This window comes from Rosa chinensis, chromosome 7 (genome assembly GCF_002994745.2).
Source record: "Rosa chinensis cultivar Old Blush chromosome 7, RchiOBHm-V2, whole genome shotgun sequence".
Classification (NCBI taxonomy): Eukaryota; Viridiplantae; Streptophyta; class Magnoliopsida; order Rosales; family Rosaceae; genus Rosa; species Rosa chinensis.
Window position 1 is genome coordinate 16929401 of NC_037094.1, and position 64340 is coordinate 16993740.

A 64340-nucleotide genomic window follows, 5' to 3' on the forward strand; every position below is an offset into this window, starting at 1 on the left:
CCCAAGCCGGTAGAGAAATCCTGATAAAGGTTGTAGCAATGGCGATCCCCGCTTATCCAATATCTATCTTCTTATTGCCAACCACTCGTTGCAAGGAAATTGACTCCGACATTGCAAATTTCTTGTGGGGCTTTACAGAAAACAAAGAAAAAATCCATTGGAAGGCTTGGGAGTCGTTATGCAGTAGCAAGGCAGAGGGAGGCATTGGTTTCAAGGATTTACTGACCTAATTGGCAAAGCAATGTTGGAGACTGATAGGCAATCCCAAGTCTCTTTGGGGGAGGATCATGAAGGCTAGGTATTTTGAGAGTTCTACTTTCTTAAATGCTTAGAAGGGATCTCGGCCTTCCTAGGTTTGGAATAGTCTTTTGGCAAGTAGAGAGGTCATCCAGGAGAATTCTCTGTGGCAAGTTAGGAATGGTAAAAGCATTGATGTGTGGAAGGACCGGTGGGTTCCAAATCAATATGGAGGTCTTATTATTCCCACAGATACTTAGAACAGGTTCACCCCCTCTTAGTCTCTGAGATTATTGATGTTGATAGAAGTTGGAGTGTGGATCACCTTGTACCTTTTATCGAGGAGAAGGACATCAGGGCTATCAAGGCCATTCCTATTGGTGAAGAAATGGAGGAGGATAGACTTGTGTGGCCTCACACAAAATGCGGCACATACTCTGTTAAGAGTGGTTACTGTATGCTTCACTCGTCCTCTACAACAAAGCATATCACTAAACCTTCTACCTCTCATTTTATCAATCATAAAATTTGGAAGGTGGTCTGGAACCCAAAGAACATTCCTAAACTTTCCAACTTTCTCTGGAGATCCCTTGTTAATGCTCTACCCACTAGCCTGAATCTATACAAAAGGAAGATCCTGCCTTCCCCAACCTGTTAAATCTGCGGTGAACAGCCGGAATCTGTTGAGCACTGCCTCTTTCTCTGCCCTTGGACGGAGGCAGTGTGGTTTGGGATAACTGAGCTTCTCCAGTTCGTAGGCTTTCACCTGTGGGAGATTTGAAAACATCGGTGTGAGGTGGTCTTTAGAACAGGAAAGCCGAACCCAGCTGCCACTTTGAAAAGAATACAAAACAGCTCCTTGGAATGGTCAGAGTTGATTAACCGCAATGATGACTCAAATGTGGGTAACCATGGGTCTGATCTTCCCACACCTGAAGCTCAACCTAACTGGCACCCTCTTCCCCACCCTTTTGTTAAAATCAATGTTGATGGTGCTTGGGATGCAGTTAATCAGAAGAGTGGTCTGGGAGTTATTGTGAGAAATCACAGGGGCTTCTCCATAGTGGGTGCAAGCCTACAAGGGAACCACAACTCAGTAATTGAGGCTGAAGCAAATGCAATGGTTAAGGGTCTCCAACTTGCGGCTCACTTGAAGCTTCAAAATATCATCCTTAAGAGTGATTGTTATGAAGTTATCAAGGCCTTGGAGAACTACTCGAATCCTCACTGTTGGAAGATATCACCAATGCTCAATAAAGTGACTCACCTTCTGCCTTTGTTTACCCGGATAAGATGGAGCTGGATCCCTAGAAAAACTAACTGCGTGGCGGATGCAGCGGCCAAGCTAGCAAAATCGAGGTTGTACTCTCAGGAATGGGTCAATAGGCCTCCAACCTCCCTCCTCTCTATTTTGAGAAGCGATGGGCTCCCTGGCCCTCCGTAACTGTTGCTCAGTTTGTTTAGAGACTCTTTGTTCTCTCTGTTTGTAGGATTTTCTTTTTCTTATTGCTTTCCCTTTGTTTCGTTGTCCTTATCTTTGTAGCCTATGCCCTCGGGGCCTTATGTTATGAAATCTCCTTTTCAGACCAAAAAAAAAAAAACTGATACCAAGATTGAAAGGAGCGCGTGATAGAATAGAGGCAGCAACAAGACACTTACAAAGAGCATGTCCAACATCTTCAAAGTGATGAGAGCATAGTACACAATCTGTGTCTCCTTGAAACCCTTTTGTTAATAGTTTCATTCTAGTAGGCGGCAAATAATTGCATGCTCTCTATCAGGAGATTTGCACTTTCCCTGGTACCTTTGCTTTCCACAATTTCTTCCACAAGTCTTGAAAAGCATCACCACTTGAAGTAGACGCAAGTGTATTGCCAAGTACATTTGCTCGAGCTATCCAATATGCCGTTTTTACCGAGTAAAACCCCTCTTTGTCCAAACTCCAAGAGAGTGTATCCTCCATTGGTCTTCTGCTAAGAGGCAAGCTCAAAAAATTTTGAGCTACTTCAGGGGGAAATATGTCAAGGATTACAACATTTTTTCATTCCCAGTTACGTTCATTAATAAGTTCCTCTACACATTCTAGATCACAATTTCTAGGCTTGTGAATTAGAAACTACTGACAATCCGAGATCCACCTATCATGCCATATATTCACTTTCTTACCATTACCCACACGCCATTGTACTCCAGCTTTCAAAACATAACTGCCTTGTAATATGCTTCTCCAAGAGAAGGATGGTGAGTTCCCCAGTTCAGCTTCCCAAAAGGAGCGGTGAGGATGGTACCTAGCTTTGTAGATTTTTTCAATAAGTGAGTTCTCATTTGTAACAAGTCTCCAAGCTTTCTTGGCAAGCATAGCTAAATTGTAAGCATAGATGTTTTTAAAACCCATGCCACCCTCATGCTTAGTAAGGCACAGTCTTTCCCAACTTCGCCAATGGATTTTTTTTCTTCTCCTCCGTATCACCCCAGAAGAATGATGCACATAATTGATGGTAAGAGGTAGCAATTCATAGCATATAAGGGCATTGTTTGAGCAACAGCCTTAATTAAGATCTCTTTACCTGCAGAACTAAGGATTTTAGACTTCCAGTTGATCAACTTCTTTGAGAGTTTTTCTTTTATATAGGCAAAAATTGCCCTTTTTGACTTGCCTACTCTTAAGGGTAGTCCCAAATACCGATCATGCTCCTTGACGCACTTGAATTCCAAAATAGATGCCAGGTGCAGCCACATATCCTGTGGTACATTGTTGCTAAACACCACACTAATATTTTGAAAATTAACTTTTTGGCCTTGTGCATGCTCATACACATCCAGTAACCTTCTGTACTGATAACATTCTTCTATATTAGCAATACCAAAAAGAAAACTATCATCCGCAAAGAATAGATGATGAAGAGTAGGAGCTTGAGGGCTCATCTTTAAACCTGCTATAACATTGTCATCCACAGCTTTATTGATCAATGCAGATAGTGCTTCAACACACAATATAAAAAGATAAGGTGATAAAGGGTCACCCTGTCTAATACCTCTTGTAGGGACAATTAGAGGAGTAGGCTCTCCATGAAGCAGAATAGAGTATCTTACAGACTTCACACAATTCATAATCATTTGGATCGAAGAGGGGGCAAAACCAAGCTTGGATAACATAGCCTCCAGAAAACTCCATTCAAACTGATCATAAGCTTTACTAATATCCAATTTTAGAAATGCAATCTAATTGACAGATAGAAACGATCACATATACATTTCTCATAAGTTTTTTAAAATACATACACTAGTTCAAAGCATTACTTTCCAATCTCAACTACAGAGTAACATTTGATAATGAGCATTAATAGGAATAATAGCCATTTTGAGACCAACAAGAGACTAGAATTGCATAATAAAGAAACATGAATTGTATTGATACTACAAATAGGAAACAGATAGTGACAACATCAATGGTAAGGGGTGTTTGGCTGGCTTCTTCATCCTCTTTAGCACTCATCCAACATGGCTCTCCTCATTGCTCAACGGATCATAAGGCAAGAATGAAAAAGATTTGCTAAAGTTTCACCTGCTAAGGATTCAATACAAAGAACCCAATTATTCCAATAGGTAATTTTGGACTGCACTAAGAAAGCACAAACTTTACAATACAAAGTACTCAAATTATGGGCTGATAGTAATCACTTTTATTTGAAGATTTCTGCTACCCCACATGATCCTGCAGTTTAAAAAAAAAGACCACCAAATCCCCAACCATGAAACAATACTACAATTCTTGCAACTTACTAATGTGTAATAAAGAATACTAACTTCCAGTCCAGTAAAGCAATAGCTAAAAATCCGTGAAACAAAATACCAAGTACAAATTCAATGACGGAAATAGACGAGTGTTAAGAATCAAGAGCCTTACATTGCTTGGTTGGGCACTATTAGAGTTGGAAACTTTAACAGCTTCTCAATCAAAGTACAAAAACCCTTCCGTGAAAGTTTCAATCTGTATGCATTTTCTTTCTTCTGATCAAGCTGTTACAAGCAAACACTCAGATTAGACTAAACCAAAATGCAAGTATGTGAACTTCAATTTTCTATTCAATCAGTAAGAAATAGATTATAGCTATTGTTTTTTAACTTCAATTTGCATAGCCTAACATCATATCAACAAAAACAAAGAGAAAAGGTATATACTTTAGGAGGGGAAAAACATAGGCTATGCATATATGACAACTCGATAGCTGGCACTAGAAAAGCAAGATTCTTCCCTAGTGGCGGATCCATAATTGAAACTTTAGGGGGGCTTAGATTTCTTAAACGAAAAAAGAATAAAAAAATTATAGAGAATCTCGACGGTGCGAAAAAATTATGGAGAATCTCGATGGTGGGAGAGAATTTCACTAATTAAAAAAAAACATTCACTTAGTCATGGGGGGACGTAGTGAGCCTTATCCCTCAATGAATATCAATACAAAACTAAAAAACACAATCAACAACAAAATAAACGTGCAATGAAATACAAGGGCATAAACTAACTAAATCTAACTCTACGAGTCCCACTAGCTTCAAACTCTTTGATCACCGACTCATTGTCAATAGATTCAGCATATTCCTTCTCAATGTGAAGGACCATACAATCACCAAGAAACTCATCTTCCATCACCAACAGAAAGCCACAATTTTATATGCACAATGAAGAGAAAAGAAAAAAATACGTTCGAAAGCAGTAGATTTCAGCTACTCTAACAATGGACTCGAACATTTGTTCTCAACAACATCATTAAATATTGGGATCCAGATTGAACATTTGAACCATGCCTATAACATTTGAGATAATTTAAGGGAAAATTACTTGTCCCCCTATATACTTTCAGGGTGTCGACAGTTTAGTCCTTCACATTTCAGTTTTAACAAAAAACTCCCCAGACATTCAAATTTCACACAGTTTGGTCCAAAATGACCATTTTACTCCTCACCTTTTTAAAAAAAAAATTCTTCTCCCTTTTTTTTTTGTTATTTTTTTGTTTTTTTGCTTCCGTCTCATTCTCTTTCTTGGCTCAGAACCAACAACACACACAATCTCTCTCTTCTTCTTCTTCTTCTTCTTCTTCCTATTGCACCTGCTGGCACGCCATCTCGATCTACTCCACCATGGCCATCATCCTCGCCTCCATCCCAATCTCCATGATCCTCCGCTCAATTTTAATAGCATATGTAGAGGGACCTTGGGCTCTTCGACGACGGCAGAGATGAGATCGAAGCAAAGGCTAAGTGATGATTCCGACGATGGTGGCGACGAAAATCGCCAGAAGTTGCCACGCATTTTTGGTGACGCCAACAGGAGTCGGCACGAACTAGAGGATCACCCCCCGTAGCGATCGACGTGATTAGAAGCTTCATCACCACGCCTTGCCATGGCTGCTTCACCGGAGTAATGGAACCACCGTTGGAAGCAGTGACTTAACGTTCAAGCAGCGGCTTCGGAGGGGAGCTAACTTGCAGGTGGAGTCGTGAGTTTGGGGAGGGCAATGAGAGGGCTTAGGGTTTTGTTGAAGCCGAGAGCGGCGGTTCTGAGCAGGCCGAGTTGGGCTTGGGTTTGGAGTCTCGTACTCGGTTTTAGTGATAGAGATTTCGGGAAGGAGGTTCAGGATCTGAGAGCAGGGAGAGGGGCAGTGGTGAGAGCAAGTGGCCCCATTGGGAGAGGGGAGGTTGGGATCTGATGCGGAGGAGCTCTGAGTTCTCAGAGAGGCAGCAGCATGTGAAGAAGCAGCGACTGAGTGAGTGAGACTGTGTGCGTCGATGGGAAGCCATGTGAGTGGAGAAGAGGAAGAGAGAGAGAGTGTGTGTTGTTGATTCTGAGCCGAGAGAGAGTGTGAGAGTGAGACGGAAGCAGGAAAAAAAATAACAAAAAAAAAAGAGAATAATTTTTTTTAAAAAAAATTGGGGGGTAAAATTATCATTTTGGACCAAACTGTGTGAAATTTGAATGTCTGGGGAGTTGTTTGTTAAAATTGAAATATTAAGGACTAAACTGTCGACGCCTTGAAAGTACAGGGGGGACCAGTAATTTTCCCATAATTTAACTATAATCACATAAACAAATATAGAAACACAAAAACAAACATTTTGTTCCAGACTTCCAGTTCATACTTCATAGTGCCCATTACTCATTCACAATTAAACATTTAAACAAAAATAAAGAAAGAAGCAGAGAAGTAAATGGTAGACGGCATGGCTACACCTACCAACTCCTAAGCAAAGAAACAAACAGAAAGAAGCAAAGAAGCAAAGAAGCAAAGAAACATTTAAACCCAATTAAAGATGTAGTTTGAGATCAATCTTTAACCCTAAAAATTTCCCCTAATTGGATTGATTCAATTAAACAAAATTGAAATTATAGTTACATTCAATTGAATCAATTATGGCACTTCAAGTTGATCAAAGATTCAAAGGAATGAGATAGGCAAGCATGAAGCAATGCAAAACCATGGTTTCACTGAGGGGAGGACTTGAGGAGGCTACCGAAAGAACCCAAACAAGAAAGGTTAGGTTGGGGTCGAGTGGGCTTGAGTTCCTCCAAGGATGTACCTGGATCCGCCAATGGTCTTCCTGGACCCTATCCTTGCAAGTCCGATAACATCTCTTCCAATCAATGGAGGTGGGATTGCTCTGGATTGATGGGTTATTTCAATGTAAATTGTCGCAATTGAATTGAAATATGAGGTAAGAGCGAACCATTTCCCTCAAGAAATCATACACTCACTACAAATAGAAAACCCACTTGATTTCTAAAGAATTTGAAGCAAGAGATGTGCTTGAGAAGCGAATTGGTGAATTCTCTGAGCGTTGATACTCGCGAGAGAAAGAGAGACAGAGAGAAAGAGAGACAGAGAGGTGGAAAGAATTGGGTAGTTCTGGAACTCGGGTGATATAGGTTAGAATGGGGTAAATCACTTAACTTGACCTTAGCCGTCCAAGGTCATTAAAACATATCCAACGGCTGCGAGCGTGTCCCTAAAGTTGGTAAAAAATTGGGATCCCTCATTGGAAGGATTCAGTGTGTGTGTGTGTGTAGACAGATTATATCTAAAGTGAGGTCTCACTTTGAAATTAACGTGTGAGGTTGGAGTTTATGGTCACTTTTCGGTCTCATATCCACATCTCGATCGTTTAGTTTTTAGATACTAATGTATAAATCATCTCTGCAAAATGTCAGCCAAATTAATAGTCGTTAAGGGTTCAATAACTGCCTTAAAGCTAATATGGTTCAGGGTGGACAGATTCAGTTCGTCTATTGGTTTAAGTGAGTTAGATACTAGGGGTGAGCGCAGTCGGTTCGATTCAGTTTGATGCCCAAACCGCAACCAAACCACTTTTTTCGGTTGGCCTATATATCATATCGTAACCACATTACAAAAAGGTTGAACTGATTTTTTCAGTTACACCATTTTTGGTGTGGTGGGGGTCAGTTTTGGTTTGGAGCGATTTATTAATTTCAACTAAAAAGATAGGGCCAAAATCAGGCTTATTTTTACCTAACAATTTCAGAAAGGCATAAATAAATTTTGAATGCATTTAGAGTCCACAGAAATCGGCAAATGTCACCCAAATATCAAGCAACTTGCAGAAAGACCATAGCAACTTATTACACACACACACACACACACATATATATATATATATATATATATCAATGATCAAGCAAACATAGCAACTTATTACAAACTGAAAACCTAATCAAAAATGGATTTCTTATATATTGAAAACCAACATTTCTATCAATAGAGAAATAATAAAGGATTAAATACTTGTTACTCCTCATACTTTTTCCTGAAAAACAGTTTAGTCCCTCGCCATTCAAATTAAACTGGATAGTCATTATTCTTTCTAATTCTCACACAACATGTCCAAAACAGGTCTAAAATGACTATTCTACCCCAAGATCCTTTTTTTATTTTTTCTCTCTCTCTCTCTTTCTAATTTTTCTCTGTTTTATTTTTTTATTCTCTCTCTCTCTCTCTGTCTCTCTCTCTCTCTCCCTCAACCTCTCTTCTTCTTCTTCTTCTTTTCCTCTGCCATCATCGAAGACCACCACTTCCGACCACCATCTCACAACACCACCATCACCAGTCGAATCCAAACCGAAACCCGAGCCAATCACGACCATCCGTCGATCCCGGTTCCCACACACACACCGCAAGCTCCAGCGCCACTGCTCCTCACGCTTCATCTTCTCCGGTGCTCCGATCATCATACCAAAACTCATCACTTCCTTCACTCAATTCCAACACCACGGCCGGTGGATCAATCACTTTTCCTCCATCTTTATTCTCCAAAACCTCCCTGAAATACTCACTGAAAACCCTACAATTCTCATCCAAAACCCTCTCGTAGCTGCTCTCCATCTCCTTCAACCCCTCCATCTGGTTCCCACTTTGACCCCACAGCAAAAGCCACCGACATGTCGTTGATCGAAACGTCGTCGTTTTCATAGCTGACATTTGGGGACAGCGACGGCAGAATCTGCGATCGCCGGTGATTGTACCATTGGAGAACCAGGAGGAGGTGGATGAGGAAGAGCTCCTCGAACAGCACTGAAGCCAATTCTGTCTGGGCGAGCGCCGGCTCAGATCGGAAGATCTTGGGGATGCAGACGGCGGCGTCGATCGAGCGGATAGGAGGGAGAGGAGGATGGCAGAGAGGGATTGGATTGCCTCCACTTGGGGTAGAGAGAGATAGAGAGTGGGGGGGAGAGAGAGTATAAAAAAAAAGGGAGAAAAATTAAAAAAATAGAGAAAAAAATAAATATAATAATAAAAAGAGAAAATGAGGGGCATAATAGTCATTTCAGATCATTTTGGACCTGTTATATGAGAATTAGAGAGAATAAGGACTATTCAGTTTAATTTAAAAGGCGAGGGACCAAACTGTTTTTCAGGGAAAAGTATGAGGAGTAACGAGTATTTAATCCAATAATAAATAAATAAAATGTAATTAAAATAAATTCGGTGTGGGTCGGTTTAAATCGGATGGTTTATGATCCGAAATCGCAACCGAATCGCTTTTATAATGTTCGGTGCGGTGTGATCATAAAATGACACCGTTTTAGTTCAGTGCAGCTCGGGTCGGTAACCGCAGTTTCAGTACAAAATGCCCACCTCTATTAGATACCTTAAAAATCATTGATTTGGCTGAAATTTTGCAGAGATGAACTATACTAGTACCTAAAAAATGAACGGTCGAGATTTGGATATGAAACTGAAAAGTAAACATAAACTTCAACCTCACACGTTAATTTCAGAGTGAGACCTCACTCGGATAGGATATATATATACAGCAAAGTTCCAAAGAGGATGTCCTTGATATAGTTAAGTTGCGGATGGGTCAAGCACAGTCGTTGCTTTCAATGAAAAAGCAACGGCTCAGATAAAATTCTTCCTAACCTTTCTTGCTGGTCGAAGTACAAGACTCAAACCCACTGTAGAGTCTCCACTCCCAGCGATGCAACCAAAGTCTCTAGTTCTCCACCCAAAATCCAGGTCTTCTCGTGTCCAAATACTAGAAACTCTTATGAGTCTCTTCTCACCCAAAACCATTAACAGCGCCGGAGTGATTCCACCGGCAATGCCCGATATCAGTTCCCACTGAACCTCGTCATCTCCTTAGTCCTCCTCACTGCTGCCATTTGGGTTAGACGATGACGCAGTCATCAGAGCTCATCACCGGTGAAGACCCCGATGAAGATCCCGAAGTCGCCATATAAGGTAAAGCTTTGAGTTTTCTGAGTTTGAAGATTTGGGATTTTTCAGATTTCAGATTTTGGATCTAATTTGGTCCTTTTGAGGGTTATGGATTTTGTGGTGTGTTTGATTTTTCAGGTTTTGGATTTGCAAGATCATTTCAAGTTGGCTATTGGCTTTATTGATTAGCTTCTGTGCTGGTTTCGATATTGTTGAGAAACGGATGTTCACCAAAATAGCAGGTCTAAATCCTTCATATAGTTTCTGATACTTCGATTCCTTTATCATCTGCCAGTTTTTTATGTGGACAATAGCTGATATTCCTACCTTTGTTGTGCATTTACAGAAGCTGCAGCATATGGCAATGATGGGAATGAGGTTGGTCCATTTTAAAAACACAAACTTTGTGGTAGGTGACGAAGCCTTTGTGTTGGCTTCCCACAGACGGCGCCAATGTTAACGTTTGGATCCGTTGGAGATCTAATTAACGTAAAGAATGAGAGAGAGAGTGTGTGACACAAGCGAAGTATAGTGGTTCACCTCCCGCCTTAGCGGGAGACTACGTCCACTTGAAAGCTTATACTAGTGTGTCGAGCCTTGCGGCCTAACAAGATTACAAGAGATGTAATGGGATTGAGATGGAATGAATGGTGTTTAAGTGGGAGGAGGCATTCCTTTTATAGGTGAAGGAAGCCATCTCCTTTACATTGTTTTAGATGTGGGACAAGTAACAACTATTCTAGTATAGAAATGCCTAGTTATGAGGGCATGTTGGCAAGGGCGGGAACGTGGCTTCCCGGCGACGGATTTGCCATTTCCGGATACCGTGGCGCAGCTTGAACATAGGGCTACAAGATGCAAGTAGCCGTTGGGCCTCACCATGTCTCGTGGATGTCCCAAAGTGGGTGTTACTTATGCTTGGTGATGTAGAGCACTAGCTTGCTAGTGTAGGTATAAACAAGTCCCCGAAGTCCCCGAGTAAGAGTAGCTTCTTGGTTGGGGAGTTCAAATCATGAAGTCATCAAGCATAAGTAATATCTGAGAGGCGCACGGCCCCTACAAGTCCCCGAGCTCCTCAAGCAAGAAGGGACTCGCTAACCTGCACAACAAAGACAAAAAACAGGCATATGTAGAATGCTCGTTGCATTGGGCCACAAATGTGAGTTGCAATGATATGCGTTGGCATGTACGAATGTATGAGGTCGTGATACATGGTCGTGTGAGCATATGGATTGCATATGCTAAATGTAAGTTGCACGAGCGTTGCGGAGGTAAGCGTTTGTAATTCGTGAGTGTTGAATGCTTGAACGTTTGTGTTTGTTTGGTTGTCGCTCGTATTAATGGAACGCGAAAAGAATTCGATTTGTCACAAGCGACAAATGGTAGAAGAATTCAATGTTCCATTAACGTGTGTTGTGTCGAGTAGACATGAGTGTAAAGCTCGAAGATTGCCGGGCAGGCATGAGCGAAAAACTCGGGGTTGCCGGGAAGGCATGAGCGGGAAGCTCGTGGGTTGCCTGGAAGGCATGAGCGAGAAGCTCGGGGGTGCCGGGAAGGCATGAGCCGGAGCTCGGGGGTGCCGCGAAGGCATGAGCGGGAAGCTCGGGGGTGCCGGGAAGGCATGAGCGAGAAGCTCGGGGGTGCCGGGAAGGCATAAGCGGGCAGCTCTGGGGTGCCGCGAAGGCATGAGCGGGGAGCTCGGGGGTGCCGGGAAGGCATGAGCGAGAAGCTCGGGGGTGCCGGGAAGGCATGAGCAGGAAGCTCGGGGGTGCCGGGAAGGCATGAGCGGGAAGCTCGGGGGTGCCGCTGAGGCATGAGCGGAAGCTCAAGGATTGCCGGGAAGGCATGAGCGAAAGCTCGGGATGCCGGGGAGGCATGAGCGGAAGCTCAAGGGTTGCCGGGAAGGCATGAGCAAAAGCTCGGGATGCCGGGGAGGCATGAGCGGAAGCTCGGGGGTGCCGCAAAGACATGAGCGGTAAGCTCGTGAGCGGAAGCTCAAGGGTGCCGGGAAGGCGTGAGCGGAAGCTCGTGGTGCAGGGAAGGCATGAGCAGAAGCTCGGCGGTGCCGCTGAGGCACGAGCGTGAAAGCTTGGCGGTGCCGCTGAGGCACGAGCGCGAAAATATCGGCGGTGCCGCTGAGGCAAGAGCGCAAAAGCCTGGCGGTTGCCGCTGAGGCGAGAGCGTGAAAGCTTGGCGGTGCCGCTGAGGCACGAGCGCGAAAAGATCGGCGGTGCCGCTGAGGCAAGAGCGCCAAAAGTTCGGCGGTGCCGCTGAGGCACTAACGGGTAGCTCGATGGTGATGCCCTGGGGCATGAGCGTGGCCGTTGCTAATTATGCTGGGCTGTATGTGCAAGTCCCCGAAGTACCCAGTCAAGGAGGGTGTTCTTGCGGGTTGATACCAAAGCGTAGCTTTGTGCCGTATATCAAGCATAATTAGTGCGAGTGCGTTGTCCATCTAGAATTGGTTGGAGCGAACACTTTTGCCCTTTCAGGTGGGCCCCTGCGAGGAGTCCCCCACTCCTGGCTATAGACCTCCGGATGGTCAGAAAATTGTTTGATGAGGGGAGCTGCGCGGAGCAGAGGGTGTTGGGTAGCGAGCCCAATCTTTGGTACCCGAGCGTCGGGGTTAACTGCCGGATCAATGGCTGCCGTGGACTGTGTTAACTAGTCCCTTGCTGTTTTCTCGAAGGAGAAAAGCTTGACTGCAATGCCGCGTAGCGGTCATTGTCATTATGAGGCGTTGCCTTACCGCTTGGCGGTTGAATGAAAAAATGATAAACACAGAGCAAGTAATAATATTTTGTATGAGCGTCCCATGTTTATTTAATTGAGTTGCAATTAAAATAGAAGCATGGCATAGCATGTACTTGTAATGTGGATGCTAATATCATTTTTGCATTTTTTGTAGATATGCTAAAGGATCATTGAGATCGGTATGTGAAGCATGGCATATCTAGTATGTGAGATCTAGAAAGTGTTGCCAAATCTACGAAATGCTGTTGGCATGCTCAAAAGTTTATGTAAGCATGTAAAAGCATATCAAGTGTGATAGATTGTAGGCATGCTTAGAAGTAGTAAAAGCATGGTATTGGCATGGTAGTAGCTCTAATTGCAAGAGCGGAAAAGATAAGATATAGTGACTTATCTTATGCCGATTTGGAGGCTAGCGGAGTTGGCCTAGCATGACGGTTCATTGCTCCGGCGGAGTTTCTTTGTAGAGAGATGATGATTTCATTACTTGCGGAGGTAATTGGTGATTATATCTCCTTGAAACAAAATAGGTGATTAGTACATGGGTATGTAAAATCAACACTAGTATTTTGTACATTTTGCATATGTACTTCGATAAAATTTTGAGCAAAGTGTATAAACAAAGTAGTGGTAATGATAACGAATGACATATTTTACGGTGTGCCGCTAATATGAATTTCAATTTGGCAAAGTAATAAGCGCCGAAGCCCTTATAGTCATATTGATGCCAAATATAAACAATGAACCACAATGAAGACATTGGGTTTGGACCAAAAGTCGTTGCTATTGTTGATGTGCAATTATGATGTTGAGTAGATTAAGGGTGAGCATGGTATACGTGCATGGTAGTTCATATAATTAACCCCTACGGTTAATTCATATGTGGGCATGTTCTGCTAACCAATTTGGATCGCAAGTATATATATATAGCTCATACTATCACTTGCAATTATGGTGCTATACAAGACAAGCACAGTCATGAGACTTGGACTAGTCACGTGCAATTATGACACTAGTTTGTCAAAGGGAAGCATATATGAAGGTATATGCACATGCACCACAAAGCAGCCCATAATTAAATTAATGTCCAGTGGTCGTAGTGTACTAAACATATATGTGTGAGCTGTCAGCTGTGTATGTAGCCATGTATGCCACGGTGAGCTGCACACATGCAAGTGCTTTGAGTTACATGTTAAAGTAGCATACGTGTGAACTGTGAAGCATGCATACGTGCACACATGCATATGTTCTGTTTAAATTGTAAGAGTTGTAGTTTCATATCAGTAGGGTGAGAGAAACTTAGCTCTCTGCATGGAGGGTGTGCCGCTAGAACTGGAAACACCGCTGCAGATTTCCAGTTGGGAGTTTGTCCTCTAGATGCCCAGGCGAACTGCATGGGTTTATTGAAACTCTGCTACGACGTGAAGTCCTTCACTGCAGATTGGGGCTCCGCTGCGAAATGAAGTCCTCCGCTGCAGTTTTAAGTTCGGCGGAGGATCTTGGAGGAGTACATGGCGTCCAGAGTACACCGTGCTTAGGTTTTGCGCGCTGGCGGTGAAGAGCCCTAGCGGAGGTGCAGAAGGGTGCCCAGTAGTGCTGCGAAAGTTTGGCGGAGCGGAGGCGCTGATGGAGTCCGGCGGAAATGCAAAACGGAGCGGTTGGGGGCTCGGGAGGTGCAGCACTGGGCGGAGGGATGTGTAGCTGAGCGGAGTCTAGTCAGTTGAAGCAGTTTTGGTCAGCGTTCAAGCTCGGGTTCAGCGGAGCTGGAGCTCGGCGGAGTTTTGGTGTCCGGACGACGCTTTACCTAGCTGAGGTGACCAGCGGAGGAAGTTTGGCGGAGCGGAGCTTCGCTGGCTGTGGTGCTTTAGTTGAAGAGAAGTCGGCGGAAGAAACTGCCCGCTGGTGGAGCTTAACGGAACTTTGTTGTCGGCGTTTTGAACGCTAGCTGTAGGGGTCGCTGGCGGAAGACTACCGCTGGGTATTGCTAGCTGTCTACGTCGCCGCTGGACTCCCTGGTGAGTCCAGAGGACCTGGCGGAACTGTTCAGCGGAGCTTCGGGTTCGGCGGTGCTTGAACTCAACGGAGGCCGGCAAGCGGAGCCTATTGTAGCGGAGAGGAATTTTTGGCCTGTGAAGCTTTTGGCCAGCGTTCAAGCTCGGCGGAGCGGAGCTCTGTGCTCGGCGGAGTTGGGCAGTGGGATTTGGATGGCGGAACTCTTGGTGGAGTTCGGCGGAGCTGGGTCTTGCCAGCTGCGGTCTTGGTTGGCGGAAGTTGCTGTCAACGGTAGTGGAGCTCGGATGGAGGTCGCCGTGCCAAGCGAAGTTTGAGCTGGAAGTGGGTTACCGCTGGGTTGTGCGGGCTTGGCTGTGTTTGCTTGTAGTGGGCTGACGCTAGCGTGCCGGCGAGCTTGCTGGCGGTTCCGCTAGTGGTGTTTAGCGGAGATGGTGCCAGTGGAGCACTGGACGAAGCTGGGCGGAGCGGAGTCGCTGGCTGGTGGTGGCAGTGAAGATTGCTGCTCACTTGGAGCTCAACGGAAGGACTGAGCTAAGCGGAGGCTCGATGCCGGCGGAGGTGTGCCGCTGGTGTTTATCCATGGGTGCCCAGAGAAGTCTTCTGGGTGTCCAGAGTAGACTAGAGGCAAATTTTTTTTTTTTTTTTTTTTTGTGTTGATCAAGCCTTGATGGGCGTTGACTTTGCCTACGGGCGTTGACCGACCCCGTCGGGCGTTGACCGGCCCCAATTTGATGTTGAATGAGTGTTGACTCAACATTTTCGGGTCAAAGTTCGTGGTAGGTGACGAAGCCTTTGTGTTGGCTTCCCACAGACGGCGCCAATGTTAACGTTTGGATCCGTTGGAGATCTAATTAACGTAAAGAATGAGAGAGAGAGTGTGTGACACAAGCGAAGTATAGTGGTTCACCTCCCGCCTTAGCGGGAGACTACGTCCACTTGAAAGCTTATACTAGTGTGTCGAGCCTTGCGGCCTAACAAGATTACAAGAGATGTAATGGGATTGAGATGGAATGAATGGTGTTTAAGTGGGAGGAGGCATTCCTTTTATAGGTGAAGGAAGCCATCTCCTTTACATTGTTTTAGATGTGGGACAAGTAACAACTATTCTAATATAGAAATGCCTAGTTATGAGGGCATGTTGGCAAGGGCGGGAACGTGGCTTCCCGGCGACGGATTTGCCATTTCCGGATACCGTGGCGCAGCTTGAACATAGGGCTACAAGATGCAAGTAGCGATTGGGCCTCACCATGTCTCGTGGATGTCCCAAAGTGGGTGTTACTTATGCTTGGTGGTGTAGAGCACTAGCTTGCTAGTGTAGGTATAAACAGATCCAAAAAAACCCTAAATTTTGTAATTGGAAATCAAAAGTATAAGAAAAGAGAGAACCCATACTCGAGAAAGACTCTAGATGACTATATGTGCTTCCAAGTCTCCAATTTTTGGGGCGAAAACTCCATGGGAGATCGATATCATCGGAGGGCTACAATTTTTGAGAGAAAGAAAAGGAAGGAAGCTTGGGTTGCAACAATTGTGCAATATGAGACGTGTTTCGAACGTAAATGGTGCGAAGACATGGATTTTGGGTGGAGACCTGGAGACGGTGACTCTAATGTTGTCGTTGAGGGTGAGACTGAGGAGTCGGGTTGCCGTACCAAAGCTATTTGACCCGCTTATTCTTTGGACGCAGTTGTTTTGAACCGTTGCTTTTCAATTAAAGCAATGAACGGCTCAGATAGTTTCGTCCGCAATATTAGAAACTCACGGACATCCTCTTTGGAACTTTTCTGTATATATATATACACACACAGCATTGCTCAGGTGCGGATATCCACACCTAAGCAAAAAGGTACGGATTTCCCATTTTTACCTACTTTCCAATCATATTTTCACATCTTAACCGTTCAGTTTTTAGATCCTAATGTATAGATCATCTCTACAAAATTTCAGCCAATTTGATGAACGTTAAGGCATCCAAATCTGCAATTTACACGAATGAACCGAATCTGTCGAACTGGAACTGTTCGTGTTTATAATGGTAAATTGCAGTTTTTTATGCCTTAACGATCATCAAATTGGCTGAAAATTTGCAGAAGTGATCTATACATTAGGATCTAAAAACTGAAAGGTTAAGATGTGAAAATATGATCGGAAAGTGGGGAAAAACTGGAAATCCGTACATTTTGCTTAGGTGTGGATATCTGCAGCCAACCAAGAAGGGCTGTATACACACACACACACACACATGCTTGATATCAACTGTGCAAGGATCAAGGTTTACCTTCAGCAACAATAGGCATGGACTCCATCTCTACAGCGCTGCAACTTCAAGAACAACTAGACATGGCATTTGGCTAATCACCAAGCTCAGCTTCTCAATAGACAAAACTAATGCTATATGTTATGGTGATGATAGAGACCAATATCATCTATTTATATAGGATAACATATCCTTAGTCTTTCCATTAAGGCAATTCATAAGGAATAGGTCTCCCACTTAAATACTTAATATCTAGTGTTTCCAATTCATAAGGACTGTAATGTTGTTCATGTTGGATATTCTCCGCCAAACTGTTGAAAGAAACTAGATACTTGTTTACCAGAAGCGTGCGGTTTTAAGTTTAAACCAGCTTGGCAATGAGACATATATAAAACGTTGGGTGAGACTAGAAAGTTCACTCACAATAATGTAGAAAGCTCAACTCTTATGTCACAAATCGGAGCAAAAGGGTGGTGTTAGTCGGATCACTAGATTTGTTCGATCAATACAGAATTTTATAAATATTAAGAATGTTTTTAATATTTAAAGCACAAAATAAGTGTTTTAAATATAATATTTTATACTTCTGCATTGCGAATTTTATTTTATTTTTTTGTCAATTGCATTGCGATTGATTGAGCGGAAATATCGCATGTCAAGCCGCCGCACTCTACGAAAGAGATAAAATCAGCTGTCCCCAATACACTATCTCTATTATGTTCCCATGCATTAATTGGTCCACAAAGATTAAAAAAAAAAAAAAAAAATTTGTTCCATTTTTTTATTCTCTGTGGACCAATAAATGCATGAAAATATAATATAGATAGTATAATTGGGGACAACTAATTTCATCCCCCGCCAAAGACTTTCTCCATAAAGTGTGCATTCAACGAAAATAAAGAGAAGTAAGGTATGCATTTATGCTGGGCATTTTTGTGGCAACATGTAAGTATGTAACTCATACCCACTCGTTTTCCTAACCATCAAAACCATTCATTCTTTCATTTGGGGCAGGTAAGAAGAAATTAAGTGGACGTTGGGATGTGAATTAGATGCTGTGGGGTCTCTAAAATACAACATGAAAAGGAATTGTCAATTTAAGTGAATCAGATTTTTGTGCATTAGTCTATTCCAAGATCTTTAATGTTTTTCACAGGTATGGCCAATTTTTTAAGAATTTCATTCATTGAGGTTTACATAATTGTGTGTAGCATAAAGGCATAAAGCCTGGGTTTTGAGCACATTTTTTTGTTCATTAGCTTTCATCATGACTCTTCTTTTCTGAAATAACTGGATGATTGTACTTTCTGCGTATTTCTGTTTCAGTATTTCCTTGACCAAAATAAGAACAGATCAAATAGGCTGGAGTCCTGGAGAAGATTGTATGCACCGACAGTGCAGGTACACCGTAGGTTATTTTAATTTCTAAAAAAATAACAGTCACTCACTTAATCCACTCCTTTATATATTTTAATATCAAAAAATTACATTCTTTCATATTGTAAGTACCCATACACTGATGGTGCGTGGAATACACTCCCGTCATTGAGGGAGATAAAACAGGTGGCTCATCTTGTGTTTTCTGATGCTTTATCATTTATATGCTTTATTCTATAATGCTTTCTAACTTTTTGTGTTTAGCACCTATATTTGTTTGTATTTGTGAGGATGTGTTTTAGAACTTTTGGCACATCAAATGAGTCACCTTAATCCGCCTATAAAAACTATAAAATGATTTTGGACCCCTACCTCAAGGTTTTCAATATTCAAAATTGAATTTGCAATCGAAATAATACACCTGTCACAATCTGTTTTAGTCTCATTTCAGAACTTGTCAATCGATTGAGTACAAGAAACTTCTGAGTGCTTCTATTTTAGACTAGTTTTGTGTAGAATCCTCTACATATCTGTCAATTCAAAGTTTCAAACAAAGATTATTATCCACAAAGTACTTTTGTTATAAAAACTAGAAACACTAGTCAAGACAAATGAGATGAGTTCATAAGGTTCTAAATTTCTTATAGACGTACCACATTCTCATTTTGTCACAAAATCAAATATTACGTACACGATTTAAAACTTTTCGAATACAAAACGTAATGAAGTAGAGACAGCTTAAAAAGATATTTATGGAACACTTTGTATCTTTGAATGGATTGACATTTGACACCTCTTTGGTTCTTTTTGACAGACCAAAAAAAAATTATGACATGTTTATTTATCTTATATAAATCTTATTATTATGTAAATGATTTCATTATGTGATTTTTCTTTTAATTCAGTGACATAAGTGGATAGGGAAATTTTAGATACACCCCCTCCATTACTTAATGCACACCTCTTATATTTTTTTATGGGGAAATTACTGGTCACTCCCTGTACTTTTAGGGCGTCGACAGTTCAGTCCCTGCTATCCTAATTTCAACAAGTTACTCCTCAGACATTCAAATCTCAAACAATTTGGTCCAAAATGACTATTTTGCCCCTCACTTCCTCTTTTTATTTATGTTTTCTCTCCTCTCCCCTCATTTCTTCTAAAATTCATAATTAATTCATATGAACTCCGATTTTTGCGTTCCTTATATGCACGAGATCGTATCGATGAACTCTACAACTTTTATGAAGGAAGTTTTTCCAAATTTTGTATGTATAAACAGTCAATTTTCACGACCGCCCCCTAAATAACACACACACACACTCTCTCTCTCTCTCTCTCTCAATATGCACATTTCAACCCAAGACATATCAAATATTTGAATTATGAATATTGAGACTATTTCATAAGTAGTTGTACGAGAAATTCGGTTTTGTATCGATTTTATTTTCGAAACAAACATTATTTAGGGGGGGTCATGAAATTGTCTTTTTATACATACAAAATTTGGAAAAACTTCCTTCATGAAAGTTGTAGATCTCATTGATACGATCTCGTGTATGTATGGAACGCAAAAATCAGAGTTTGTATGAATTAATTATGAATTTTAGAAGAAAAGGAATTTTCGTTATTTAGGGGGTAGTGAAAATTGACTTTTTATACATACAAAATTTGGAAAAATTTTCTTCATGAAAGTTTTAGATCTCGTCAATACAATCTTGTGCATATATGGAAAGCAAAAATCAGAGTTTGTATGAATTAATTATGAGTTTTAGAGGAAAGGGGATTTTCGAAACGAATGTTATTTAGGGGGGGTCTTGGAAATTGACTTTTTATACATACAAAATTTGGAAAAACTTTCCTCATAAAAGTTGTAGAGCTCATTGATACGATCTCGTACATATATGGAACGTAAATATCGGAGTTCGTATGAATTAATTATGAATTTTAGAAGAAAGGGGGGGGGAGAGGAGAGAAAAATAAAAAATAAAAAGAGGAAGGGAGGGGCAAAATAGTCATTTTGGACCAAATTGTGTGAGATTTGAATGTTTGAGGAGTAACTTGTTGAAATTAGGATAGCAGGGACTGAACTGTCGAAGCCCTAAAAGTACAGGGAGTGACCAGTAATTTCCCCTTTTTTTATCTAATTTTTTCATCAAACATCCATCTATGCCCCTCCTTATAAATTACATCGGCTATGTATGAAAATTTTTTCTTTAATACATTCTTTTACTATATTTTTTTTAAATTTATTGTGGAATTAATTGCTAATTAATTTGGCCACATATCCATAGGGTAATTACTAATTACCTTTCTTCTTCTCACATCAATGAGTTTGGTATATCGCTAAATTCAATCTTCAACTTTGTCAATAACTTAACTTTCTTACCATTGTTGTTCTTCACGTTGATGTCTCTAAGATTTTTAAAATTAAATATATGTCCATATCTTCATGATCCATATAGTCATGGTCAATATTAAAATCGGTAAAGAATAAGCCATGGTGATTGTTTTGCAAACGTAGTGATTGATGATGATGTATTCATGCATGCAAGATATATTTATTGGTTTTATAACCTCTTTCAATACATTTCAACTAATTTGGTTGCTTGCTAGTTCTTCACGTGGATTGCAATTATTTCATTTGTCAATGACGTTCACATATGATCTTGAAGAGAGATCGATTGTATCATGAAGACGAGGAGAAAATTTAACATTTAAGAAATATTTTATTAATGTTTTGATATATAAAGCATTTAATTCTTATTTTATTTGGATTCTTCTTCATTTTTATTTATTATTTATTTATTAATAAGGAGGGTATAGATGGAAGTTTGATGACAAAAAATATAATAGGTGTGCAATAAGTAATTAAGGGTGTATATATAAAATTTCTCAAATGGATATCTATTCAAGTAAATATCTATTTTGTGTCTGGCCCAAACTCTAGGTTACTTGACCTAGTGGTAATAGGGTTAGATTAGAAGAATCTAGAGATTCCTATTCAATGTATGATTATCTTTTCTCGTATGATTCAGATTATATGCATTGTAATCCTCTATATAAAGAGGCACCTATTATCAATAAGAATACATAGCGATTTTCACTCAATTTCCGTTTTTCTAAAACACGTTATCAGCACAAAGCCCTAACCCTGAAAACCCTAATTTCGTATCCCTCAAAATTCCAGCATCCATCGCCTCACATATCGAAGCCCTAGTCCCAAGGAGCCCAGAACCGGCTGCGGAACCACTGGAACGGGCCGGAAACCACCTGAACCGGCCACTACCTTGTGCCTGCCCTGAGCCTGCCTTGTGCCTGCCCCTGCACATCTGCCAAGAAGCTGCCGAGTCCTGCGCACCCCTATGCCTGCATCTGCCGAGATCTATCGACAACCCCTGTGCGCTTCCTGCCGAGATCTGTCGAGATCCGCGCACCCCTGTGCCTGCACCTGTCGATATCTGCCAAGATCTCTGTGCAGCCCTGCCGAGACTTGTCGAAACCTACGTAGCCTCTGCAGAGTACCTGCCAACAGATTGCTTGCCAGCCCCGCACAGCCTCTACACGCCCCTACAGCAGCCCGTACAGCCCAGCCTAGCTCCGGCCACTTTTGCAGGGACCTTTTTCCTGCCAACTTCATCAACTTTTCCGATCAAGATTTCAGGTAATTTTTCAAGGTAAACTTTTCTAAAAGTTCTCGTTTTTTTTTTAGTTTTTCATTCTTTTCTCTTCTTTTTCTCGGGGACTTACAACCTCTCTTCTTCTACCCCTCCCCCCCCCCCCCCCCCCTTCTTCTTTATAGGGGAGACCAAAAGTCGAACTGTGGCGTGCTCACTCCAAGCTTAAAGCTTGTAGAGTCCTCCAAACTTAGAGTTTGTTGAGAAGAAAACGATCGATCACATACATCGTTGTTTTGATCTAATCCAAACTCCTCTTGGAATCGGATTTTCTTGGAAGCTACTACGTTAAGAAATTCCTAATTTCTTGGAAGCGATTACGCTAAGAAATCTTTTAGTTTTTCGTGGTAGCCTTTTTCGCTCCGAAACTAACCCTAATCTTGTGTTGTTTTTCAGGATGAGCAACCTGAACAAGTTGAACTTTTTTCCACTTGAGACAATAGGCGCAGGATACCATAGGTGGGTCTGAGATGTGCACCAAAATCTTAAGGCTGATAGACTTTTGGAAACCATCCAAGAGCCAAGTCAGGACGTGCTTACTCCTTAACAAGATGTTGCTTTTGAAGCAAATAGAGCTACGAGAGAGGCGAATGAAGCTAAAGCCATCATTCTCATGACAAGACACATGAATGACGCACTCCAAAGTAAATACCTTAACGAGGAAGACCCCAGAAAACTATGGGTGGAACTTAAGCAACGATTTGGCAACTTTCATGATTCCCTACTTCCTGATTTAGAAGTGAGATGGCATAGCCTCCGCTTTTTTGATTTCAAGTCTTTACTTGATTATAACTCGGAAGCTCTTCGTATCAAGTCTTTGATGGAGTTTTGTGGAAAAACCATTATTGATACGATGTTGATTGAGAAGACTATCTCTACCTTCCCCATCTCTACACTGATGATTTCTAAGAATTATTGGATTGATGTGAATGCAGGACGTATCACAAGGTTTCATGAGCTTATTGGTGCCATGAATGTAGCTAAGTAGCACAACAATATCCTTGTGAAGAACTATAATGCTAGACCTGTGCGAACCAAGTCCATTTCGAAGTCTAACTATAGTCGCACCCCTAAAGGAGGACGCAAGGAGCGAAACCCTAAGAATAGGGACAATTCTTGATGTTCTGGTCCATATAATCGCCCTAAAAAGAAGGACCAAGAGATGAGTGCACGAAACCGTGGAGGTCAACGTGTGAAGAGAGAGAGGCGGAGCCTCTGGCCATGGTGGTGACTCCACCAAGAGCAATGGTCGTCCAAATCGCACCCCAAAGGCACCTCGATCAAGGGAGCCTGACAGTAATGATGTTTGTCTTGGATGTGGATCAACCAGACATTGGGCCAAAGCATGTAGAGTATCCCAGAATGTTACAGACGTATACAAGGCGTACGTATCGCGAAGCAAGGGAGGCGCGCACTACATGGAGCAAGAGGATCAAGAGGATGATCTCGCTCTTAAGGTGGACTATTTCAAGGGCCAAGAAACTGGCGATTTTGATTAAGTTCTTTTTTAAATTTCCAAGAGATGTAGGCAATTGCCATATTATTTTTTAGTAGATGCCAATGGTTTAGTCTTTCTTCAAAGTAGGCGTACTCAATGTAAGTGTGATATCTAGGAAGGTTTTGAGAATAGTGGTATTTAAGTGAGCCTCGCTCCACTGACATCTCTCTACTTTTCACATGGTCACATTTGCATTGGAATTACCGAAAGAAGTTAGACGACTGCTATTGTTTTGCATTAGCTAGTTTATTGGATTATCCTTTAGTCAAAGAAACAATGATATAATTCTGTTTGGCTTATTAATAAAAGTTGAGTTCTTTTCTTCATGACTTTTTTTAAAAAAAATTTGAGCTTTTCTTTTAGGAATAGATTGAGTTACAATGTCTTGCGGATAGTGCAACTACGCACACCATTCTACGCCATAGGCAATTATTCTTAGAGATGTTGCCTACATATTCCTCTGTGACTACCATGGCTGGGCCATCAAGTTTAGTTCAAGGACATGGAATGGCCCAATTCTTATTACCAAATGGCACCTTAATTAAAGTCACAAAAGCTCTCTACGCTCCTAAGGCAAATCGGACCTTATTGAGAGAGCCAACAGATTCCATGAGGAAACACATACTGAGAACGAAAAAGTGTTCATTTGCATTACCTCTAATGATTGCTGATGAAAGCGCATCTTAGAGAAGCTTATGTGTCAATCTAGTGGACTTTATGTCACTACAATTCGACCAATTGAATCCAATAATGTGATAAGAGAAGATCTCTTGGATTCAGACACATATTGGCTTTAGCATGACTGACTATGACATCCTAGTCATGATATGATGATTTGTATACTAAAGACTTCACACGGACATCCATTCTTTAGAGTGAGACGAAACAAGAATAGAAAATTGATTCTTGGACATAGTATGACTGCCTCCACCGCTACTTCTGGCGCTGCCGCTGTCCTGAGCAGCCCTAGGGAAACCCAAGTCCCTTGTGACGATGTCATAAATGGCGCCAACCATGGCCAAGACGCCATGGATGCCATTTTCCATGGTTCCAATTCCATGATGGGTGACGTAGTCACACATTTTGCTTCTAATAGCATTACAGACGCTCATGCCCAACCAAAATCCTCATTAGTTGCTTCTAAGGCCCCTCGCTCATTTTGCAAAGGCTGTTCCTTCGGGAAATTAGGACCGAGACCATCCTACGCAAAGGATCCCAAAATACTCATTCCGTTCTCATAGAGAATCCAAGGGGATATTTGTGAACCTATTCAACCATCATACAGACCTTTAAATATTTTATGGTATTGGTTGATCCGTCGACACGTTGGTCACATGTCGCGCTGTTGTCCACTCGAAATGCTGCTTATGCTAAACTCCTTGTCCAGATTATCCATCTACGGGCTCACTACCCTGACCATCCTATTAAGTCAATTCGACTTGACAATGCGGGGAAGTTTACATCGAAAACGTTCGATGACTATTGCATGTCACTGGGGATTGATGTCGAGCATCCAGTTACCTATGTTCATACCCAAAATGGTCTCGCGAAAGCCACTATCAAACGACTACAGATGATAGCACGGACATTAGTTATGCGCACCAGTCTCCCTGTTTTTGCTTGGGGATATGCAATATCGCATGCAGCGACTCTAATTCGTCTATGACCCACTGCCACCCAATTGTACTCTGCGTTATAGCTAGTGACTGGTTACGAGCCTGATATCTCGCACTTACGCATTTTTGGGTGTGCCATTCATGTGCCTATTACGCCGCCACAGCGTACTAAAATGGATCCACAAAGATGAATGGGCATATATGTTGGCTATGAATCTCCAACTATTGTCCGCTATCTTGAACCCTTGACAGATGATGTCTTTATCGCTAGATTTACGGATTGTCACTTTGACGAGACAGTCTTCCCATTGTTACGGGGAGATAAGAACACAAATGTTCAACAGGAATGATAGGAATTTTCGTGGTCTATCCCCACTATGTCTCATCTCGATCCCCGTATCGCACAGTCCGAACTTGAAGTGCGACGAATAATCGAGCTTCAGAATGTAGCTGATACTTTGCCTGATGCGTTTTCTGATGTTGCCAAAGTGACGAGATCACACACACCTGTTGCAAACGTGCCTGCAATGATTGACGTCCCGAATACTGGACGTAACACGCTCTTGAGATGCCAGGAGATAGTTTCACTGCCCATATTGGCAGTAATGTGGCGCCTATGGCTGCAGGTCTCGCGAGGAAGCGTGGTAGACCAATTGATTCGAAGGATACTCGCCCTAGAAAGAGAGTGAATGAGGCACAAATAAATCCTTTGATCATCGGTACTCAAAATCTATCTCATGAGAATGTTCCAAATTATGGTTATGTCCAAGAGACATCATTGGGGGACTCCTCAATGTCAGAACCTATCCCTGAGAACATTGAGATCTCTGTAAATTACACTAGTGTACATGAGACGTGGGAAAGAAACTCCATCATCATTGTATTCGTGTATTCCGTAGCGCGTTAGATTATTGAGACCGATGACATTGAACCACGCTCCAATGATGAATGCCAACGTAAAGCTGATTGGCCAAAATGGAAAGATGCGATCCAGGCAGAACTTGATTCTCTAGCAAAAAGAAAGGTATTTGGAAAGGTTATACCAATACCACCCAACACCAAACCAGTTGGTCATAAATGGGTATTCGTTAGAAAGCGTAATGAGAAAAACCAGATTGTAAGGTACAAAGCTCGACTTGTGGTGCAAGGCTTCTCACAATGCCCTAGAATCGACTACGAGGAGACTTATTCTCCCGTAATGGACATTATTACATTTCGCTACCTTGTCAGTTTGGTAGTTTTCGAAAAACGGAACATGCAGCTTATGGATGTGGTTACTACGTATCTATATGAGGATCTAGATACAGAGATATATATGAAGGTTCCAGATGGACTTCAATTACCCAAATCAAATGGCTCTAAACCACGGAGCGCGTTTGCTATAAGGTTGAAATGCTCGCTATATCCGGACGGATGTGGTATAACCTTCTAAGTGAATACTTGATTGGTAAGGGATATGTCAACAATGAACTATGCTCATATGTGTTCATAAAAAGGAAAAATTCCGGATTTGTAATAGTAGCAGTTTACATCGATGACATGAACATAATTAGCACCCTTAAGGAGTTTACGGAAATAGCTGAACACTTGAAATCCGAGTTTGAGATGAAAGATCTTGGGAAAACACGATTTTGCCTCGATTTGGAACTTGAGCACCGTGAAGATGGTATTCTGATTCATCAATCAGCGTATACCCAAAAGATGCTTAGGCGTTTTAATACTGACAAGATTAAGCCTTTAAGCACCCCAATAGTCGTCCGTAGTCTTGATCAAAAGAATGATCCATTTAGTCCAAAAGATGACGACAAAGAAATGTTAGAGGCAGAAGTGCCCTACCTAAGTGCAATGGGCACATTATTATACTTAGCACAATGCACAAGACCAGACATCTCATTCGCTATGAACTTGTTAGCTAGATATAGCTCTGCGCCAACATGACGTCATTGGACTGGTGTTAAAGATATCTTTCGATACCTAAGTGGTACGATCGATATGGGCTTGTTCTATCCCTACAGAGAGACAATGGATTCTAGCCCATTGAATGCCAGGGACACCATACATAGTGTTTCACGTCCCCTATCCCCATCCCAAAATGATATAAGTGTTTTGGAAGGTTTTGCTGACGCTGGGTACCTCTCTAGTCCTCACAAAGGTCGTTCCAAAACTGGTTATGTATTCACCATGGGAAAGACCGCGATATCTTGGAAGTCTACAAAGTAGACCTTAGTCCACCTCTTCGAATCATTCAGAAATTATTGCTCTTCACTAAGCAGTTCGTTAATGTATATGGCTACGATCCTTAGTTACGCATGTTCGGAGTAATTGTGGTCTGAAGTCTATCACTTATGAGCCCACGAGCATTTATGAGGATAATGCTACTTGCATTGAACAAATGAAGCAAGGCTACATCAGAGGCGATAACACCAAACACATATCACCCAAGTTCTTCTACAATCAACAATAACAGAAGCTCCTCAAGATTTAAGTGAAGCAGGTTTGATCTGAGGACAATGTGGCATACTTGTTTACTAAGTTATTACCCAAATCCACGTTCGAGAAACATGTGGCAAGAATTGGCTTGCGAAGGTTATCTGAACTCCCATGATCGCAGATATCAGGGGGAGATGTCTACGTGTTCATGTCGAAACGTGAAGGGTGTGTTTTACTCTTTTTCCACTTCGACAGAGGTTATTTTTGTTCTACTAGGTTTTTGTTACTCGGCAATGTTTTTAGCGAGGCAAAGAGAGAAGCACCGCGTTTAGGCGACACAAGGGGGAATGTTCAAGTAAATCTATATTTTGTGTATGGCCCAAACTCAACCTAGTGGTAATAGCGTTAGATTAGAAGAATCTAGAGATTCCTATTCAATGTATGATTATCTTTCCTTGTATGATTCAGATTCTATGCATTGTAATCCTGTATATAAAGAGGCCCCTATTATCAATAAGAATACACAACTATTTTCTCTCAATTTCCTTTTCTCTAAAACAATATCAAAATAAAAGTGGGTTCTAAACCACCAAGGTCTAATAGACTATAGTTTAGATTAGCCAAAGTCCCAAACAACAAGCCAACAACCCGATCTCCCTTGCAAGTAAGGTCTAAATCGAAAACAACCAATTGAGTCCCCATTTCTCAAACCATCCAACATGATCCTCTTAACCCTCAGACTAATGTGTCATAAAAAATAAAATTAAAATTAAAAAATATATTAAAAAAACGTCAGACTAATGACCAATTGGACATAAAAAGGGAGACTCGGAATTGATGAAAACATAGGGGAGGCTTAAAAAGATTAGGAACAAGCTCCTAAATAGACGTCAGAAAACTAAACACTACTTCACCAAACCAGAAGGATCCTTAAAGGAGAGAAGTTAGAGAGATTAGTAACATTAGTTCAACTCTAGGACCTCCAAGGATGCAAGGGAGTAATAGAAGTTGTCGTTGAAATCCAAGAAAAAGCCGTTGTCTGTACCTACAGTGTTAAACCTTATCGGAGCTAGAGAGAAAATATTCATTTTGCTAGTATGTAACATAAGATATTTTCTAGAAGTTGTAAATACATACGTATATAGACTATACATACAATTTATCAAAAAAAAAAAGACTATACATACAATGGAGGGAAAAATTCTAAATTTACAACACGTGTCTTTACTAACTAATTTACATCAGCGACTTTATTTGTCAACTCCATATGATGGATTGCTATATGAACTATTAATAAAGGGAGAGGATCCTCTCCTGAGCACACTATTGACCTGAGCTTCTTGAGTTTTGAAGCAGATGACGACACGTGGATTTATCAAAATCTAACGGTCTATGATTCTTCTTTTCCTTCAGTCACTTCATTCTTTCCTTCCTCTCTCTTCTGTTTTCCCTTTCCTTCTCTACTCTGATTACCACCAATTGAATCCCAAACCCAAATTGAAGTCACCTTCCTCAAAACACCATTCTTCGGTCAATTCAAGTACTTGGGCATCAACACAGTCCTAATAGCTGAGCAAACTTTGAGTACTAGTTTATGACCAGTCGATATCCCTAACCCGGATCTTTTCGAAACGAGCTGGAGCAGGTCGCCAGTAGCTAACCTCCACAAATAAACGGTGACTCTTGATAGGAGCATTTTAATGCAACATTTCAAGTGTTATTGCTTCATATTTACTTAGTTATTTCCTTAAATAAATCCTTTTGGTTTAGGAAAGTTTCTATTTCCTATTTTTAGAAAATTTCCAGTTCTTATTTGTAGAAAGTTTCTATTTTCCATTTTTAGGAAGTTTCTATTTTTAGTAATAGTTTATATTTTCAGGTCCTTGGAGCAAACAAGCTGAACTGAGCTCAAGAGAGGAAAGACGAGCTAGTCGACGTTGGAGGGAGCTAAGACAAGACATAAAGGGCTGCATAAATGAGCTAAAATGAAGTTTTCCAGTTTCAACCAGGAAATCTTGTTCAGAAGAGGAAATTTTGTCAAGCAAGACTCCTGAGCCAACCAAAAAGCATGATCGAAATAATAAAGGGAAATGACGTTGAGAGAAGATTCCTGGAGGCACTAGGAGACTATAAGGCTTGAAGATGATGCAAGGAGGCCCAAGATCCTTCTAGACTATTGTGGATTTCAGCAAATGGATAAAAGCCCATTGGAATTAGGGTTTGTGATGCATGAGAGATATTCTTGGAGGATTTATATGTTTTGCTGTGAAATACAAAGAGAAAATGGGTGGAGACAATGTGAAAATCAAGAAGAAAATCAAAGATCACGTTGGAGATTTTATAGGGAGAGTTTTAAGGAAAGATGAAGTGTGTGCAACAAGAAAAAGGTCTGAAACAAGTCTAGATTCGTTCGCTACTTTCTCTCAAGATATTTTGGGCAAAAATAAGATAGAAAATCAGAATATATTCATGGAAATTTGGCAACAATATATTAGGGACTTACATGGCAATTTGTGATTGGTCGGAGTTATGTGGCATTTTCAGATAATTCCTTGGGAAAATAATAGAAGATTCATGAAGCTTGGAGAGCACTTTGCCGTCCCCTATATATACTCCCCTATAGCTTGACGTTAGACATACCCTCTTCATTCAGAAAATTCTCCCATAAACGTAAAAGCTCTCTCCATTCTCTAGTTCAAGTCTGCGTTTTCAAGAAAGGGAGGACGAAAGAAGAAGAAGCCGTGAGCATCCCTCCATAATCCACCTTGAAGCCGTGAGTTTTGAAGCTTGCTTCCAAGATTCAATAGTTCAACGTTCAAGTTCTTCATCCCCATCTCCATTCACGGTATAATTTAACATTTTCCTTGTAACCTCTTTTGGTTTTCGTATGAAACCTTGTTTGAATTCGTATGAACATGTTCTAGTTAACATATAACGTTTAGGGCAAAGTTTAAGCCGAATTTCTATGATTAAATAAAGTTTTCGATTCCTATACTGTGATTCTAAGTTGCTTTTGTGAGATTGTTCAATTGAATTTACTTGATTGATATCTTTTATATGTTTATTCTAATTGGTTCGAAACTTTTAGGATTTTTGTATAATTGGTGCTAGATTTAAGTTAATGCTTCACCTAATAGTTTTGTGAACTTAAATCAAAAGTAGTAAAGGTTTTGGATAAAAATCGAATTCAATTGAAAAGAATTTCAAATAGATGAATTTAGAATTAAATACTTGTTACTCCTCAAATTTTTCCCTAAAAAACAGTTTAGTCCCTCACCTTTCAAATTAAATTGGATAGTCCTTATTCTTTCTAATTCTCACTCAACATGTCTAAAATGACTATTATATCCCTGAGATCCTTTTTTTTAAATATTTTTTCTCTCATTTTTTAATTTTTCTCTCTTTTTAAAAAAATTTTTTCTGGTTTTCTCTCTCTCTCTCTCTCCAAGTTCTTATCCACTCGATCCGCCGCACTCACTACCACTCTGCAGCGCTTGACAGGCCCCCTCCTCCCCTCATGGAAGCTCCGCCGCCACAATTCCATCTCCACCTCCATTGTCGTCCCCACTAAGCTTAGCCACCTCTCCTCCTCCTCATCCTCCACCACACCCACCAATAAGCCCCGCTAGAACTGCAGCTTCCCAACCTAAAACTCCTCCTCCTCCTCGTCCTCTCCCCCAATCCCTCCACCGATTCCTCCTCCTCCTCCTCCCCCAACCATGACTTCCCCGCCATCCACCACTTCCTCTCCTCCCAAGAAATCGCCGCCACCCTCTCCCTCCTCTCCCTCTCCCCCAAATGCAAGCGGGCCCGTCTCGACTCCTCCGAGCCCACTCCCCCGGCCCAACTCAGCCTCCCTCTCCCTCGCATTCCCGACTCCTTCAAGACCTCTTTCCGAATGACCTCCTCAACCTTCGAGTGGCTCTGCTCCTTGCTCGTGCCCTTACTCGAGTGCAGGGACCCGATTGGCTCCTCGCTCAATCTCTCCGCCAACCTCCGCCTTGGAATTGACCTGTTTCACCTGGCCAACGGAGCCAATTACCCGGAGATATCAAGACAATTCCGGATTTCAGAGTTTGTGTCGAGATTTTGCTCCAAGCAATTGTGTCGTGTTCTCTGCACTAACTACCGGTTCTGGATTGAGTTTTTGAATAAGACTGAGTTTGAATCGGTGTCTTCGAAACCCACACAGGGTTGCCCAATTGCTGCGGTGTGATTGACTATACCCGGTTCAATTTTGTGAGAAGTAATGGGAAGGGAGAGAGAAAAGTTAAAAAAAAATAAAAAATAAAAAAAGAGAGAAAAAAAAAATTAAAAAAGGATCTCGGGGGTATAATAGTCATTTTAGACCTGTTTTGGACCTGTTGTGTGAGAATTAGAAAGAATAAAGACTATCCAGTTTAATTTGAAAGTCGAGGGACTAAACTGTTTTTCAAGGAAAAGTTTGAGGAGTAATTAGTATTTAATCCATGAACTTATTTATACTAGGTTGTGCACTTAAGTTAATAACCTTTCTCTATGTGTATTGCGTTGAACCTGTTTTGATTAGCTAGCTTTCTAGACTTTGATTGCATGTTTAATAGGATTAATCTAGGTTCTTTCACTTAGGTTAATTAGTAAAGGAAAGTAAAATATGGAAAATCATTCGCTTCAAATGTTTTACATGATCAACTTCTTTCTCATGACTTAGATGATCAATTATAGGGTTCTAATCGAATTTGATTATATGGAATTGGTTTTGATCTTTGTTCCTTACGTTCTACTTTTGTATATGTGTTTTTATATTTTCTTTGTTTTGTTTATTTTATTTTTTGAAAAGCTAAGTCTAAACCCCCCTTAATTTCGTTACTTGTATATATTCTTGTAAATATTATACTTTATTTTTATTTTAATTCTTTATTTGTTTTACAATGACAGGTGTATCCTCAATCCCCTGATTTGAACGATTCCTATTTACTATGTACTGACGATGATATTTTCAGGGTTAAATTATACGCTTACTTTTATCGTATCAACTCTCTACCGAATAGAAATTACATTCCGGAGAGTGGTGTCCTCTTTCACTATAGCTGAATTGAGCTCGTCGCAGATCAAATCGAACGTGGCCTTCCCCATCCGGAAGGCTTTTTTGAATTCGTCTTCCGAGAAATCGGGTAGTACTCGACGTCCAATTAGTAGCCCTGCAAATCGGAAGTAGTGCTCCACCATCACTTGGACTCTTAAACCCAAATTCTACTCATCAATTGAATCTCAACCCAACTCATCCATTGAATCTTAGTCCCAGAGTAAACATGAAAGATTGCTGGACCTTAAATTGATGGGAAATGGAAGAAAAAAGAACTATTTAGAGCGGGAGATGATAGCTTAGATGTGGCAAAATAGACATTTAAAATAGAGAGAGGTTTTGTCATAAGATTAGATGAAATTTGATAAGGAGTGAAGAAGAACAAGAGAGAGAATAACGTGCAGTGAAGGAAAGGGAAAACAGAAGAGAGAGGAAGGAAAGAATGAAGTGACTGAAGGAAAAGAAGAATCATAGACCGTTAGATTTGATAAATCCACGTGTCGTCACCTGCTTCAAAGCTCAGGTCAATAATGAGCTCAGGAGAGGATCCTCTCCCATTAATAAATTGACATTTCTCTTAAAAAAAAATAAAAATAAAAAACATAACTGATATGTGAGAAAATTTTCAATTTCTAATCAAGAATTATGATTGAAATATAAAAAATTCTACCTCCACCAACAATTTTACCAAATTTATTTTCATTTCCTTTTCAATGGGACTCAATCATATTTATTACCTCTTTATAAATGATTATATAAATACGTGATCTAATTCAGATATGATGTTGCGCGTGAATCCTTACAACACATGGTCGTTAAAAATGGTGTTGCTGAACCGATCAAGGATTCTAAAGGCGGGGTCGGGATGGATCCCCTTCTTTTGGGCTTGGGTTTTGGGCCTAACCCATTGTTAGGGTTGTTGTTGCTCTTGTTCGGTCTATGGTTTTGTAATGAGCTTTGGACTATTGTTTGTTCATTTTATGCTTTGTTGGATGAATGGCTTGTGGCCTCTTTTGTTTACGGGAGATGTCGTAGTTTTGCATGTAGAACTTAAGTCATTTTAGTCTTTTCCGAAATTTGTTTAATGTTTATCAATAATAGGCTTTATGACTAAAAAGATAAGGTTTGCTTCGGTAACGGCTTTTTTGTTAGCCACACAGGGATGAATTGTTACACTCTCATTGAACTATTAATGAATTGACACTTCTCCTTTAAAAAAATGTAATTATGTGAGAAAATTTTCAATATATTAATCAATCGAATCAGAAATCGTTTAATTATCTAATTGAATCAAACAAATGGATGGTTCTAACAACACTTACTACTATTATGATGAACCGTCCATGTATTTCATAGAAATGAATAACTGAAAGGTCTTCGATTTGATTGATTTTTTACAAAGCTAATCTTTGTATTACGTTATACAACATGAATGGTTGGATTACAAAATTATAAAGTTATTATGCGTTAATCGATAATAGGGGTGAATATGCTCATTCACCCTATGGGTGAACCTAAGAATTGTTCATATCTAATCAAGAATTCTAAATATTATAAAAACACAATATTAATGACGTCTCATAATTTACTAAGAAATCCAACGAAGGAAATTATCGAGTCGAAAAAGAAATCCTTATCTGATGGGGGAGGGACTGGCTTCTCCTTGACCTTACACACGCTCAAGCTATATTATTAATGGAGGAGAATGGGAGAACCTTCTGGAAAAGACGTTAGAAGAAGAAGAAGAAGAAGAAGAAGAAGAACCTACTCACTCACACTTTCTCACATCCCCTTCCTCCCTTTCCCTTTCCCTTTCCCTTTCCCAATTCGTATGCACCGGCACCATTGTCAATCACTCCCTCCCTCCCTCTTCTCCCGTGGCCCCCACATCCTTTGCCCTTTTCCAATCTATCTCCCCTTTTAATAAATAAAAAAATCCCCATCCATTTTTCTCTCTTTTCTTCTCGAACCCACGATTTGTTTCTCCTCGCTTTCCCTGTCTCGCCCCTATCAAATCCCATTTTCACTCTCCCCCCACCAGAACCTTCTAGAAAACACAAAGCCTCCCTCCCGCTCTCTGTTTCTGTTCGCCGCCGCTTCTTCCTCCGCCGGTGAAGCTTTTCGTTTGAAGAACCCAACACTGTAAGGCAGTTTTATTTTTTCGTTCAACTTGATTTCTTTCTCAATTTTTCGGTTTTTGGTTGATGCGGAAACTTCCAAATCCGTCCCTTTTCTAGGTATATACGCCTCTGTTTAAACTTGATTCGTTTAATTTCAGGCTCTAATCTGAAATCTCTATTTCCGTTGGTAGAATAGAGGAATTGAAATCTCAGATTTTTTTTTTTTGTAATTTTGATTAAAATTTTGATACAGTTACTGATTTGTCTTTGTCTAATCCAATACGGATTGTGATTATTCAGTCTGTAATAGAGCCAAGGATTTGAATTATTTCTTCGCGAAAGTTCTCTCTGGATCTGAGAGAGGCAAAAGGGCCATGGCTGCGTTGCCGGACCAGAACGGCGATTCGGCGTCCGGCGGACGGGAGTCGCAGAGGACGATTCCGACGCCGTTTTTGACGAAAACGTATGAGCTCGTGGACGATCCGGAGGCCGACGATTTGATTTCGTGGAGTGAAGGCGGATCGACTTTCATAGTGTGGCGGCCGGCCGAATTTGCCAGAGATATACTCCCCAAGTACTTCAAACACAACAACTTCTCCAGCTTCGTCCGCCAGCTAAACACTTACGTGAGTCTCTGGCTTCTCCTAAAACTTCTATTCGATCTGTTTTAAGATTTTTGTTTTTGTTTTAATTTGTTGGTGTTTGTTTCGAATTTTAGGGATTTCGGAAGGTTGTTCCGGATCGGTGGGAGTTTGCCAACGACTGCTTCAAGAGAGGGGAGAAAGGACTCCTCCGCGAGATTCAACGCCGGAAGATCTCTCCGGCGGTGTCAGCTTCCGCCGCGGCGGTTGTGGCGGCGGCGACCGTGACGGCGGCGACACTGCCTCCAGCGACGGCTTCGGTTTCTCCGGCAAACTCCGGCGACGAGCAGGTGATCTCGTCCAACTCGTCGCCGATGGCCGTGCCGGCGCCGACTCCGACGGTGGCGTTGCTGCCTCGAACCAGGAGCTGCAACACCACGGCGGAGATTCTAGAGGAGAACGAGCGGTTGAGGAAAGAGAACATGCAGCTCAGCCAGGAGCTGGCTCAGCTTCGGGGGTTGTGTAACAATATACTTGCAATGATGACCAACTACGCCTCGGGGCAGTTAGCGAGAGGCGGCGGAGCAGCGGCCGAGGATAAGCGGCCATATCCGCCGCCTCCGGTGAAAAAATCTCAAGAGGGCCAAAAAGCCGCCGTATCAGGCGGCGACAAGGCGGAGTACTCGGCGGGGGAAGAGGAGATGGAGGAGGATCAGGAGGAGGAAACGCCGCCGCTGCTTCCGATTCAGACGCCGAAGCTGTTTGGGGTTTCAATCGGGGTGAAGCGCGTGAGGAGAGACGAGGGGGAGGAGGAGGAGGATCATGAGCGTCAAAACCAAGGGTGTGATGAGGTGGTGAAGCCGGAGCCGTCGGATGGGAGCTCCAAGCACGATAAGGAGGCTACGTGGCTGGAGCTGAGGAAGTGATATGTATCGTGATCTTGAAACGAGTCAGAGCTTCACCGCACGAAAGCGTAAAGCGCGCACGTGCGAAAGGGGTGTGTGTGGGGAATCTTTAATTTTTCTGGTACATTCTGGAAAGCCGCGAAAACGGTGTCGTTTTGCGGTGTCAATTTTTTGGGGCGTGAATGAGTGAAAGCCGTTTGAGGAACGGCCGTTTGATCCGTGGAACTGTGGAAGCGCCAAAAGAGGAAACAGGAAAAAGTGCATCTTGCCGCAAAAGGTAAAAAAAAAGCGAAAATCCGCAGTCAAAGTTTACGAATTTGACCTTGCTTTGGTTAAGTGTGATCATAATCATAATTAATTGAGGATGGGTTTCTGGGTTATGAACAGAAACACACCACTTTTGACCAGTACCGTGCTAATGCGTTCAAGATCAGCAATTTGATTATGGAATTAGTCAAATGTAGTTAGCGGGTTTTTTTTTTTTTTTTTTAGGCAAGTCAAAATTTAGCTTGTTGGTAATTGATGTAAGAGAAAGCAAAATCTTTATCTAATGGTTTGTTTTTGTTGTTTATCATGTGAGTTATGTTTCATTAGATTTTGGGAAATTGACTAATCATTGGTGTTGTGTCTTTCTGTCGTCGTATTTTGTCGTTGGCAAAGTGTCTGGACCATATGTTAAGCTCCTTATCCATATGGATATGAGAAATGTGAAGAGCAATCGTAACTGTTCTGGTTTCTGCAGTAGAATGAATTTATAGGGATGAGATGAGAGGTAAATAGGTAAATAAGTGGTCTCTTGAAATTTTAGACTGGATCCGTATGAATAAAAAGTTTGGTAATGATGTGGGGTTGATCAGTTGGGCTATGTAGTATGGTGGATTTGACATAATGGTGTTCGTCGCAACAGTCTGCAGTGATGATTTTTATAATTTTTTACCCTCACAATCGATGGGTTTTACTTGATATAAAAGTGATTGATGATGGTTTGGTTTGGATCGGTTTGGGAAATCACAATTGCTAGAACATAACGAAACAAACCAGATTTGGTTTTGGTTTCGGTTTCGGTTTCAATTTCGGTTGGGGTGAGGAACAGGAGTAAATCCAAACATGAACGCCCCTAATTTTTTTAGTGATATGAAGAAACTACATATACTCCACATCTTCTGAGGTACTAGTCTTGGTCATGACACATTAGTAGGCTAGGTTGACTGCTATTGATACAAACAAATATACATAATATGAGAGTTAAACCCGAATATATTAGATGAAATATGTGGACACGTAGATATCTCATCTGTCACCAAGAAGTGCAATACATTAAGGGTGCGTTTGGATGAGAAAATTATAAAATCTGTAGGAATTTATAAATGATGGAATCTTTAATTCCATCAATCTAAAATTCCATTAATTGTAAATTCTATTGTTTGGTTGCATCTATTTAGGATTTGAAATGTGTAATAAATTAAGAAAGTTTAAAACAAATAAAAAGATAAAATAGAAAAAAATCTTGTTTTAGAAATAAAAATTGAATACAGCAAAGGAATTCGTAAATGACACCTGTTTTGGTGGAAATTGAAGTGAGGAATTTAAATAACGAATTTCTTCTTTTTTTTTTCCACAGAAAAATTTAAAATTTTCAATCTGATGATGCCAAACGAGGGAATTAGTTTTTAGGAATTTTGAAATCCTCCATTTCAATTAAATTCCATCATTTTTTCTCTCATCCAAACACACTATCAATATTTTTATGATATATCTGTCAATTGTTAGGTGCACTACATTAGTAGCCGATATATTTGTCATGGCTGATCTTTCAAACCTTGATTTGGAACCAAGGTTTTCTTCTTTTCAAGGAGATGAAAATGAAAATTCTGAATAAGAAAAAATGTCTGTGAGGAATAATACGCACATACCGTCGGTGTATTCTTGCTTACCACACATTAGTTGCTTCCCGAATCAATCTTCATCATGCTTGTGATTTGTGAACCCACCGTCAAAGATAAAATTGACTTGTCCTCGGTAACATCTGTGACATGTTTTCGAGGGTGGATAAAGGGCTTGGATAGAGAGGCCAACACTGTAAATATTGGGAACTGGGCTTAGCAGATGGGCCTAAATTTTTTTGAAGTAGACAAGATTACCTCTGTTGCTCTAAAACCCTAGCCTCAGTCTCCACTAATGTACCTCCCTGAAGACCTGGTTATTTCTGTTGCCAGACACATGAATTCCATGGAGGATTTGTTTAACTTTGCTTCAGCTTGTAGATCACCGAGATCAATCATCAAGGGCAAGGAAAACTTCAAACGTGGGTTAATCTAATTAACACCATAATTGTGTTTCACTAACGTTGCTTGTATATGTTTACCTTGTTAAATTATACGCTTATGATTGTATGCCTCTTTTTACCATTTCTCTTCGTGTGCAGCGATTATCACAATTCACAACTGCGAGGACGAACAATAGAAATAGAATCTGAAAGTTCACTGATACACTTATCCGGAAGACTAAGAGAATCGCCGTCCTATTAGCGAGATATCAATTGGTGAGGTTTTTTTTTTCTTTTTTAATTTTTTTTGGGAAGATAAGGTTGACTGTAATGAGGTTTTGATCGATGTTGGGATCAAAATCGTAGTAAACAAAGTAAAACCTTTGTGAAAGAATCGTTTTAAACCCTGATCGATGTTGTGAAATAGGCATTGATCGTGGTAGGAATTTGTTCACTATAGATAATCTTATGCCGTAGAGCCAAAGTTGAGTTTATCAGCAAATCTGCAGGTGTAAACACAAACATAAAATCACCCAATCTTCTGCTGTTGACAGTTCACCTTTCAATACTTGAGCCACACAAGGAAACCAAGGGTGATCTTAACTTAAAAGCACTCCATATCCTACAAGGAAATGGCATGGGCTGTATCCTTTGTAAATAATGGGCAGTAGGTGAAAATCTTGTTTTGCTATCTATCTTATACTGTATACTTTTCAACTCATCAAATTTTACGGTAAGTGGGATCTTAATGAAGAGCGTTGTCCAAGTCTTTAGGGTTTGTTTTTCAGTTGAATAAAGACATGATCCTTAGGATCAGGTTATGCTTTGAATTATTTTTGTTTTCTGTTAAAGCACGTGGCTGCATGTAGCCGATACGTGAGCATGTTTTCAGTTTAGTTTCTTAGAGTATCAGGCTATATAATAGCCAGAGTTATAATTGAATACGTATTGATTGCATTCAATCTAGTTTAGAGAGTTTTAGTGTGTTGCAAGTTCTCATTCCTAACAAAGTGGTATCAGAGCCCCCACTGGGCCTGAGAATAGAGTAAAGTCGCAGCTTAGAGAGGGAAACACAGAGAGAGAGATGAGTGAGGATAAAAGTTATACAAAAATCCCTCATTTTGATGGCGTCCACTATGACCATTGGGGAGAGCTGATGGAAAACTTCCTCAGATCGAAGGGATTATGGAGCCTTATAGAGAATGGTTTCGAGGAACCAAAAGCTGGAACAGGGTTGATAGATGCGCAGCTATCGTTGTTGGATGATGCAAGGACCAAGGATCACAAGGTGAAGCACTACCTGTACCAGGCCATTGGCAGAGTCACTTTCGAGCAAATTCTGGACAGACACAACTCAAAGGCTGTCTGGGACTCACTGAAGAGGAAATTTGGTGGGAATGCTCGAGTTAAGAGGTCTCTTCTTCAAGCTTTGAGAAGAGACTTTGAGGTGTTGGAGATGAAGAAAAGCAAGACAATCACTGAATATTTTGCTAGGGTCATGGTTGTGGCAAACAAAATGAGGAGCAATGGTGAAACCATGCCGGATTCCAAAGTGGTAGAGAAGATCTTGAGAACGTTGACTGAGAGATTCACCTATGTAGTGGTGTCCATCGAGGAGTCGAAGGACATAGACACCCTCTCAATTGATGAGCTGTAGAGTTCACTGGTGGTTCATGAGCAGAAGTTCCACAGGCTGAATCAAGAAGAAGAAGAAGATCAGGCCTTGAAGATTGAAGATCGAGCTGACGCTAGAGGTTGGGGGAGAGAAACTCTCAGAGGAAGAGGTCGAGGGAAAGGACGACAGTCCTTCAATCATGGTTCAAAAAATCGCTAGGCGCTAGTCGAGCAGTGGTCAGGGGACTAGCGCCCAGAAGCCTAGGCGGGGTACCTAGGCGGTTTTTATTTTTTTATTTTTATAACATATAATTATATAAATATAAAAATATAAAGACTTATAGGGTAAAAATATTTATTAAAAATACTCAAAGTAGTCCATGGTTTTATATTGAAGTAGAAAACTAGTAATTTTAATGAATAACTTAACAAATAAGCAGCATAATGGATGAGTTTAAACATCTCGCAGCATAGTTTTATGTACCGTGAACCTTTTTCTTTTGCATTGATCAATTGAATAGATAAAAAAAATGGAGCAACTAATAATTGTTTGATATAAATAACTATTTCTTTTTGGGTGTGGTGCAGTAGTGCAGGCTATCATGGTAGCCCACTCATTTTTTTATTCATATATTTTCATTAACTGACAAAAGGACACATACGTGTCCCACTTGTTTTTAATTAAACACTTCTAAGTTTGTCGTTTTGACTTTTGAGATTAGTTCATCTTCTTCAGTTTCAACCCAGTTCGTCTCACAGACCAGAGGGCTATCCAACCTTAATTCTTTCTTAACCATGAAAAAAACGCCCAAAGCCCACCTAGCCAACTGTGTAGCGCCTAGTCGCCCGCCTAGGTCGCTTGAACGGCCGCCCAACCTTAACCCGCCCAAAAGCTCCAATTTGACACTACTCGAGTCGGAGAGCCGACGCCCAGCTCCTAGGCGCCGCTTAGGCGGCCGAGTTTTAGAACACTACCTTCAATAGAGCAACAGTAGAATGCTTTAAGTGTCACAATCTTGGACACTTTCATTACGAATGTCTGAAGTGGAACAAAGAGGCCAATTATGCGCAGCTTGATGAAGAAGATGAGCTGCTCCTAATGTCATATGTGGAGATGCATGAGGCAAAGAGGAGCGATGCTTGGTTCCTAGATTCTGGGTGCTCAAATCATATGTGTGGTGATCGAGGTATGTTTTTGATTTTGGATGTTAGTTTTACACATTCAGTCAAGCTTGGAAATAACATTAGGATGAGTGCGGTTGGGAAGGGAAGTATAAGACTAGTGTTCAATGGTGCTGCCTTTGTTGTTGGAGATGTGTATTATGTTCCAGATCTTAGGAACAATCTTTTTAGCATTGGGCAGCTACAGGAAAAGGGTTTGGCAATCATGATCCGAGATGGAGCATGCAGCATTTACCATCCACAAAGAGGGCTGATTGTGTACACCCTGATGAGTGCTAATCGTATGTTCATCATCCTGAATGAAGCTTCAGCCTCTACAAAATCTCTCCCTCGACTAGAAGAACGTTTTCATACAAGCTCCTCGGATTTGACACACCTGTGGCACTAGAGGTATGGACACTTGAGTCATAAGGGGCTGAGGACATTACAATTCAGGAAAATGGTGCATGGTCTACCTCAGTTTAAAGCTTCACAGGTTATTTGTACCGATTGCTTCAATGGCAAGCAACACAGGAATGCCATTCCAAAAAGAAGTTTGTGGAGAGCAAGTCAAGTACTGGAGCTGATTCATGCAGACATTTGCGGGCCAATCTCCCCTACATCCAACAGTGGAAAAAGGTACACTTTATGTTTTATAGATGACTTTAGTCGAAAATCATGGGTGTACCTTCTGCTTGAGAAGTCAGAAGCACTATATTGTTTTAAGAAATTCAAGAAGTTGGTGGAAAAAGAAGCAGAAGTGTCTATCAAGTGCCTAAGGACTGACAGGGAAGGAGAATTCACATCACATGAATTCAATATATTTTGCAAAGAGCATGGAATCAAGAGGCATCTCACTACTGCATATACGCCACAACAAAATGGCGTCGACGAGAGGAAAAATAGAACAGTGATGAACATGGAATGCTCCATGTTATCTGCCAAGAAGATGCCGAAGTCTTTTTGGCCTGAAGCAGTGGTTTGGACGTTCTATGTTTTGAATCGGTGCCCTACTTTAGCCGTGAAAGAAGTCACACCACAAGAGGCATGGAATGGTGTTAAACCATCTATTGATCACTTTCGAGTTTGGGGCTGCGTTGCACATGTCCACATCCCAGAAGCAAAACGAGGTAAATTAGATAATAAAATTTTTCCTTGTATCTTATTGGGAGTCAGTGAAGAATGTAAAGGTTATAGGCTATTTGATCTGAAAACAAAAAGGTGGTTGTGAGTAAAGATGTTGTTTTTGAGGAAGATAAGCAATGGGATTGGGGTGAAAAATATGAGGACCAAATTAGGTCAGAGTTGGTTTGGGGTGATGATGGTGAGTTCAGTGATGAAGAAAATGAGGGAGAGAATAGAGGTGATGTTGGTGACGATAATGTTGAGGTGAATGGTGAAAGACAAGATGGAGAAAACTCTAGTGAAGCAATTGGGAGCACTAGCGAGGTCAATGGCAATGAGGGTAGAGAAGTAGGTCACTTTGAGGGTAGCTTAGTTGAAGGGAGAGAAAGAATACCACCATACTGGACAGAAGATTATGTGAGTGGTGAGGGTCTAAGTGAAGAAGAGGAGGCAATGTATCTGGTACAAAATGCAGCGGAAGAAGATCCCACCTTATTTGAAGATGCTATAAGAGAAGATAAATGGAGAAAAGCCATGGATAACGAGATCAACTCCATCAAGAAGAACAAAACATGGGTTCTAACTCAATTGCCGGCAGGAGCTAAGAAAGTTGGTGTCAAATGGATTTACAAAACAAAACGTGATGAGCATGGTGAAGTTGTCAAGCATAAGGCTCGTCTAGTAGCTAAGGGGTATTCACAAAGAGAAGGCATTGATTATTCAGAAGTATTTGCACCAGTGGCAAGGTTAGATACAGTGAGAACCATCATTGCTCTAGCAGCTCAAAAGAAGTGGAGAATTTTTCAATTAGACGTCAAATCAACAATTCTTCATGGAGACTTGAATGAGAAGGTTTATGTAGAACAACCTAGAGGATATGAGAAGAAGGGAAAGGAGCATATGGTTTATAAATTATACAAAGCCTTGTAAGGTTTAAAACAAGCTCCCCGAGCTTGGTTCAGCCGCATTGAAGCATACTTTGTCAATGAAGGTTTTCAGAGATGTGAAAGTGAGCAAACTTTGTTCACTAAGAGGAGCAACAAAGGCAAAATCATCATTATAAGTTTATATGTTGATGATTTGATTTTTACTGGTGATGATGCTAATCTGTTGCTTGAATTCAAGACTTCCATGATGAGAGAATTTGATATGACTGATATGGGGAGCATGAGTTATTTTCTTGGGATAGAAGTGATACAAAAACCAGGAGGGAATTTTATCTTTCAAAGAAGATATGTGTTGAAAAGGTTTGGAATGATGGGGAGCAACATGGTTACCAGACCAATTGTGCCGGGGTCCAAGATAGGGAGAGATAAGTATGGTGTCACAGTTGATGAAACTGACTACAAACAGCTTGTAGGAAGTTTAATGTACCTAACTTCTACACGGCCTGATCTGATGTTTGTTACAACTCTACTAAGCATATATATGGCAAAACCCAATGAACTTCACTTGCAGGCTGCCAAGAGAGTCCTCAGGTATCTAAAAGGCACAGTAGACTACGACATTTACTACAAGAATGAAGGTGGTGACAAGCTAATGGCATTCACTGATAGTGGTTATGCCGGAGACATGGAGGACAGCAAGAGTACGAGTGGATATGTTTTTTTGTTAAGCTCAGGAGCCATCTCATGGAGTTCGAAGAAACAACCAATTGTGACCCTGTCAACAACTGAGGCAAAATTTGTTGCAGCAACAATGTGTGTGTGCCAAGCAATTTGGTTGAAGAGGATAGTGAAGGAGCTCGGGCATGAAGAAGAGGACTGTACCTACATCAAATATGACAACACGTCCACCATTAAACTTTCAAAGAACCAGTGTTACATGGACGCAGCAAGCACATACGTGTGAGGTACCATTTTCTTAGAGATCTCACAAAAGAAGGTTCAATTGCTTTGGTTCATTGTGGAAGTACTGAACAAGTAGCTGACATAATGACTAAACCTTTAAAGTCTGAAACATTCATTAAACTCCGGAGCATGCTGGGAATGTGTGAAGTTAGTAAAGTAAGCTAAATTGATTCACTGAATTTAGCTTAAGGGAGAGATTGAAGAGCGTTGTCCAAGTCTTTACGGTTTGTTATTCAGTTGAATAAAGACCTGGTCCTTAGGATTAGGTTATGCTTCGAATTAGTTTTGTTTTCTGTTAAAGCACGTGGCTGCATGTAGCCGATACGTGAGCATGTTTTCAGTTTAGTTTGTTAGAGTCTGAGGCTATATAATAGCCAGAGTTATAATTGAATATGTATTGATTGCATTCAATCCAGTTTAGAGAGTTTAGTGTGTTGCAAGTTCTCATTCCTAACACTTAACGCAGCACTAGTTTGATACATATAAACTTAGTGGCCGATTTGCTGATTAATGGTTCATTTTTCTTTAAAGAAATAAAAAATATTAATGGCTGACTGGTCGAATCTACCGCAAGATCTTCTCATCTCTGTCGCGAAACGGGCGGATTCCATGGAGGATGTTTTTCCTTTTAGTGGTGTATGTAAATCATGGAGAGATCAGTTGCAACGAAGGAAAATTTTATTAGTTCCTTAACACACCAAGTTCCACTATTGCTTACACCCAGAGAATTAGAGCACCAATGAGCTTTACAACTTGACAAAAGGCAAAATTTCCGAAGCTCACATGCCGGAATCTATGGGGAAACGATACTATTCTTCTTCTTTGGGACGGGTTATGACTTCATCTATTGAAGATATGAAAGTTAGTCTGTTTAATCCTTTCAAAATGCATTCTCAGATTCAGTTGCCAGATATTGACAGAATTAAATGGGACGACGGGAACGGCCAGTATTTTATTATGAAAAAGTTTGTCTCAACATCAAGTCCTTCTTGGACATCTGATTACATAATCATGGTACTTGGTAAACACAGAACATTAGTATTTTGCAGACCAGGAGACAATCAATGGACATCCATCAATACAAGTAAGCGCAGGATGTACTGGGATGACATAACTCACTATAAGGGAAAGTTTTACGTGGTAGGAGGTTATGGCACCATCTTTGTTTGTGACATTGAAGACCCTCAGCAACCAAAACTTAAAGAGTTATAGTTACAGTTTCAGAGATGCCTAGACATATTCTCCTTCCTGGTAGTATTTTTGAGCAAATTTACCTTGTGGAATCTGCAGGGGACTTATTGGTGGTTTCGCGTTTTAATGGTGATATGTATAATCTAACGGCTTTCAAGGTGCCATTGAGTAATGGCATGTGGTCAGACTCATTAGAGGTATGTGATTTGGGGAACAGAACCTTGTTCGTCGATAGCAGTAGTACTAGTATATCTCTATTGATATAGGATCCAACCAGTCTGAATGCAAAACCAATTGCATATACTTCACGCATCTGAGTATTTATAATATGAAAGATGGGAAATTTGAACCACAACGTTAACTAAGAAAATTTCCTAAAACTCTGAATCACCGTCTTTAGGCTGAGGTTTTAGGTTTTTCTTGGGCTGGTTATACTAAGAGCTCCGTCAGAAACTCATAATGTAGTAAATTTAAAATTATTATATTTAAATTACCTATTGTAATTTTTAGTTTTAGATTTATCTGTTATGGTTGTTCCACAACGTGGACGATAAATCCTAATTGAGCATGTGAGATCATCATATATATTAAGAAGAACAAACCTTATCACTATTACTATAAGAGCATCTCTAATGGAGATATCAAAATGCTTGTGTCAAATTCGAATTTGAAGGCTGAGTTGTCATTTTGACAAATTTCTATTCCTATGGATAAGTTTAATTTAAATATTATTTTATTATTTTTCAGAATTTTTATACCAAAAAAAATCATTTTTCCTCTTTCTTCTCTATCCCTCCTCTTTTGTAATCATGTTCACTCTCCTCTTCTCTATCTCCCCTCTTCTCCATATGTTTCTTTTGCTGTTCTTGGAAAACCATTCATTATTGCAGGAGATAATTGTTGACATTGGTGACACGTTTACTTACTTGAAATGGAAAATAATAATGAATCGGAGACAACTAGAATGAGAGAAGAAATGAATCGGTATTGATTCCGGAGGATTTGATTCCTAAACCCATCTCCCCCTTTTGTAATCAAATTCCTGAGTATTCAGGAATCGATTCCTTACAAGGAGGTGAGACCTACACCCATTCCGATTCCTTCATGTGTTAGTAAACGCATGATACTTTTACCCGGAATTATTCCGATTCCCGTTAGTAAACACAAGAATTCCCTCTCATTCCAAGTAAGAAACGTGCCCTGGGTTTGGAGATGGGATATTATAGAACCAATGCATTTGCTACATGCTTTTCCGTCCTTAACCGTCAACGACCTGCAACGCAATTCGGTCTCACATATCTTACCACCCTCAACTTTTCAAAAAAATAAAAAAATCATCTTTCTACTCTCCCAAAAGCTTCAATATATCCACCCTTCAAAATAGATATTGGTATCGAATTCCATATGGGTTATGTATATGGATCTCGGACGAACATTAAGGATTGACATGAGACACATACCTGTCTTCAATATACAGATCACGTGACCCAATGTAGGACTGCTAGCAGCGGGGATCGAACTTGGATTGGGGCACAACCACAAGCATGATCATACCAACTAAACCAACCCACGTTGGTTTGAATAAAATAAATTTAATTCATATAATAAGCATATAAAATATCATTATGGTAAAATATCAAAATCAAATAAAAGAAAATTTGAAAAGAAAAAAAGAGTAGGTGAGAAACATAATTCTAATCCAATAATTGCTGCAGACAGTTTCCTAACTTTTATTCTCTTTAGTTCTGAAACTTGAGACCAAAACACATCAAATTCATGGTTATTACTCAGGGCATCACACAGGTATAATGCTAGTTTGTTAACAAAAAAAATTAAGAAAATAAGGACAAAACTGGTTATCAAAGGTTTGCTTTTCCAAGAACACTATATTACAGGTTGCATTAGTTTTGTGTGATTAATTACGTTGACGACAGTTTTTTCAGTAGAGATCTTCTGTATTTACGGATAATTAGTAGTCTTAAGTGGAGTAACTATTTTATGATTCCGGAGTGGTTCTGTGGCTGAGTATTAAGATTACGATGACGGATGAGTCTTATCTTAACATATAAATTTACCATTTTTTTTAAAATAACTATTAATTCATGTTCAAAAGAAAAGAAAAAAAATAACTATTAATTATAGACTTTTTTTTTTTTGGAGTTAAATAAATTTATGTTCATCTGAAGCCAGAATAGGTCGTTACATACCCTTCCGCTGTCATTTAAGGGCATAGACAGACAAGAAGCTAGTGGTAGTACCCATAAAGTGGTATGTACATATAGTCCTACTCATTATACATTAAATATGTAGAGGTAGCGAAAACCCTCCTTTGGTACTACTCTAGAGGCGCTAGAGATACATAGAGTGCACCATAGTGGTGCTTAGCTTCCTAAATATAAGGAAATTATTGTAAATTAGACTTAACTAAAAAACATAGAAAATGGCTTAGGGCAAAAACCCTAGCCTAAATTAGAGAGCCCACTAGGGCAGCCCAAAGAGAAGAGGCCCAAACTCAAGGCCCAGCAGGACATGGTTGACCTCGGCCCAAACCACCCCTCTACCACGCCTGCAGCCGCCTGTGCAGAGTCGCTTACGAGTCCGGCCCCGAAACTAGTCTCACCACGATCCACGTTGTTGAACTCCGCCAGAAGCCAGCACCACTCCGAGTCCCCAAGCCAATGCCATGCAGCTCCTAAACCCGAGACCCGCATGCCGCACAGTTGTCTAGACCCGAACTTCACAAGCCGTACCGTCGCCAGATCGAGCCTCAAGATCTCCTCCGCCCCCAGCTCGAGCAGTCCCTGCACAGAAAACCACCACAAACGCCAGAAAAACCAGCTAACCTGCATCCAAACAGCCTCCCAAACCATAGCCGAACAACTTCTCTCCCCATCTCAACCCAGGGCATTGAAGCGCTCGTCCGGCAGTCAGCCTAGTGACGGCGTAGCGAAGCCGGCGCTATCCATGGCAGCCGCCGGACGGGGAACTGTTTGGTGGTGTTTTCCTCTCCTGCGGCTCTAGGGCTAGAGAGAGTCCTATCATAGAGTTTGTATACCTTATATGAGTGAGGTTATTTATTAATTACAGACTTATCAAATTATCATACAAGATATATATAACCTTGACGGACACTTGAATATCTTTTGGATCGCAGATTTATCACCCTAGATCTCATTCCAAAATCAAGCAGTGAATCCCACTAGATTGATATTGAGTTATTGACTAGAGTACTCGACATATTTAATAGCTTGTGCTATGTTGCACACAGAGATTAGTTTATGGGCCTATACAGCTTTTGAGGATACCTTATTGTGATCTCGATAAAATATATATATATATATATATATATATATATATAAGATTTCAGTACAACGACGAGGAGTTCTCCGATGGCTAATCTGCCTAATCAGAATCTAGTTGTGCCTCACTAGTCGGATCTTCCACAAGATATAGTTGTGTCTACTACAAGATTGATGGTTTCCATTGATGATCTTACTGCTATTAAAGGAGTTTGCAGATCATGGAGATCAGCCATCAGCAAGGAAATCTGGTAAATTAGCACATCATGCTCCACTTTTGCTTCTCAACCCTAGTAAATATTTGCCCTAAACCCTAGTACGTCCCCGGCAACGGCGCCAAAAATTGATACGTCTAAAAAATGCACAACTTAAACCTTGCACTCAAATATCATCGTTGGTAATATAGTGATCAAGCAAAGGTCATTACCTGCTGAAGATTTTTCCTAAATTGTTAACCAAATGTCACAAACTACTCTAAATCATGATACTGAACAGTTAACGAAAATAAATTAATTAACTAACCTAGAATCAATTGAATTTTCTATAAATTTTATAGGACACTAAAGACACATTTAATAACACGCATACAAAATTTCAGAACAATCAGAGTTGATTTGCTATATTAAATAATTCACGTAAAACTAAACACAGAAAGATAACAAAGCATAAACAGATTTTATAACTTTAAACTGTTGACAGAAACAAAGCTAAGGGCTCATTCTCCACCACCAAACACACTCAATCATATCAAATCTCAGTTATGGAATCTTAATTCTCAATTGAATTTACCCGAAGTTAACTCTCAAGCTCGAATTCACCCATTACCCTTTCTTAGTTCCTCGTTAAGTGAATACAAGCTCACCACTTAATCTATTTCCGATTATGCAACCTAGACACAAGCTCGCTAAGTTTAACATATCAAAATCATTAAGCAATAAAAGGGTTTGGATAAATCTAGGGGCACAAGTACATTGGTAGTCTTGCTAAACCTAGGGTTTGAGTCACATGTAATTCAAGAAAACATTTTGCTACTCAATTGGAATCAACACACGACATATACGAATCTAGTGTTACTCCTAGCATTAGAACCCTAACCTATTCATTTAGCTACGCACCTAAACAAACAAGCAAAGATTCATCTTGTAGACACGGTGAAACAAACACTCAATTGATAATATAGAGAACCAAAAACTGAATTATTATCAATATGAATTGAACATGTTTGGGGCTTTGAAATCGCCCCTAGCTACAAAAGTATTTAGCTAGACATAGTCATGAACAAAACAAAAACTAGAAGAAAGGAAAAAGGAAGAGATGGCGGCTAGTTGATGGCAGAAGATGTCGTTCTTTCTTTCTCTTGTGCGGCCCTCTCCTACTCCACTGAACGTCTCCCCTCTCTTATTGCTTAGGTTAGGAGATTTTCACTTCTTTTCCTTTTAGGAATCAAGTAGCTTCTCCTTTAAGATTCCTAATAATTTTCACCCATAAAAATATGTCATATATCTCTAATAAACAGAGATATTCAGTTAATACTCGTCTGTGGGCTTCTAAAAGGAATTCGGGCCTTAAATCATGGATTTCCGTCAAAGTGTCAGATTCTCGGACTGCTCAACCTTGCTGTACTAAATCGGCCATAACTTTTTGTAGAAAAATGATATGAATGAACCGTTAAAAGTTCTGGAAACTAGACATCTGAAGATTTCCAAGCATATAAAGTTCACTGTCTGGTTCATGCTGAACTTCATTCAGCTTCATGTCGAAGTTGACTGATCTGCACAGGCATATTTACTTATTTAGCTTCTTTTCTTCTACTTTGCTCCAAAACACCTACAAAACATAAAAATAAATTAAATGACTCAAATAGATAGAAAACTAGCTAAGAAAACATGAAGAAATCAACACAAAATCATGTACATTTATGAGTTTATCAGGTGCCGATACAACCCACATGCTTTACAACTTCCAGGATGTAATAATTTCAAAAGTTTTACTCTCCCTGAAGCATAAAAGAACCTTTACTTTTCCTTAGGATGGATGTTAATTCAGTCTGATGAAGATTATAAAGTTAGTGTGTTGCATCTCTTTTTTTTTTTTTTTTTTTTGACATTGTCAAGGGGAACCCAAATACTTCCTAGGCCCAAGATAAATTCATTTAGCACATGTGAAATGCTCCAACTGTGCATTGCAACACACTGTCTGGCCACTTTGACAGCTTCGGGCTCCGAACCTAGGTTGGGGAGCACACCCATCTAGGCAAGAACCACTAGGCCACTTGCAGTGGTTAGTGTGTTGCATCTCTTAACTCGTCTCGAAATTGAGCTGCCGAATGTTGATGGTTTAAAACACTATGGAAAATTTGGTCTGATGATAGTAATGTTTACCTTATCATCGAGCCCCCCTTCCTCCTCATCAGATTGCAAAGTAGGTCATGGTTGGTTTCAGCGGGCGACAAGAATTGGCATTTTGCATACCAAAAGACTGTGAATGGACCATGCATGTTAGACACATGGAGATACAGAGATATATGTCGATGCTACACTTGTATATGGTTTATAATATGAAAGGTAGAAAGTTTGAACCTCAGCTTAGAAAATTCCCTAATTCTCCGATTCAACATCTATAGATTCACCCGAGTTTCTAGCTCAGTTTGAATGTATTTAAATTACCATATTACTTTTACTTTCAGATTTATCAGTTGTGAATGTTTCGTGTTATTGATTTTGCTCACTATATCTCAAATGCAATATCAAATATCAATTCTAATTTACTGTGCTCGATCAAGATCTTCATATAACCTCAAGAAAAGGAGAAGATTGGCTATCCATTGCTTGTTCAAAGTTGGTACAGGTTGCATTAAGGGTTTTTGTCCATTTACCCTATTTTTAGAGATTTTTTTCCCACTTACCCCATTAAGTTTTTTTAATTCCCTCTTACCCAAAACACTCTAAGGAGGTATTCCCTAATACCCCATTAAGATTTATTTTTATTTAAAAAAAAAATAAATTTAATACCATTTTACCCTCACCCTTTATTACTTAAAGAAAGAGAGAGAAAATGGAAGAGAGATAAACCATAGGAGACTTCGCCGGAGTCCCGTCACAGGTCGCCGGAATCCAGCCAACTTTCACCGGAATCCGACCAACCTCCGCTCACTGGAATTTGCTGAAAATCTCACCGGAAATGTTTTTTTGCCCCCAATAGACCTTTATTGCCCCCCAATAGACGTCTATTGCCCTAATAGTCTATTGCCCTCTAATAGACGACTATCAGCCATGTATTGACCCCCAATAGACGACTATCAGGTATGTATTGCCCCCCTAATAGACCACTATCAGCCATGTATTGCCCCCCGCCCCCCAATAGAACTTTCGTTTGCAGAATGAAAACTAATTTTTCTAAAATTAGACAAATAAAAATTTGATTAAAGAAAAAAAAACAAAGAGATTACATCAATTTAATACATCTATTGCCTCCCAATAGACGTTTATTGGCCCCAATAAAACCTTTTTTTCTTTCTTTCTGGGCTTCTGCCATATTTTACCACAAAAAAAAAAAAAAAACTGATTTGGGTCAAGCACTAACAGACTCGATCCAATCAAGGACCCGGTCTGAGTCGCTGCAGGTATAGCAGTGGAGAGAGAGAGGCTGAAAAGCTCTTATCCATCTCTCTCTTCGGAATCGGAACCGGGGTGTTGTGTTGGATGTCGAACTCAGTGTCTCCATTTTGGGTTTTTTTGCCTCCAATGTTGTGCTGGACGTCGAACTCAGGGTCTCCATTTTCGATCTTTGGCTGTCGAAGGAGAAACCATCTGAAACCGGACTAGAAGTAAGCTCTTATCTCTTTCTTCGGGTCTGTAGCCTCCATGGCGCGGCAGTGCAGGCGTCGTGCTGTGAGGGAGGGAGGAAGAGAGAGAGAGAGAGAGAAAAAGTGTGCAGATTGAAGGGATGAGAGAGACGGAGGCAAGTGTCGGAGACGATGACGGAGGCAAACTGGCCAGTGACGTCGTCTGTCCGATTCCGACGAGGAAGGAGAGAGAGAGAGAGCCGACGTCTGGTGTGAGAGAGAGACCGGATCTGAGGGAGGAGAGAGATTAGAGTGGCATCATGTAGTTTTTTAATTAAGTGAAGGGTAAAGTTGTCATTTCTCTTTAAATTGGGTTATTAGTGGGAATAAAAATCTGTTGCTGGGATAAGTGGGATAACTTTGGCTCATTTTTGGGCTTTTGGTCAAAGACTCTTGCATTAATTCATATAGACATTTAACATAGTTGTATATCACTTAATTAATAGTCTAGATCGCTTGAGTATATCTGATAATTTAATTTTATGAGACGGAGAATTAAGTCGATCGATTTGTGATGATGAAAACATTTTCTCTATCTATTTTTAGGGTGCGTCTATTGCCACCCTACGATTTTCTTAGTTCACCCTACAAACATTTGAATTATTGAAAGACTGTACTACCCAAATGTAAAATGACTACTAAGTACATTAATTTTTTTAAATCTAAATTTGTAAGGAAAAATAAATAAATAACCAATGAATTAAATAGAAAGATTACTTAATTTCTCATTGGATAACATTAATCTTCATCTTCTCCACCCAAATTTGCATTTATTACTATTTTTTTGTCTTTTTGTTACCTCTTCATCATGAATTCGTTATTTAATGCACAAAATTATTAGTGTTAACTACATCAAAATCTTTGCAATACATTTTGTGAACACCGAAAGTAAAAATTTTAAACACGAAAGAAAAATCTCAATATCTTCTTCATTGCTGATAGTTGTTAACTAACTAATCTTTTGACATAGATTGAAATACATGAACATTGAAACAGAAAGAAAAAAAAATTAAAAAAATGGAAGTAAATTAGATTATGATTTTGTTAGGAAACTTTAATATATTATAGTTTTTTTATTGGTATAAATTAAATGCAAAATTTTCATTAAAAAAAATCTCTTTTAATTGGATATGTCATATAAGGATATTCTTGGAAATAGAAATGGGTTACATAAGTAAATTTAATAATTGAAATTAAAATGTAGGGTGTAATGAGGAAGTTGGGTGAACAAAGAAAATAGTAGGGTGGCAATAGCCCCCTATTTTTAATAAAGAAGACCGAAAAATCAAGCTATACTTGCCCAAATCTCCTTGTTTCCCAACTCCAGAGAACTACTCATTTCAGTTATTTGGTAAACTCCTTTATTACGGAGCTCAGCGTAAATTCATTGATTCCACCACCTCTATATATTTGAACGTGAGATATATGACGGCCTAATCAATTACTTCATTAGAGAACATTACTGTTAGAACTAAATGGACCTATCATCATCTATTATGCAGAATGCAAATTGGATTATAACTTGATTCATTAATAGGAGTTGTAAGCTAAGTACAATACCTAGAAACCTATTGAGATAATTATATCAACTCATTGGTTAGGAATCCATTAGTTGGTTTACATAGTAATCCAATTTAGTGTTGCATTAGGTTTTCTAATTGTTGGTGACTTGGTTTCTAAGAAACATCTTTATGGGAGGATTCTTAGGAACATGGCCAATATATATAGGAGTGTTGGTCCCTGCTCTCTCTGTTACAAAGCATTAAGTCCTGCCCCATAGAAAGGAGCTTGAATCCAGAGCTGAGGAGAAGATCAATCTGCGTTTGTTGTCAAGTTCGTTAGTGCTACTGCAATGGCTCCTAATACTGAAGAAGGTCAGTACATAAACTTTGTATTTTGGTTCATGTGGTCTTGATTAATATACAGTGTGTTTATGTATTTGTGAATTGATCATGGATTTGGTTTTGCTCATTCAGTCTAACAAATTGGTATCAGAGCTTCAGGTTTTCACAAACATAAATCAATTTTGATTAATTAATTTTTGGAAGAACCAAAATTTTATTTTCAACAAAAAAAAAATTTATAGAAAAATTGTTCTAAACCTTGCTAAAGAAAAGGGCCACGAGTGGGCCAGTTTTTAGAAAAATCTTTTCGGCCCAAAACCGGCAGGCGCTGACCCGGACCCAATCCCATTTAAAACCCTGCTACAGATGACCGTTATACTCTAACGGTCATATACGTTTGGGGATTAGGGTTCTTCGTCTGGGATTGAAAGCGCAGAGGATGTTCATATCCTCTATGGAATTCAAGACTCCAATCACTGCGGATTAAGGGGCCGAACTGATCGACTGCTGTTTTGGGTAAAAATTCATGCTTCCGCGATAAAGTTTTGCAGCAAATTAAGAAGAACAAGGTTAGAATTTTCTGGAAATTTTGGGTTTTTTAAATTAGAATATTTTGATCATCGTAATATGCAAGAACAATAGAGGCATTCCCGGCGTGCACCTAGGCTAGAGTAGATGGTGACCGGATGAAACTTAATTTTCTGAATTTGTTTTGTGATGTGATGGTTTCTGGGATGAGCATGAAATTGAATATCCTGATGTTTGTGATATGATTGTTTATATGTTGTGAAATTTCTATAATTGATGATCTGCAATGGTATAATGTGACATGTGATTAAGTCGATCTCCCTGTGCATGCTTGTTATGCTAAAAAGTTGCAGATTGAAAGAAAATTTTTCATGGTCTAAGAATTTAAATGGTTAAGTGGATATGTTGCACAAAGTGATTATCTGCTTGTTATTCAAAATTCATTAAGATAAAGAAAAGATCAGAAACTTGTGTTTTACTTTTAAACTATGTATGCATATTGTCTTCCAAAGAAGTTTGAGCTATATGATTTAAAAGTGGAACAGCATTATGCATAATTTTGAGTTCAATTTTGGATTCTAGGGACTTTTCTTCTGTCATAAAGATGTTGATTGTCTTTAGAATAATATGAATTCACTGCTTGTGGCATAATGATTGAGGAACCTCCAGAATATCATGTTTTCTGCTATAAAAGTGATGCTTGATATTGACTGCAGAATTGGGGCCAATAATTGCATTATTTGCTTTTTGGTATTGTTTTGTTTTGTTAAATGTTTTGTTTTCTGTTTGTGTGTTTGCTTGAACTGCTTTAGAATCAACACATGAATGCAGAACCTTTTTGACAAAACTTGTTTTGAGAACTGATAAAACTAAAACTTACACTTTTCCTTGTTTTGCTCTCTAGGAATCACCTACATGAATTTGAACAATATCCAGATGCTTACTGGATCAAACTTTAAGGCCTGGAAGAGTGGTGTAGAGTTCTACCTAATGATGCATGACAACATGGATTTGTGTTTTACTGATATAGAGCCTTATGGAGTAGATGCAACTAGCTCATCCGATGACAAGAAATATTATCGAGACTGGCATAGGTCTAATTATAGGGCTAAGAATGTAATGAGAACTACCATGTCTGATACTGTGAGGGGTAGTATTGAAGAGCCTGTTTTGGCAGTTGACTATATGGAAGCAATAGCTGAAAAATTCAAGGAAAGCAATAAGGCAGAGGCAGCTAGACTTTCCAAGGAGATGAATGAGTTGAAGTATACTGGTAGTGGGGGTGTTAGGCAGCATATCTTGAAGCTCACTGAGCTTAACACTAGGCTCAGGGATTTAGATCTGGGAGTCAAGGATGACCAACTTGTCCACAATGCCTTAGATTCTCTACCATCTAGCTTCAATACCTTAAGAACTAGCTACAATGCACAGAAGGAGAGCTGGACCTTGAATGAGCTTATAGCTATTTGAGTGGATGAGGAGAGTAGAATGAAGAAAGAGAAGCAGCCCTCCACCTCTGTCAATTTAGTTGAAAAGCCAAAGAAACAGAACAAATTCAAGCCTAAGAAAACTATAGCCAAGCCATCAGGGAATACTGCAGCAGCTAAAGTCAACAAGCCATTTAAGTTCAAGTGCTATTTTTGTAAGAAAGTAGGACACATGAAGAAGGACTGTACAGGATTTAAGGCATGGCTTGTGAAAAAGGGTAAGATTGATTTATTTGATCATTTAGAAACTTTTTCATTAGAAGTTAATTTTGTTAACATTGAACCTCATTCTTATTGGTTAGATAGCGGCAGTCCCTTACACATTACAAACTCTTTGCAGGGATTCATAGGGATGAGGAAGCCAAGAAGTGATGAAGCTAACATCTGCGTTGGAAATGGAATGAGGGTTGCAGTCAAGGCAGTAGGATCTTTAAGACTAGATTTGGGATTAGGAAATTTTCTGGTTTTAGATAGTGTTTATTACATTCCCTCAATTAAGAGGAATTTGCTTTCAGTTAGTCTTTTGGTTAAAAGTGGATGTAATTTTTACATTGGTTCTGATGGAATAAAAATTTTCAAGGATTCTCTTGATTTCTTGCCTAAAGATTATTCTATTTTTGGTTCTGGTGATATTGTGAATGATTATTTAAGATTGAATTGTTCATTAGGTCAACAAGAAACTTTACTTGTTGAAAACAACAATAACACATCAAGTATAAATACCATTACTGGTGTAAAAAGAATTCTGCATAATGAAAAATCTGCATACTTGTGGCACAGGAGACTTGGCCACATATCCAAAGATAGAATGAAAGTACTCGTGAAAAATAAAACACTTCCAAAATTGAACTTTGATGATCTTGAAAATTGTATTGAATGCTATAAAGGAAAAATGACAAACTTAAGAAAGAAAAATGCCAACAGAAGCAAGAAACTGTTGGAATTAATCCATACAGATATATGTGGACCATTTAGACATAAGAAAATATGTGGAAATATCTATTTACTGTCAAAAGTATGCTACCTGGAAAAATCGTCTATAGCTACATCTACTTACTGTCAAAAAAATCACAATCACTTGAAGCTTTTAAAATTTTCAAAACTGAGGTTGAACATCAACTGGATTTGAAAATTAAGGTTGTGAGGTCTGATAGAGGGGGAGAGTTTTATGGCAAATATACTGAGCAAGGACAACAAAATGGTCCTTTTGCATTATATCTGCAAAGTGTAGGCATTAAGGCTCAGTATACAACACCATATAATCCCCAACAAAATGGGGTAGCTGAGAGGAAAAATAGAACTCTATTAAACATGGTAAGAAGTATGATGTGTACTTCAGGATTGCCAAAGATGTTTTGGAGAGAAGCCTTAAGAACTGCAAATTACCTTTGCAACAGATCCCCAAGCAAAGCTGTAGATAAAACACCATTTGAATTATGGTGTGGTAGGCAACCAAGTTTACACCATTGTCATGTCTGGGGATGTAAAGCTGAAGCAAGGATTTATAATCCGAATTTAGGAAAGCTTGATCCAAAGTCTGTAACTTGTCACTTTATTGGTTACTGTGAAAAGTCTAAAGGCTATAAGCTTTATTCACCTCATCATTCACCCAGAGTTTTTGAAACTCATCAAGTTAAATTTTTAGGTGAAAGTGTCTGCAATACAAACTTTGAAGACTTGTCCTCAGATTTCGAAGAAATTGTAGATAATGTGGATAATATAGCAGTAATGCCAAGCATTCAAAATAATTTATTTAACTCAGGATTGGCTCAAAATCAAAATCTAGTCGAAGGTCAAAATGCTGTAGATGATAATTTAGAGGCCAATGAACTTAATTCTGAAATGGCTGAGTTTGACTTAGGACAGGAGCAAGAGCAAGTGACTCAACCTGAACCTCAAAATGAACCACAACCTGAACCTCAACCTCAACCTCAAACTGAGCCACAACAAAACCAAGTTGTGGTACCAAGAAGGTCACAGAGAGTAAGGAAACCAAGGTTTGGAGGGGAGGATGATATTTATGAAGTTTATTTAAGTGAAGTAGAATCTGCATTATCTGATGACAATGATCCCACTAGTTTTAAACAAGCAACTGGAGGTAATGATTCTGATGCTTGGACTCAAGCTATGGTTGCAGAGCTTGATTCAATGTGTAAAAATGGAGTATGGGAGCTTGTGAAGCCAAAAGAAAATCACAAGCCTATTGGCTGCAAGTGGGTTTTTAAAACCAAGAGAGATGTCAGTGGAAACATAGAGAGATATAAAGCTAGACTAGTTGCTAAAGGTTTCACACAGAAGGAAGGAATAGATTTTACAGAAACCTTCTCACATGTTTCAACTAAAGATTCATTTAGAATCATAATGGCTGTAGTAGCTCATTATGACATGGAATTACATCAAATGGATGTAAAAACAGCCTTCTTGAATGGGGAGCTGGAGGAAGAAATATTCATGGTACAACCTGAAGGTTTTATTGAGGCAGGGAAAGAGAATATGGTCTGTAGGCTTAAGAAATCCATTTATGGACTCAAACAAGCTAGTAGGCAGTGGTATAAGAAATTTGACTCAGTGGTTTCATCTTTTGGTTTTACTGAAAATCTTGTCGATGAGTGTGTATATCTTAAAGTTGTTGGAAACAATTTTATCTTTCTTATCCTATATGTAGATGATATTCTTCTTGCTAGCAGTAATGTAAAATTGCTGAAAGATACTAAGGCTTTCTTGTCAAGTAACTTTGACATGAAGGATCTGGGAGAAGCATCATATGTGTTAGGAATTGAGATTAAGAGAGATAGAAAGCAGGGATTGTTGGGATTATCTCAACAAAATTATATTTCAAAAATTCTGAAAAGATTTGGAATGGAAACCTGTGCTAATGGTGAAGTTCCAATGTCTAAGGGAGATAAACTAACTAAAAATCAGTGTCCTAAAACTGATATTGAGAAAACTGAGATGGAATCGATACCATATGCTAGGCTAGTAGGGAGTTTGATGTATGCACAAGTCTGTTCAAGACCAGACTTGTCTTTTGCAGTAGGTATGCTATCCAGATTTCAGTCAAATCCTGGACATGAGCATTGGACAGCTAGCAAAAAGGTTCTAAGGTACCTGCAAAGGACCAAAGGCCATATGCTTGTGTATAAACGTGTGAAAAAGCTTGAATTGGTTGGCTTTACTGATTCTGACTTTGCTGGGAATTATCCTACATCTATGAATTCGACTTGTGGTTATGTTTATATGCTAGCAGGTGGTGCAGTAGCTTGGAAAACAATGAAGCAGTCATTGATAGCTACTTCCACCATGCAGGCAGAGTTGATAGCTATATATGAAGGAGTGTGTGAGGGGTTATGGATCAGAAATTTTATTTTGGAGACTAAAGTGTTGAGTGATCTTGTTACTGGAAATTTGAAGGTGTTTTGTGATAATGAGGCTGCAGTGTTTTTCAGTAAGAATAGTAAGAGATCAAATAACTCTAAGCACATAGATTTAAAATTCTATAGTATCAGAAAGAGAGTTAAAGATGGTGAAGCTGAGATTTCTGGAGTCAAGACAAGTGATCAACTGGCAGATCCATTTACTAAAGCATTGTCAGTAGCAGCCTTTAAGGAGCATTCCAGGAACATGGGAATTCTGTCGAGTTTTGAAGATGCATAAGTTCAGTGGGAGCAAAATGTTTTGAGAAAATTGTTTCTTCAGTTTAGTTTTGTTTTGGTTTAGTTCTTGATTTTCTGTTTTGAACTATGTAACAGAAACCTTGTACTTCATGGTTGATTTAATGAAATGAGGTATTTTTCAGTTAATGTTTTGACAGCTTTATTTATTTATTTTTGGTAGCTGTACAGTTTATCAGTTCAGTTCAGTTCAAGTGGATTGTTTTATATATGCATATATACAGTTAGAAGCAAACATTGATCCACTGTGTGTAAAGAAATTGTGTTTGCGTTGTGATTTTGATATTCAAAATACTTAGGTTGGACTGTTATCAAATAACAACTGCAGTTTGATATATGATGTTATTTGATTGCATCACATTAAGTTTGAACTCATGTGAAGTACAGAAATTGTTGTTTTGTGGTCTGGAACGAGTATGCTCATTTGAACATATCTATTTCTTGATTCTGCAATGGTTCTGCATTTTGACAGAGTTGAATGGATTTACAGTACACTTACATCTCAGTGCACACTTCAACTATTTCTGGAAATTGTTTTAATTCAGTTTGTGAATAGACAATGATGGTCCAAGTGGGAGAATGTTAGAACTAAATAGACCTATCATCATCTATTATGCAGAATGCAAATTGGATTATAACTTGATTCATTAATAGGAGTTGTAAGCTAAGTACAATACCTAGAAACCTATTGAGATAATTATATCAACTCATTGGTTAGGAATCCATTAGTTGGTTTACATAGTAATCCGATTTAGTGTTGCATTAGGTTTTCTAATTGTTGGTGACTTGGTTTCTAAGAAACATCTTTATGGGAGGATTCTTAGGAACATGGCCAATATATATAGGAGTGTTGGTCCCTGCTCTCTCTGTTACAAAGCATTAAGTTCTGCCCCATAGAAAGGAGCTTGAATCCAGAGCTGAGGAGAAGATCAATCTGCGTTTGTTGTCAAGTTCGTTAATGCTACTGCAATGGCTCCTAATACTGAAGAAGGTCAGTACATAAACTTTGTATTTTGGTTCATGTGGTCTTGATTAATATACAGTGTGTTTATGTATTTGTGAATTGATCATGGATTTGGTTTTGCTCATTCAGTCTAACAATTACTGCTCAAGCTTGAGCTTGAGCTAGAGTACTGTATATTTGTTCTTTTATTATGGGAAATATTATGTGGTGCATGTATATATGGTACAATTTTTTGCTTTTACCGTTAATGTCAGTCGTATTAATTAGGGATACCCAATGCCCAATTTTGAGTCAAATTGCTCCCACTTACTTCATTAAGAAAATTTTACTCCTCAATTTAAACGCAAGTGACGTATTTACCCTCAATCTAATTAATAACTACAAACTTTTCTCTCCTCCTCCTCCTCCTCTTCCTATCAGCTCTCTCTTTTCCCCTGTCGAGTCGACTGAGCGAGTGACCACCATCTCCGTCGACTCGAAGACACCGAGTTCACTACCGTCTTTGCCGGACGAGGACTGGACGACGGTTGGTCAGGAGCTAGGCGTCGGGGACTGGACAGCGGTGTCCATCCATGGAGGCTTCTAGAGACGACTCATACATCATCGACTACATTTCCATGGTTTAGAGACTTTAGACTAGCATTTTTACTAGCCCCTATTCTGATAGTCCATTGGCCTTACTTTACTAAAATATCAATGAAGTTGGTCGACTTATCTACAATTTTTATATATATACTTCCCTCTTCCCTGTGTTTAATCAGGTTGCGTGGCAAATTTGCGTGGAAAAATTCAACATGAATTGAATTGGTAGTGAACTAAGCCTCTAGAGACTTGACAAACTGAAACGAAAATGTTTCTGGCAAAACGATCGACTTCCACATCCACCGGGCAACTTCGTTGGATCTTCTCTACTAGACTACTACTGAACCCGTATTAAACTGCAGCATCCTTTAATAGCATCTTGAACAATCTATGGAAACTCTCCCTTATGGATACAAAAAGATAGTCGAATTGGAAACTTTTCGATGAAAAAATGTCCTGAATAATTTTCCTAACAATATATGGATGTTTGGCAAAACTCTGCCTTCACCACAAATCGCTGGTTTGGTAGGCGCCGCTATTCTATAGAATCACTTTGGCCTTACTTTCTTGTCCTTTATAAACTATAGCTTCTAGTTGGTCAAGGAGTGCTTTCACTTTTGATCTTCCAGAAAGGTCAGTATTTACAATCTGTCACGCACATGATGTGAACCCAAATATATGCCGAATTTTCTGCGGCTGGGACTAATGTACCGATTTGCTACCATGATTAAAAAGTAATTAAGCAGTAGAGACCTACAATCCATGATCAATGAGCGTGGAGCGTGTTGTAAACTTGATTTCGTGTGCTAAATTTAAACCTTTATGATGAGATATAGAAAATTAAAAATTTACTTGATACGCATAGAAGATTCCACGTACTACTTGATCTTGCTACCTTATTGAAGACTTTGCAGTCAACAAAACTAATGGAAACACCGACGAAATTGGTCGACTTGGATGTCTTGATTAATTTTCTACAAGTTGTATAGTTGTATACACTATACTTCCCACTTCCCCGTGTCGACTATGTAATTGCTTCGCAAACTTTCGAGGAAAAAATCATGCAGACCGCAGACGGCAGTGACAGAATTAATCAAATCTGTAGAAAACTTGACAAACTGAAAGAAAAATGCTTATGGCAAAACGACTTCCACATCCGCCTGTATGCTGCCGGACAACTTCCTTGGAAGTTTAAGAAAGAAAAAATGAAAGCAAAGAACAAGGAAAATTATTCACGATTCATATAGATATAACTATAGGGGTCACCCACTTTGGCCACGTTCTCCACTTGCATTGTGCAGCACTTGACACAATTTCGACCCCACCTGAATAAATACTAGAGTTTTGAGCACTAATATAAATTCAAGGATGTCTGAATTTAATTAAATTTTTCTAACATATCATCGAACACATTTTATGGATGACAGCAAAGTAATTGTGCACCGTTTTTGTTATAAAAAAATCTGAAATGTCTTGTTTCCGTGAAAGTTTGAAACTGAAATTTCGAATTTTGAACAAGCAACAAGCAACATATATATATATATATATGTGTGTGTGTATTTTAGTCATCGTACTGTTCGTAAATTATATCCATCTCTGTCTTAGTATGCACCTATAAACGTCAAAAGTGATAGTGACAGATTGAGTGTAAGTGTGAGTGAGCTGTGTCATTATAAATGTACAGCAAGGAAACAAGCAGAAAAAACGTCCTCTACTTAAGCTGACTTAGTAAGAGGGCAAAGAGAATTGCGAAAGAGTCACACATAGCTGCTATTCCAGGCTTAAATTTCCATATCCCTTCTCATTCTAAATTCCACAAAAACGAAGCTCCCTAGAAAATTGTCTCTTAAATTAACTTCCCCACCTGTCTCAAATTGGCTGCTGCTTATATAAATATACACGTTTATCACCCCAACTCCAGCTTCATAGATTAATCCAATGCCATGAAGCACAGCAACCAACCAGTAATGGAGATCACAGTGATATCAGCTCAAGGCCTCAAGAACTCTTCTCACTTTTCCCAGAAGATTAGACCCTTTATCACCCTCAGCACTACTCCACCGGCTGCCACACCATGCCGGTCCTCCGGCGACGAGAAGTGCCACGTGTACAAAACGAGGGTGGATGATGAAGGTGGGATCAACCCAACATGGGGTGACAAGTTCTTGGTTCCTCTGGATGCTAGTTTCTTCAGCAACAGGTACTCTTGCATATATCTCCAGCTTTACACTAAGCGGCTCATAATGGGCCGGGCTCAGCTGGGCTGGTGTCAAATCCCGGCGTATGATATTGTCGGGTTCCCGGCGACGGGCTCGGTCCGGTACCTGAGTTACCGGCTACGGGCTAGGGACGGTACGAGGACTCATGGGGCTGTGAACGTGGCTATCAAGTTGGAGAATTTGGCGCCGGTGAGCAATCAGAGGGTGGTGTCAGTAAACTCTATCTCATCGACATTTGACACGTGTGGCACGGTTATTGGTACGCCGGTGGCACAGCTATCACCTTTGGCGGGTGAGTGCTCCGTTACGTGTCAGGGGCAGATAAGTCACTTTGGTTTTGGTTGTAAAGAGGGAAATAGATGGAGCCATGTGTGAAGGGCATTTGGCTCATTGAGATGTGCTTGTGCATAGCACCGAACTTTCAATGCGTTTGGTTTGGGGA

The 64340-nt window shown here is 39.9% G+C and overlaps 2 protein-coding genes and 2 long non-coding RNA genes across 5 annotated transcripts; all 4 read left to right on the forward strand.

Annotated features, from left to right (window-relative positions):
- Window positions 1-30231: 30231 nt before the first annotated feature.
- Window positions 30232-33764, forward strand: LOC121050757. The gene is made up of 2 exons (XR_005803785.1): window positions 30232-30427; window positions 32500-33764. It is a non-coding gene; the product is annotated as an uncharacterized LOC121050757 (long non-coding RNA).
- Window positions 33765-34127: 363 nt separating this feature from the next.
- Window positions 34128-36866, forward strand: LOC112179848 (heat stress transcription factor B-2b). Of its 2 annotated transcripts, none has more exons than XM_024318335.2 (3): window positions 34128-34884; window positions 35068-35393; window positions 35486-36866. In XM_024318335.2, the coding sequence occupies exons 2-3, from the start codon at window positions 35142-35144 to the stop codon at window positions 36272-36274; spliced, it is 1041 nt and encodes a 346-aa protein (XP_024174103.1). In that variant the 5' UTR covers window positions 34128-34884; window positions 35068-35141; the 3' UTR covers window positions 36275-36866. The 2 variants fall into 2 exon arrangements, with proteins under 2 accessions (XP_024174103.1, XP_024174102.1); XM_024318334.2 differs by having other exon boundaries at window positions 34129-34789.
- A 1567-nt stretch (window positions 36867-38433) lies between these two features.
- LOC121050510 lies at window positions 38434-39070 on the forward strand. The gene is made up of 2 exons (XR_005803197.1): window positions 38434-38558; window positions 38679-39070. It is a non-coding gene; the product is annotated as an uncharacterized LOC121050510 (long non-coding RNA).
- A 15007-nt stretch (window positions 39071-54077) lies between these two features.
- On the forward strand, window positions 54078-56445 carry LOC112177503. Its single transcript, XM_024315797.2, has 2 exons — window positions 54078-54477; window positions 55880-56445. Exons 1-2 carry the CDS (start codon window positions 54456-54458, stop codon window positions 56443-56445), a joined length of 588 nt encoding a protein of 195 aa, XP_024171565.1. The 5' UTR covers window positions 54078-54455.
- The last annotated feature ends 7895 nt before the right edge of the window (window positions 56446-64340 follow it).

Bases quoted from the DNA above. Each gene is read 5' to 3' on its own strand.
- LOC112179848 (XM_024318335.2), top strand. From the start codon at position 35,142: ATGGCTGCGTTGCCGGACCAGAACGGCGATTCGGCGTCCGGCGGACGG. The intron at 35,394-35,485 runs GTGAGTCTCTGG...TTCGAATTTTAG, and splicing joins TCCGCCAGCTAAACACTTAC to GGATTTCGGAAGGTTGTTCC.
- LOC112177503 (XM_024315797.2), top strand. From the start codon at position 54,456: ATGGCTCCTAATACTGAAGAAG. The intron at 54,478-55,879 runs GTCAGTACATAA...TTTGCTCTCTAG, and splicing joins GGCTCCTAATACTGAAGAAG to GAATCACCTACATGAATTTG.